The sequence below is a fragment of the Oryzias latipes genome, chromosome 18, assembly GCF_002234675.1.
Source record: "Oryzias latipes chromosome 18, ASM223467v1".
In the NCBI taxonomy this organism is placed as follows: Eukaryota; Metazoa; Chordata; class Actinopteri; order Beloniformes; family Adrianichthyidae; genus Oryzias; species Oryzias latipes.
This window is the reverse complement of record NC_019876.2, coordinates 15131543-15190843: the sequence shown is the minus strand read 5'-3', so window position 1 is coordinate 15190843 and position 59301 is coordinate 15131543. Positions and strand designations below refer to the sequence as shown.

Sequence of the window (59301 nt, the reverse complement as noted above, 5' to 3'; positions counted from 1 at the left end):
GCTGTCTCACACCCGCCGTTGTTTTTGACACATCCAACCGACCGACCAAGCGTCTTTCCGTCCTTTTCCCACCACATGTCCATGTCGCTGACACCACCTCCAGAGGTTTGCGTCCCCATCACGCTTCCCGTTAACCACAGAGGGGCGGTTGTTGGCGTGCCTTTAGGTTTTTTGTGTGGGTGTGAGCTGGACAAAGCCTCAGAAAGTCAAGAGTTAGAAAACAAACACAAATCAAGGATTGTTCTTTTCCAGAACTGGGCGGAGAACCGTCAGCATTCCAACTGATCACAGAGGAGAACTGAAGGCTGTCAGAGCGGAGATAAGAGAGACGAATCATCGTTTTATAGCAGAGCAAAGCGAGAAGAGGAGCAGTGAAGGGAGGGCTGCAGACGGATCTGTTAGATTTAAACATACAATCTACTTTCTGAGTGACACTAGGTTTTTTCCCAACAATAAAAAATAATAAAAAGTTTAAAAACAACCCCAAGAGATGATAAATATTTTACTATTTATTAAAGGTAATAAAATCGGGAGAACCTTTGTGGAAACGGTGGCTTGGAGCTAAAGTTACTGGATTGTGATGGTTCCTAGCAGCTACGTTAACACAACAGAACTCCACTTTTCAGGTTTTGTACAAAAACACTTATTTTAATTCAAGTGAAATTCGCCAGATTATGAGAAAATGAAGTTCAAGTCTAATTCTACGTTCACACGTGTGCGTTAAGCCTGTGGTGTTCACACTGGACTAGCAGGACAGGAACTTCTTCTTCTTTTACTATTGTGTACTAGCGCATGTCCGCCACCTAGAGGCTTGGTGTGAAATGTCAAAGCGGTGCAAATCTGCCTCCAGGCTTTTTCTTTCACAGCTCCACACCGATATTTGAAAGACTTGGGGTCGTATAATTCCGTTTGGACACAAACTGCAAATATGAATTTTTCCTACATGGAAGGACGCCATGCATAAGTCACTAGCAGATCAGAGTCACTGATCTGGTTGAACTTTTAATGCTCAATTACAGGTGTTAATCGTGGCTGCGTATTAATCTGTGGCTACAAAAGAGCCCGCATCATCCTTCCTCCACCACTGTGCCTGAGAGTTGAGTGTATTTTTTACTTTTTTTTAGGCTTTTTTTTGATGAATCTTTATAAACATGTTTCTTTTTCTATTTCGTCTGTTTATTCAGTTTTTAATTCTACTGTCATGAATAGCTCACAAGCTTTAGCTCGTCCTGAACAACCCTTGTGCTATCTTAGATGACCCCACCCTTACTTTGACGTGTTCTCCCTACCATGACAAAGGTGGATGAAGGTGGAAAGATTTCATGTAATCCATGGACACCAGTGAAGATCACAAATCATTGAAGAAAAAAGGTTCAGAGCACTGTTTAGTGGGTCTAGATGACCCAACTCCAAACGTTGAAGTGCCTAGGATAGCACAAGGGTTAATTATGTTGTTTCTGAGGACGTAGTTTCTGCAGAGCAATAGGAGTTCATCAGAAATTGAGTTGCAGGGAGGACCTTTACCATGCAGAATCCCCCTCCCCCCATTGCTGAGAGCACAGAGGGGTTTTTTTTTAAATCTTTTTCCAACCATTTTTTTCCCTGATTCACAATGATTGGAATAAAGGAATACTCCGAAATCCAACTTTATTCTTGGTTTTCTTCGTACATGTCCTCCGTCATCAGAAAAATGTGACAAACATGTTAAAAACACATCTGACATTCAAACTAAATCAAAATAAAAAAGGTAATTATTCGTTTTTCTGACATTTCACTTTTAGATTCACCTTAAGAATCTATAAATTTAAAACCCAACTTTATTTAATACTGTTGAAATGTTGAAGTTTGCTTAAACTTGACTTTTTCATGAACTAAACTTTTTTTTTGACCATAAATCACTAATTCTATAAAGGCATTTAAGCCATAAAAAGGCACCTCTGGTGTTCCACAGCAACAATAGAAGTTGGCATGTGATTTGAAGGACAAACTCTAGACTGCATCAAAAACACCAAATGTTTGCTAAGATATTGACGTGCAGATTAGTGTCTGGTGGTGAATACGACAACAGATCGGTTTAGATTCTTTATTGAAGTCACACTTAAAAAAACAACAGTTGCGACACACAACGGTGGGATTGAAGAACGACAGAAACAAACAGGATGAAGAGGGTTTTTTCTGCCAGCCTGATAAACTTTGCTCAAACTTCATCTGTACAGGCTTTGAGTCTGTCGTCTGGCTGCTTGGCGACCTTCATCTCCCAGGTCAGGAGATTTGTTATATAAATAAAGAGGACATTATAGAATAAAAGTCTCTTTCATATATCCACCTATAAAACCTTATAAACATATGTACACACATCGTAGACCACGTGTTGGAGAACTTTGTTGTCTAAAAAGCTCTGGTTCAAACCCCAGATGAGCAATGGAGCTGCTGCGTTGCCGTGAAACCGCGGAGCAAGGCGTTTCTGTAAATCTGAATCGGTTTTACTCCTCCTTCACTTGTGAACAGAGACACCCCCCCCACCACCACCACCACCACCTCCTTCCTCATTAGCAGCATGTTTGGGTCCCTGCAGAGCGACGACTCCTGATGTGCTCGTCTCGGGCTGCTGGTTCAAACGCTGGCTTCACGGAGTCTCCGGGTGTTTGTGTTCTAGCTGATAGACAGAAGAATCCTTGGAATAAGGGTTCTTTTTTTTTAAAAACCCTAAACATGCGGCTGAAGGTAAAGAGTTACCTGAGGTTCTATCGCTTCTCTTTGTCCCGGTTCTCTTTCTGCTCCTGTGAGACGAAACCAAAAAATCAAATCGATTCGAGCAGAAATGAAGGACATCCTGTTTGTTTATTAACTTAAGGCTGTCTGTTCCGTACGAAAAAGCCGTGAGTCAACATGGAAAACTAACGGTAAGAAATGAAGCAAACACGGATGTTGACGGGCGCCTTCGATTCTCACAAAACAAACACGGACAGGATGTTGACTCAGTCTCAGGTGACTCCGAGAAATATTCTCACAAGTTAACAGCTCCAAGGATCAAAATTTGACTTATTTGTTTGCCAAAAAAACAAAAACAAAGAGGCGCTTGCAAAAAAAGTAGGCCAGCTCTTCACTTCCGAATTGAAGCTCCTCCAAAAAGTAATTGGAGACAGGTGCAGTATATTAATTTACCACTAGGGGCAAATAAGTTCTCAATCTCTAAAATATTGATGATGAAAATGATGAAGAACTTTTTGGCACTTTGCTTTCCTACTGTGAAGCTTTTCATGACAGAAAAATCTACTTTTAAAGAACCGACTTACACAAGCGTGCTTTGTGTTGCAGTTTTAGATCTGAACATAGCAAACAAAAAAACACATCCATTTTCTGCTACTTTACATGTGAATAATTTTCCATGGTTGCATTACATTTTGCATCAGAAACCATTAAAGATCCCACAGCTACGCCACGAGGAACTAGCAAAGCAAAAGTTTTTTGGTTAAAGGAACGAAAACAAGAAAACTGACGTTTTTTTTGTGCTCAAAAACCTGTCTGAGCTCCAGCGTGGCTTGGCGTGGGGGCTCCACCTGTGTGGGGGTTGATGGGACGCTGCCGTTGGAGTCTGAGATTATCAGAGTCCGTCGATCCTTGGTGGGTTTTTCGCACCTCGTGACACGAAACCTAAAAATAAAAAAAATGAGGGAAAGTTAAAGAAAAGTTTTTTTTAGCTTTAAAAAAAGAAACAAGAGTCAAAGTCTAGAGCTAGGGCTGCTGGGAAATAAATCTATAAAGGTGAGTACACACAGTTTGCGATGAACTCTGAATTGTTTGGGGAAAAAGTTTCATTTTTGTTTGTTTGGTTTAAACCCAATTGTAAAAACTTTTACTTCCTGTTCAGTTTTTTGTACAAATTGTACTTAAAGTGTGAAGAAATAAAAAAAAAGACAACCATCCTAAATTCTTTGCTAGTTATTCCCAAAACTAGAACTTGAATCATTCTGCGCGCAAACACAGACAACAAAGCTTTAATCGAATCCGCAAATGAACATTGGTATCCGGGTCATTCTGACCCTCTGTGCACATTATCAGGAAGTGAAAATGAACTGCCTCCTCCTTGGCCTCCTAATGAGCTTCATGCAGGACATTAAGGCTGAGAAACTTGCTCTTTAGTGCAGAAAGTAACGGGAGATATTTTGGAGTTTGTTTTGAAAATTCATGACACACACGCCAAGGTCTCATTAGCAATCTGTTGCATTCCTAAAGCCCTTACAGAACCCTGAAAGAACATTCGTGGATCCATGGAAGATCTTCTGTAAGAAAGATCAAAAACAGATACACTTCTGTTTCCTCGGCTGAGTAACCGCAGAGGAAAAAACAACATCCAGAAAACGAATTTAAAACGTTCTTAAAAAACTGAAAACCAGCATCTGCTGAACCCGTGTTGAAAGTTCAACCAGTTGAACTTTGACCAATCAGGGACTTGGGTTTGGTAGTGACGTAAGGACGGCGTCCCTTTGAATGAATGAACTGTTTATGAAAATGGATCATGGAGGAGAAATTGATAAAAACGGTTTGTGCCCAGCTGGAATTCTATGACACCAAGCCGGTCCCGGTTTGTCCAGCGTGAACATCATGGGCTAAAGGGCATGTTCAGCACGTTCAGCATCAGCATCCATATCCAGGTGTTAGCATCAATTTTGTATTAGATGTGAATTTAGCCTTACAAACCTTTTTTTTTCATGAATCCACTAACTGTGAGAAGAAGGTTGTTATTCAAAGGTTGAATGAAACTCAATGTGTCTGTTATCCCTTTGATGCTATGCAGTTTCCCCTAAACTCCCCAGACCATAACACTTCCACCTCCATGTTTAACAATAAAATGGTGGTCTTGAGGTCATAGGCAGGATTTCTTCTCCTCTTTCTTATGGAGAGAAGACTTTAGCCCATTTCTCTGCTTTTTCGTCTCACCTGACCACAGCTCCTTCACCCAGCTCTCTCCTGTGAAACGTTTAGATCAGTGGCGTTGGGCCTGGAGGGCCAACATCCTGCTAGTTTTTTTTTTTTTTTTCAGAAACCCAGCCTTGGATGATGCTGATTACCTGGATCAGGTGTGTTTTGCCGATAAGAAGCGTCAATGGCAGGTGAGTTGGAAAACATGTAGGAGGTCCTACAGTTTTGACACCTGTGCTTTAGATGCTCACTTACTAATCTCAGACATGGGCCGTCAGCAGTTTTCTCCAAGACAATGGCTCCAGCTGGCTCCAGATTATTGACAAGACCCTGCTGAGTAGTTCTGGACCGACTCCTCCCACCATCACTGAAACTCCACCGAGAGAACTTGGGTGGAGCTGGCGGCTGAAGGGTCTGTGCGCTTTTTTAACCCTTCAACACCGGAGTCGGCGCCGGCGGCGACACCCAAATATCACACGCCCCTATGGCGTACCGCAACTCTTTGACCGTTTGACGTAAATAAGCCGATTCATCGTCACGAATCGGCTGATTTACGTTAATTGTGTAAGCGGTTGAAGAGTTGCGATAATCAAAAGAATGTTGACTCTGGAGCTAAAGTTGGGATGTTAAAGGGCGTCTAAGCTGCTTGGCTGTGCTCTTCTGGTCCAGTTTTCCCTTCCTGTGTAGCTCTACGATTTTCTACCGGGGTTTGACCTCTGATGAACCCGATAGGCAGGTGTGTCTTTGATCCAGGTAAAGAGCTCTTCCTTTCAAAGGGAGCTTCTCATCTGAGCTCGTTAGCTCCATTAAAAACACCTGGAGGCCGAACACTTTAACCCTTTGATCTGTCGTAAGCCAAATGTACCAAACATTCGCTAAAATGTGCTTGAACGCTAGCTTAAATTTGTAATTGTAAGTGTGGATCCAGCTGCTGAGACCCACGAGGAAGGAGGTGGTCGGGTGGTTTTGCGGGTTAATGTATTTTCACGGGGACGAGGCCTTCGTTTTCCCAGGCCTTTCCCTCACCCGAGTAGTTTCCAGGTCACCGGTCGGGCATCAAAATTAACCCGTTTAATTAAGGGACGTTTTTTTCACGGATGCTATTCAGAGTTAATGATTGATCGTGAACACCGCGCACGCTCAGGTCACCTCTGGGGCGACCGCCAGAAAATTTGATGACCTCCTGCAGATCAAAACATGGACGCGCCACAGGAAAGACTGGCACACCTGCCCACGGCCAGCACCGTGACCTCCCCGAGGTGACTGCGGCGCTGCTCCGCCCGCCGGGCGGACGGCTTCCTCATCAACGGCCACTTCTTCTGGTTGCAGCGCGTGCAGATGTTCTTGGTGCCGCTCGCTCCGCCGATGGTGTGCAGGTGGCTGCAGGTGTGCTTTTCTGCTCCAGCGGGTGGCCGTGGGGACAAAGGGGTCAGCGGAGGGGTGGCGGGGCCCGGGGATGTGGGGGTGAGCGGAGGCCTACAACCGAGAAGTCCAAAGTTAAAGATTGCTGAAAGATTGACAAAAACGCAGCTGTTCGTGTTTGAGTTAAACAACAATCACGTTGCAACATCAACACAAACTGTCATTACAGTTCTGGGTTTTATCCGTTTAAACTTTTATACAAACTGCTAACCAACCGCTTAAGTTGCATTAAACTAGGCGTGCACAATAAATCGTACATTTATCATCACCACCCTGTGCGATTCGTATTTAGCAAAAGACGGCGTGAATTTGCAAAATGGTTACCTTACATTTTTACATACATGTTTAAACAATCTAATGGCTACTTAAAGTGTTGACAGAATCATCATCCTCAACGCATTTGACCAATCAGATGAAGCCCTTTTATGATAGATGCCCGCTTCCATGTATAACTTATGTTATGTTGACTTTTACTTCAATAAAGCTGTTGCAGTGAAATGTAAATCATGTTTTTGCTTTAGCTCTGGGTTCAGGTATTGCAAACCACAATATTGATCACTAATAACGTTTCCTCATATTGTGCAGCCCTGATATAAACCCTGATTTTAAAATGTTGATAGTTTAGGAACACCACGCGTATCTGAAAAAGCGTGACAAAATGTTTAGATGACATTTAAGCCTGGTTTCCACTGGTCTGGTCCGGTCCGGTTTAGAATGGTCCAGGCAATCCAGGTGAGCCAACAACAACAATGGAAGTTTTTGGTAAACAAAGCATTTCAATTTGTTTGAGAGAAGATTGCGGGCGGCGACAGATTTTCAACAGCAGCTACAACCAACAGAGGGCCCAAAAATGGTACGGTTCGGTCCGGCTTAATAGGTCCATTTTGTAATGGAGAGTGCTAAAAAAATCTGGACTGGACCGTACCATACCACTGCGTGGGAACGAGGCTTTAGTGCAATGTTTTTAACCGCTTAAGTTTTTAAATTCATGAAGCTTCAGTATAACAAAGAACAAGAAGCACTGGTGACATCTAGTGCTCGGCTGAAGACATAGCAGCCTCTTAAGCACAAACTGGCCTTCAAGTCTTTTGAAAATAGTTCAGAAAACAGCAAAGGAGTTTTAATCTATTGGTGATTATTTTAAATCGTGATAATATGTAGTATAGTTGACGTTTACAGCTTTAAAAACTACTTTTCTCTTCTGTTTTAGTCTGAATTTAACCCAGAATCGCGTCAAGAAAACAGTCTTAGACCAAATTATTAACAGTTTCCTGTCTTTCCAAACAGGGTTTCAACACCAGGACACTATTGTGCACTTCGACCTGTGTGTGCATGTGCTGAGGCTGCATGATAATGTGATTATTTGGCTTCAGCGAGACACGGCAGCAAAAGAGAATGCTGGGAGTTGTAGTGAGGCTTTGTGGATGAGTGAGGTCAGATACAGATGTGCAACAAGGAGACACTGTCCTTCTGATGGTCCAAAAATACAGGATGAACTCCAAGTATAATGTAAAACGGCTTGGAGACACTGGTGTGTCCTCACAAAATCACAGGTTGTTATGGGGGAGGTGAAGATGCAGACCAGGCTGGAGGACTAAAGAGGTGAAGCTATGAGAATAAGAAATGTAGGGCGATGGATGGGGAACCCCAGCAGCTACTTGCCAGCTTGTAGTCCTCTCTTCATTTTATCTTTTTCTTCCTCCTACTCATCTGTCAGTGTGTCACCCTAACCCCCCCCCCGTATCCCATAAATTGCCCCAACCGAAGCGCTTCTTCTCCCCCATCCTCCATCTCTAAGTGATCAAATGGCAGGCTGCCCACCCTGCCTGACAGAAAAAAAGAAAGGAAGAGGAACCCAGCAGAATCACACAGAAGGAACACAAGGAAAGCTAATACAATGAAAACATTTAAGGTTGAGGGGACACAACTTTCTTTCTTCAAAACGTCCTAAAGATAGATTTTAAAGAGGCAGTGGTCGTGTCGGTCGTCCAAACACAGCATCTCTCCTCTCTGGCCACTTCCTGTTCGCAACATGTGGAGGACGCCGCCGCAGGGGAGATGGAGAAACATGCTTCACTGACTTGATTCACTTGGACTCCTTTGCCGTCACAAGCATCTCCCCCTCACATCCATCCATCTGCTGAACTCCCTACGCTCCCTCTTCTGTCCGTGGGGAGGCTGCGCTACACGTGCTCAACAACTTAGCTCATTGCTCTGTGCAGACGCTAACAGGGAGACCACAGGACACCGACAATTGTACCCACTCGTGAATGAGAAACGAACAAATGTGTGTTCTCCCAGCCATGTCCATCTCAATCAAAAACTCTTCTTTTACTGAAACATAATATTTGTTACTTTATTATTAGGACTGATTTTTAAATAATAACTGTTTGCATCATTTTGTCTATTAGCATGAAGCTAATTGAATTAGCTAGGTTTTTCAATGCTAGCCCGCCTGTCTTGATTGCTGGTTAAACAATTGAAAACAAGGGTTTGGTGGGCTAGCTTCTATTATTAGTTCTGTGTGTTTGTGTTGCAAAATGTATGCTTGTGTAAAGAAATGTGTACCTGTGATGAGTGCTTTTACTATTTGTGTTGCAGAACAAATGCCCATGCTGGAGCTTGTTTGTTTGTTTGTTTTACTCGAGGTTCCAGAATGTTTACTCAAAGTTCCGGAATGTTCACCCAAGGTTCAGGGATGTTTAATCAAGGGTTCTGGAATGTTTATCCGAGGTTCCGGAATGTTTAATCAAGGGTTCCGGAATGTTTACCCGAGGTTCCGGAATGTATACTCGAGGTTCTAGAACCTATACTACTGGTACATTTATGTTTATTTGAGGTCCTAGAGTGTACAAGTAAGGGTTTTAAGGTTTAGAAGTTCCAATTCAAGAATCTAGAATGCTAACTTGGGTTTTAGAAAGTTAACTCCAGGTTTCTTAATGTTCACCTGACGTTCCGGTGTGTTTACTAGAGGTTCTGTGGTGGTTGCTCGAAATTCCAGAATTTGTCATTTGTAAATTCATAGAATTTGTATACTGAAGTTTCTGAAGTGGTTACTCGAGGTTCTAGAGTGCCTTTTCGAGGTTCAGGAGTGTCTAGTTAAGGTTCCGGGATTCTTACGTACATTTAAGAAACTTTCGTTGTAGATTTTTCACTTATTTCACCTTTTTTTTTCTTCATATTTGTCCTCCTGAGTCTATAGATCCTTCACTGAACATATATTAGTGTTGAAGTATTTTGTCATCTTGTCAAAAGGTTGTTGTGGCTTCTTGTGGATTTTATGTCAGTCTCCAAAAAACGATTTATTTTTATTTTTACTTGTATTTTTTAAGATTCTTATCAAATGTAGTCTTTTGCCTTTTTCTGAACTTCGTTAGTTAAACAAAAAATTCAAACAAATCTGTGGATGCATTTTATCCTGTTCACAGACATTTTTGTCAAGTAATTTGGTACTATTGTAAAATATGCTTGAAAATAGTTTCAAAAAGGTTTCAGTTCTTTCGAGGTTCGTGAAAGTTTAGGGCACTTTTGGAGCCACGTCAGCTGAAAACTTCAACAGATCTCTATGAAGCGAGGAAAAAAATGCTTCTTAACTGAACTTAACTTTAAAAGCGAATTATCTTTCCAAATGTCTTTTACTGTTTGTCACCTTCAACAGAGTCAGTCCAGATCTCAGTAGAGGAGACCTAAAATGTTTCTATAGCACAACGCCTCTATTTTCAGTTCTAAAGCTGTTGACTCTTGCGTGACTCTGCTCTAAAGACATGAACAGTTTTCTTTGAACATTTTCAGAAGCGGCTCAGGTTTTTCCATTTTAAGTTAAAAAACATTTTAGCTCTATTGCAACCTGCAGAAATATGTCTTCGTCCTCTTTTTTATTTGCAGCCACATCCACTCACGCCGCCAAAGAAAAATGGAGGAAGAGCAAAGATTAGGGCTCAATTCTTTCCCAGGGAGGAACATGAAGCACAGCCGCGTCGTGTGACTGATCTCGAGCTGCTTCAACCTCAATCGAGCGTGTCTCTTTGGAAAATAGCCGAGTAGGGAACGTGCTCCGGCTGCGTTCAATATCCCTGTCCTGCTCCTGGGCTCAGGCACCATGGAAGCTTACAAGGAGGCTATTGCTGCCCCCTAGTGGATGCATAGTGAAAACAGCTAGATAAGGAACACTTACCCATCTGAATCAATGCTGTTCTCGTGAACCATGGCTTTCAGGGCGTCCGAGTTTGCTGGAGAAAGAAAAAAAGGGAGATGAAGCTTAAACTGGAAGCTGGGACATACAGAGAAAGATGCTGACAGAAAGCAAACAGATTAACTAAAAAGCAAACACATAACTCAATTACTGCATACATGGACCTCTGGGGAATACCGCCAACCTGAAAAACGTATTTTAAAGGAAACTTTCTGCTGACGGAGACAGTATTGTTTACAGACGGGGAGGAATGCCTCCCAGACCAGTTCCTGTTCACGTCACCGAAAAGACAACAGCTCAGGTCAAAATGTGCATGAAAATATTTGCATTTACTTTTTTTTAAACCTCATTTTAAATCAGGAATTCATGTGTTGTCCCAATTTTACACATTTCTAATATAAATTGACATATTAGATATCAAAGTCTTTAAAATTATAATTAAGTTTTACACTGAACGCCTCTTATTCCTAGCAGAAAAAATAAATTTAGAGTATTTCTAGCTGCACAACATCCATAAACTTTAAAGTTTCAGATTATTTTGAAGTATTCATTAACTGCTTTCAGAAAAAAATGTTTTTTCTCTTTTTTTATAGTTTAACAAATGGGGGTTTCTTAAAGTTTCACAGCAGTTTGACGAATAATCTAAAGGTAGAGTATAATAGAAAATGTCTTAAGCATTTCTTGCTCAAAATCTTTTTAGTTTTGTAAAATATTTGTGACGTTTTTGATAAATTCAGAGTTTTCCCTGCAAGATATTCATGTTTATCTTGTTAGCATTTTTTTAACAATAGATTATGCACCTAATTTCTGTCTGAACTTGAAAAATTTGAGTTTTTCGCTTATTCTTTATTATCTGAACAAAAATGTGTTTGTTATGCAAGCGGTGGCCACAACATCCTCTGTTTATCATGTTTTACAGCTTGAAAAAAGTGTCTTTTGGTTGGTTTTCAGTTTGGACTGTAAATGTCTCAAATGTGAATCAAGTAACAAAATCAATACTATGATTAATTTACTGTATAAAAACCATTTTGTAGACTTTTATAGTTAAAATTGGATTTTAAATAGAAGGAAAAACTTGGGAGGAAAAAACTTATAAGTATAAACTGCAACAAAACATTCTGACCAGTAGATGGCAGTGTTTCATTGTTGGGCACAGAGATCATCTCCAACCCCTCTCTTGGCATGACCACAGCACATGCAGGAGTGACAGTCTCAGACAATCATGCCTACAAAGGACTGTAGTCGTCTTTCAAATACACAGATGTCTATTTATTTAAACATTAACAGGCCTCTTGAGAAGCACCATCTCGTTTTCAAGAGGGTCCTCGGTAACGAACGCTTATGACCAGATGACAAAAAAAGGAAAAGAAGAAACAAAGCAACACAACTCAGCTCGTTATAATGCTTAAGTTCCCACACACACAAGCCCAGACTCACTCATGCACACTCACGCGCGCGCGCACGCACACACACACACACACACACACAAATTGTAGCTGGTGAACTTTTCTTCTATTTTGATGGTGGAGCTAACCAAGACGTGCATATTTAATGAGCAGGGGTGAGTCACATAGGGGGAGCGGGGAAAATAAAACAACAAATTAGGATTTACTCCTTCTGTGTTTATGGTATGTGTCTGAAAGGGCATGGAGTATGATTTACTAGAACAGTAGATAATTGTATCATCAGCATAAAAATGGATGCTAACTTTACATGGATGTTAAAGCAAAATATGTTGACAAAATGTTAAATGTGGGACACCAGGGATCATTTCACCACTTTTGAGTAATACAAAGCAGGTAATGACAGAAATGTTTTTATTTTAAACTGATCATTTCTGCTGCAACGAAAACATGACTCTGTACATATATCCAGTGTCAAAATCTGGTTGAATATTTATTTCATTTGTAAGTGACCGTGGTATAAGCAGGATAATAGCCTTTGAAGTATGCATTTTTTAGAATTAACGCACTTTGTGGAAGCAAAATCAACACTTTGAACCATCCTCTACGAAGGTTGCCATGGCGTGCGTTCATTTCTGATATTGCAAACTTCATTAACCCTTACATATCGCCGGTTCTTTTCATGTCGTGCAGCCCTAACTTTCAGTACAGGACTGACAAATACCAAACATCAAGCTGCTTCAACTCCAGGTTGCCCAACCTTTAACCCTTGACCTCTAGATTTACCACACTGCTTGCTTTCTTGCCCTCGCCGCTCCTGATGGCCGGGATCTGGTTTGTTCAGTCAGTCTGGACTCTAATCAGCAGCAATCAGGGCAGGAATACCTGGAAACGGTGCTGGTAGATCTGGAGAACAAGGGTTGAGGGTTGGGCATCCCTGCTCTACCAACTGCATTCACTTGGCAGAGAACTTACACCGGTTTTGTGTTGACAAATATATTCCAAGAATTTTCACTATTCTAACAGAAAGTAGTTCCTGCAGCTTTGGTTGAGCATTCCAGGAAACTAAGGCCATTTAAAAGCACTTTGTACATGAGAGGTGCTGTTCAAATCAAGCAGCCTCGCCTACAACGCCACCATGAGTCATCCGTTTTTCCTCAGTTTGGGGGGAATTTCTCTAAGTCAGCAGCTTTAATAAAACTTTTTATGAAACCAAATCCATTGATCTCTGACTTTCTGTTTTTTTTCAATGAATTTTCTTTTAAACATCAGGGAATCAGCTGCAACAAATCCCAGGTTTTCACAACAAAAAGGAATAGAGGCGCTCTCATTTCCACCAGTAACATTATAACAAAAACTGCTTTTTAAGATCAAGATTCATCAGAAGATTACAAAAAAAAACCCAAATCTCAGCACTAAACTGTTAGAAATAAAATCTTACTAAAAAAAATACACAGAAGTGATTTGTCTCTGAAATGAAAGAAACTAAAACATTTTCCTGTAGAAATTACAAGAATACAGCAGATTTACAGATGGAGCCGGTAATGATGGCATCTGAAAAGTCCGTTATCCAGCCACCCAATGTGCTAAAAGCAAGAGAGCTTCAAAAACGCCAAATCTCTCATTTAGGAAGCAGTAAAGAAGAACTCTAGCAGCACCAAGACAGAAATCATTTAAACAATTAGAACATAAAACTCTCAGGTTTTAGTTAAAAAAGATATGTTGTTTCTTTAAATACATTTTTTTCTTTTTTCTTTAAAAATGAAATGTTAAAAATAGACTCAAAATCTAAAATATCTTATAAGATCCTTTTTTTTCCTTCATTAATTTGTAGCTTAAAGCTATTTATGTAAACTGTAGTTTGGGAAAAATATACTACCATTTATTTAAAGATTAAATAAATAAAAACTATAAGTGCAGAAAAAGATGCATCTTTTATATCTTGGACTAAAATAACATTTCAAATATTTTAAATATATAAATGTTTTGCCAATATGGACAATGGACCTAACAAATTGTTAACAATAAATTAAAAACTAAAAGAATAATGATGCTCTTATAGTCATAAACCATTCTGAGAGACTTTGGAAGAACACAGACGCATCAGAAGTGCATCCGTCTGAGCTTCACTGCTGTCCTCCTGAAGGTTTCAGAACATGCGGTCCTGAACCAGGTTCTACTCAGAGCCCCAACTGTCCGTTTGAATGAGAACAGAATCAAGTTGAGGATTTTGGATAACAATCCCCCATTGAAACACACTGAACACGGTAACAAACCGAGGAGAACAACGCTCACCTTCATTTTTCATGATGTAGTGGACTATCTGTCCCACGGTGTCGCTGTCACTCATGGTGTCATTCGCCTCTGAAAGAAGACAGTTGTGTTACAGCGTGGGAAAATCTATTCATTTCAACAGACGAAACATTGAATTTACTGCAGCTGATTTCCAAAGGTTTCAACCCAAACTGCCACGAGCAAAAAACCCGTCGTTGAGTTTGTGGATCCATCAGAGAGGAAATACTGATTTCTCAAATAATTTGAATGATTCTATCTTCTAAATCTATAGACGGATTAAATAAAATTCAAAATGATCATGCTAATTATTGCTATACGTTTGCATGCTTACAACAGTCTGTATTTTCTTTTTTTTTTATACTGGTTTTGATCATCTGGAATACTTCAAAGTCCAGAATTAAAAACAGTATGTTTTACACAAGTAGTCTGTTATACCCTCTCCAGTTACATAATGGTGAGATAAGCGAGCCTGCATGTGTGCACAAACCCAAGGAATTTGGTTGCGCACACCTATAAGAAGCCACATTTGCCCGAGAGGGTCAGGAAGAGGGAAATCGTGCATTCAAGACACCAGGAAGTTCAATGTGTGAGTTTTAGTGAGGAGAATTCATGAGACCCGTATCTGATTGAAAGAGGAAAAGCTAAAGAGCTGCAGAGTCGTGAGAATGTCTGAGGAATGCCAGGTCAGAGGCTTTGAGCAGCACACAATAGCTTGCTTTGATCAATATCACAACTCAGTCCTGGAAAAAGAAGGAAGAAAGAAAGCAGATGCTGGTTTGGAGCTAGGGATGGCACATGTCAACGGCCGGCCGGCGTGGTGACGTCATGTAGTAGTTTGAATGGGGCTAAATTCAAGCCGCTTGTTTTACCACGTCCCAGAAAAAATAAATAAAATAAGCAGACAAACAGAACATTTTAGTTATATTGTGTCACAAAACCCCGGATTTTACAAATACATGGCAAATTAGAAAAAGTCTGACAGTTGTTGGAGCAGAGCATGCTCAGTAGGGTCATGAAATGAGGAATATCTGAGGCAGCCTGTAAAAAGGGAAGTGTAATTAGTGACTTTCTTGCCCGTGTAAGAACGACCCTAGTGGTTACTGCCTTAACTAACCCGGCTCCAGTCACTTTTGTTTTCAAGAAGGAATAGCAGGTATTGCCCCCTTTGTTGCAAAGTAAGGCCCAAATAATGTATTTCACACCAACACATACACTGAATGGCTACGTTATGAGACGCACTTGTCAAAGTGCTTATTTACGCAAATTTCCAATCAGCCAATCACATGGCAGCAACTCAAGGAATTTAGGCTTGTAGAAATGGTCTGCAGCTATTTAAACTAGGCATCAGAATAGGGAAGAACAGTGATTTAAGTGACTTTGAACACGATGTTTGTGCCAGATGGGTCGCTTTGAGAAGTAAATTTGCTTTTCCAGATCACAATTTTTCATCTGCTGTCTGATTTTATTAATGATTATAACTTATTTATTGTTTTTAACATGTGTTACGCCCCCTGTGTTAATTTAAATTTGGTAGCCGAAAACTTTACTTTTTTTTATGTTATGCCGCCTCGGTGCCCCTAGACACAGAAGGCGGCGTAACACGTGATTTTATTTTGTTTTCTTTTGAATCTGTACAGTGTCCTTGGGTGTTCTGAAAAGCGCTTTTAAATAAAATGTATTATTCTTCTTCTTATTATTATTTCAGAAACTGCTGATCTACTGGGATTTTATCCCACAACCATCTCCAGGGTTAACAGAGAATGGTCCAAAAAAGAGAAACTATCCAGTGAGCAGCAGTTCTGTGGGTGGAAATGCCTTGTTGATGGCAGAGAAAAATGGCCAGACTGGTCTCAGCAGATAGAAAGGCAACAGTAACTTAAAATATCACTGGTTACGAATCGATAAGAGCATCTCTGAACGCACAACACCTCCAATCTTTAGGCAGATGGTCCACAGCAGCAGAAGACCACACTGGGTGTCACTTATGTCAGCTAAGAAAAGGAAACTGAGCCTACAATTCACACAGAATCACCAAAACTGCACAATAGAAGATTGGAAACTCGTTGTCTGGTCTGATGAGTCTCCATTTCTGCTACAACATTCGAATGGTAGTGTCAGAATTTGTTGTCAAAAAAATAAAAACTTGGGTCCATCCTGCTTTGTATCAATGGTTCAGGCTGGTGGTGGTGATAGAATGGTGTGGGGGATATTTTCTTAGCTCACTTTGGGCCCCTTAGTACCAGTTGAGCATGGTGCCAACACCACAGCTTACCTGAGTATTGTTGCTGACCATGTCCATCCCTGTATGACCAAAGTGTACCATCTTCTGACAGTATAAGGCATCATGTCATAAAGCTGGAATCATCTCAGACGGATTTCTTGACCATGACAATGAGTTCACTGAACTCAAATGGCCTCCACAGTCACCAGCTCTCAACCCGATAGAGCACATTCGGGAGCAACAGGAGAAATGACCTCATCTACCAGCAACAGAATGTTTTTTTAGAGGACTTCAGATACAGATTTTATCTTCCAGCAGGACCTGGTCCCTGCCATACTGTTGAAGTACTTAAGGACATATTTTGAAAATACTTTTTCTTATTGATTTGATGTGATCATAAGCTCTGTCTCTATCTTTTTGCAAAAGGTACTAAAAGTAAAAGTAATAATTTCTCCAGAATATTCTAGTTTTCTCAAACCCTGTTTTTGAGGGTTTTGTGAGCTGGAACCCCATTTCTTGTCCAACTAAACAAATACTTAAAATTAATGAAACAGCAGGCCTTGAATCTACATTCTATAAAAGCTTAATATTTTTAATAGAATTTAGGAAATAAATACACTTTTCCATGATATTCTCATTTTTTGAAAGACATACATGTGTGTAAATACAAAGTACATAATTTTAGGCCTTACCGGGCAATACCCCTCTCTACCGCTCTAAATGAAAGCAAACTTTATTTGCATAAAAGCAGAGACTAAATCATCAGCATGAACCATCTTAATGTCCGGTAGTTAATAGAGATACCAGATACCAATAATTAGGTGTCTACAGTAACACAAACTTTAGATTTCCTTTTTGTTTCTTCATTAGAAATCTACAAATTTTCTTTTCTTGGACAATTACATTCTACTTGACCTTTTTTAACATACAGCAAAGGATCTCATTGGAACAAGTATCACTTTAAAACTTTCATGTAAATATGTCTGAAAGCATTCAGACCATTTAATGAATATTGGACATGACTGTAAACCATAAGCTCCCCATCGCCAGGTATCTATTAGGAACAACATGTATCCCCATCAAAAATAAACTTTATTTATCTGAAAACAGTCCATTACTGACTATGACTGTAAACAGAAGCTGCCCAATCTATTAGGAACAAGTGTATATTTAAAAAATAAAGTGTATCTAAAGGCGGTCAGAATAATTTCGGTAGATTTTTGAATATTGGACCGATACAGATAAACTCAAATTATGCAAATATCGACCAATACCGATACTGCCACTGATATATCGCCCATACCTAGTAGTCCACCCAAACCTACACAGTGAGCCATCATTTACTGCAGCAAACACCCCTGTGAGCAATTTCCTGTTGACCTCTTCTTGCAGCTTTTAGGGACAAGCAGGAAGTAGCTAAGATAGGGAACAAAGAGAACAGCTGACAATTGCGGGAATGTGTGAGACAGACCACAACAAAAAACAATGCCACGTCTTTGTTTCGTCATGTTCAAGAGGGCAAGGCTGTCTGAGGAAAGACACTTGTAAAGAAGCCCCGCCTCCTCCTCCACCTCCTCCTCTGATGACGCTTGGCTGTGATTCAAGCAAAGCGATTTAGCTACCTGGAGCGTCTGTCATTACTTGATAATACATTTGCTGCAATCTTTATGGCACTGAATCAAGAGCTCCTGCTTTAGGGAGGTTGCTTCACCTCCTTCTTTTAGCATTACTAAAAGGAGAACAGAAACTGGCTGCTCCTCACAGCTGAGCGAAAGAAAAGGAAGCAGCAAGAGAAAATATTTCACCACAAATGCAAATCTGACCAAAGAAATTAAGTCTATCGCTGCTGCCATCTGCAACCATTTAAAAAAAGAAAAGAAAACAATAACTCAGTGAGGAGTGATTGGATTTTTTCTGTAGTTCCATCGTGTTCAGCCCTCCCCTTGATGAGTCAGAACAGAGTGCGGCAGCCTAGCGCCTTTCTGAGAGGAATTACCCGTTTAGACGGAATCTTAGAAAGAAAGCAACCCGCGTGGCTCAAGGGACTGTTCCCAACAGCGTCGTTGGCGTTTCCTCCTCAGTGTGGAGCCCTGAACCATCATGAAACGCACAATTATCGCTAAACCTCTAACGTTTTAGATAAACATTCCATTCAAGGCACACCAGTCTGCTGTTTTCGTCTGCGTGTTGGCATGCAGAAGAACATTTGGCTCAGGCACGTTGTTGAAGCCTGCAAGTCCTCGACAGCCGGCAAACCTCCTGCTTTCACTGTTGGCACAAGAACCCTTTGTAACTGCTGCATGTTACCTTATGTTAATCCAGGCTGATGTTGCACATTTGATGTCCAATCTTTAAGCAAAAGAAAAGACCAAATAAATCCTCTAATAACTATTATTTTCAGACCATTTATTGAATTTTTGATATAACTGTATTCTATAAGCTATTTGGGACAACATGTATCCCCATCAAAAATAACATTCACTTGAAAACAGTCCATTACTGACTATGACTGTAAACAGAAGCTTCCCAATCTATTAGGATGAAGTACACATTTCAAAACAGTCAGAAGTTTTTTTTTAACATCCACTGATACCTACACAGGACATTTTTCATGACAAACAATCCAGCGTGTAACGTTCTTTCACCCAACAGTTGCTGGGATAGGCTCCAACAACCCAGTGACCTCAAAATCGAATGAACTGATTTAGATGATGAGACAACAAGATTGCCTGTATGAACTCAGCACACATCCTGGCTACAACCGATCTAATGGAGACGCATCTTCATGAACAGAACTGTCCCAAACCCTCACCCCACACGATGGAAAAATTCTGCACTGCAGTTCCACATGAACGCCCCACAAATGACTACCAATACTGGAGTCACATGGGAGTTCAGTATCTGGAGTGGAGGAGTGAAACTCGGACACCCACTCTTTCCATGGATCGGAGTGGCAGAAGTAAAGGACCACATCAAGATCAACAGGTTCGCATTGCTGAGACTCCTTAACACCACCTACAAATTTGCCAGCACATCAGCAGCAGAAATATCAGCCATAAAAACTATGGTTCTGCAAAATCCACTCGTGCTTGACCTCCTAACCGCATCATCGGGAGGCGTGTGCAAAATGCTTGGAGACACCTGCCGCACTTTCATCCCGGACGGCACCAGTGACAGACAGGACATTTCTACCACACTGCACGACTTTACGGAGCTGCAAGCTTTTGTGCCTGTTTAGTCGTTTTACAAATGTGCTCTGCCTCGTGTCATGTCCATGATCACAAAGGCCACCACGCAGGCTTTCATCTGTTACCAGCTTGTCCAACAAGCTGAAGAGGACCCCTCCACGTCTCAATACTACTACTTCAAAGGAATCGTATGAATCTTTCACTGAAAATGTCAAAAGCAAGTGGTGATATTTTCTACGCCCTGTTCTTATGATTATATAACCATGCTTCATGTTTGTAACTTCAATTTATCTGTGTTTACTTAAGACGTGTTTGAAATGATAAAAAGGGAGGGATGTTAGGGTTACGTAATTATCATTTGCTTACACGCTATAATCACTATGTAGCGATCATCTATTTATTTTTGTGCTCATTGCGTTTTTTAGGGGTACTTTGGATTCTGTCATTTCATATATTTACACAACAGATTTTACACTGTTATTCAGTTTCTTTATATGTAACACAAGAAAACCAAAACAGTATATCAATCCTCAGTCTCTCAAAACCGATTTGTTTTCTTTAAATGTCCTGTTAATGTTCGTGCTGTTGAGTCTTCCTCTCAGAGTTCACGGTCACTCCCACTCCTGACACGTAGACATCATCCACAATAAAACGAAATCCAAACGTAAAAAGCAATCCTCTTGCCCATGAGTCGATTGTCCAGGTGAGTCCAAACAGAAATAAATCCCAAAACGAATAATGATAGTAGGATCAGAATTTTTTAGTATGATTGCCTCAGTTCTATCTTTCAGTAAGAAAACAATGACCTGAAAAGTGCTGACCATACAAGACATGATGATGTCCCTGTAGTGCTTGATTGAATGACCCACTTTTATGTTATCAACCCCGGCCACCAATAAAACCAGACTGGATACACTGGGAAGGCAGAACTCCTCTGCGACAGTTCGCGCTATCACAGACCGATTCTCCTTCTGCAGAAGTCTAACAAAAATTCTCATCTCCTGTGTGGTTCTTCTCCTTGTTAGAGAAAAGTCATAACCCTGACAGATGGATGTATGAATGTATGGACAGACGGGTGCATGGACAATCTGCTAGTTTAGATTTGATGGGTGCCTTAATGGGTTCATGCATTTTCATTTGACAAGTCATATTTCACACCAAGTCAATACTTGGTAGTCACGTGGGTCATTACTGGTGGATACAGATCGTCTGCAGGTGAAAAATGGGCAAACCTGTAGAGGGCATTCAATCAAATAATGTCTCATTCACAATTTCTTCTAGTTGAAAGTCAACCTTATTGACACCAAGAGCTTGCCTGAATCCAGAAACTTAAGTTCTTCACATCCAAGTGTGGTAACTTGCATACACACCCAAAAACCCTTTCTTTGAGCTAAACTATATGTCTATTTCAACAAACAGGAAAACAGGATATCAACAAAGAACAAATGGGATTCTTTGGCCAATTAAACTGTTCGGCACTGCAAAACAATACTGGGGCCCTCACAGCCGGACCTCCTCAAAATGAAATATGTCTTCAGGAAATCCGATCTGGCCCTTGTTCCTCTACTGGAAAAGGAGGAGGAAAAAGGAAGCAGTTCCTGGAAATGGTTCTTTCAGTCAGAAATGATGCAATTCTTGAACATTAAAGCCTTTTAAACGCCTTCCAATACATTAAAAAAAGCTAACTGTAGAGGTGAGAGTAATTAGGATGTAAAAGATTTTGCAAAATATTTGATTTCTATAAGAATTGGCTTGTGTCCAGTGGGATAAATCAGCAAATTCCAGTCCCTGTAGCAGAGCAATCATCCCACCCCACATGTTTCACTTGTTATTCAAGTACTGCATGTGATCCTGGGTAGCAGGACCTGAGGTCTAGTATCGAGGAATGCCAGTGTGTTTGTTTTTCGAAAAAGGAAATTAGCAAAGAAAGGAGTTCCGACCTCTTTTACGCATGCATGGGGAAATCTGATCCTGTCTGAACAACAATCTTGGGTGGGGACTCTGCATGGAAGATGACATAAGCACAGAGCCGTTGCGGCAACCCAATTTGCATCAGACAACAACAGACTTCCAAGTCTGCAAAAATGACACCACAGTTGGAGTTTTTTTTATTTTTTAAACTGCCTCAAACTCTATTTAATCCAGCTGACCTTACCTCCGCCCAGCTCAGGATCCTTTTCTTCTGCGTCACACTCCTCGTCATTTTGGGCAGTGGTGCACCTGTAGCCCTTCTTCTTCAAAATATGGCAGATTACCACCCCCAACAAACCCAGGAGGAAGAAAACTGGGACCAGGACGAAGGCGATGTAGTCTGGGTTCCCACTGGGTTTATTTTGTTCTGCTGAAAGATTGAAGAAAAAAAAAAGATCAATTTAAGTGACTGATCTACATTTGCTTCAACAGGAAACGGAAGAGCAAACTAATGTGAAGAGTGAGTCTGGATACACACACGTCTAAGGCTGGGAGATCTAAACCCTGTCAGCTCCAACCTGACAGTCTCACCTGCTCCCTCTGCTCCTAAACTGCTGAGTCATGACTCTGAAAATTGTAGAGTCACACCGAAGGCATCAAAACTTTGAATTAACACATGTGGAATTATATACATAACAAAAAAGTGTGAAACAACTGAAAATATGTCATATAGTAGGTTCTTCAAAGTAACCACCTTTTGATTTGATTACTGCTTAGCACACTCTTGGCATTCTCTTTCTACTAGCTTCAAAAGGTAGTCCCCTGCAATGTTTTTCACTTCACAGGTGTGCCCTGTCAGGTTTAATCAGTGTGATTTCTTGCCTTATAAATGGGGTTGGGACCATCAGTTGTGTTGTGCTGAAGTCAGGTGGACACACAGCTGATAGTCCTTCTGAATAGACTGTTAGAATTTGTATTATGGCGAGAAAAAAGAAGCTAAGTACAGAAAAGCGATCATAACTTTAAGAAATGAAGGTCAGTCAATCTGAAAAATTGGGAAAACTTTTGTGTGCAGTCACATAACCATCAAGCGCTACAAAAAAAACTGGCTCACATGCGGAGATGAAGACCAAGACGAACAGGAAATGAAGACCAAGAGTCACCTCTGCTGCAGAGGATAAGTTCATCCAAGTCCCCAGCCTCAGAAATGGCAGGTTAACAGCAGCTCAGATTAGAGAGCAGGTCAATGGCACACAGAGTTCTAGCAGCAGACACATGTCTACAACAACTGTTAAACGAGACTGTGTGAATCAGGCCTTCATGGTGGAATATCTGCTAGGAAACCACTGCTAAAGAAAGGCAACAAGCAGAAGAGACTTGTTTGGGCTAAAGAACACAAGGAATGGACATTAGACCAGTGGAAATCTGTGCTTTGGTCTGATGAGTCCAAATTGGAGATTTTTGGTTCCAACCACTGTGTCTTTGTGCGATGCAGAAAAGGTGAACGGATGGACTCTACATGTTTGGTTCCCACCGTGAAGCATGGAGGAGGAGGTGTGATGGTGTGGGGGTGCTTTGCTGGTGACACTGTTGGGGATTTATTCCAAATTGAAGGCATACTGAACCAGCATGGCTACCACAGCATCTTGCAGCGGCATGCTATTCCATCTGGTTTGCGTTTAGTTGGACCATCATTTATTTTTCAACAGGACAATGACCCCAAACACACCTCCAGGCTGTGTGAGGGCTATTTGACCAAGAACTAGAGTGATGGGGCGCTGCGCCAGTTGACCTGGCCTCCACAGTCACCGGACCTGAACCCAATGGAGATGGTTTGTGGTGAGCTGGACCGCAGAGTGAAGGCAAAAGGGCCAACAAGTGCTAAGCATTCTGGGAACTCCTTCAAGACTGTTGGAAGACCATTTCAGGTGACTACCTCTTGACGCTCATCAATAGAATGCCAAGAGTGTGCAAAGCAGTAATCAAAGCAAACGGTGGCTACTATGAAGAACCTAGAATATGACATTTTCAGTTGTTTCACACTTTTGTATTTTATATATATAATTCCACATGTGTTAATTCATAATCTTGATGCCTTCAGTGTGAATCTACAATTTCATGAAATTACACATTAAGTCATGAAATTTCAGTCATGAAAATAAAAGAAACTCTTTGAATGAGAAGGTGTGTCCAAAACTTTTGGTCTGTACTGTGTGTGTGCGTGTGTATATATATATACTGTATATGTACAAACGTACGTATATATTTCCAAGTACAGCACCTTCTTTAGTCACCTTTGTGAATGCTTGTATGCTTCTAAAGGGTGCCAATGTACACAAACCAAGCCCACATGTTGTAACATTTGTCATATCTAATGGTTATGTAACCAACTCCAAAGGCGAAAAAAAACTCAATTCTTCTGCTCTTCTCATGAACTGACTTTTTTTCTCCTACCTGCCAAGTACAAACGCAGGCACTTTTTATTATTGAGGCCAATTTCCATCATGACTAGTTTTTGTTAAAGTTTGATCAGCCATTTAGAATTGTTACATTTTTTTGATTTTCGTTTCTAAAAACTAATATTAAATATTAATAATTAATAAAACATTCAAGCTGCCATGACATTGTTTTATCATACCTGTAAACATTTGAGGTAACCATTTATTGCAGTTTACTTGCGCAATACATGTATTGCACAGGCTGATATCGCCATGACGATAAAGTTGCGATATAGAGTGTAGGCCTAGTCAGCGATGCGATTTTTGTCCATTTCATAAAAGCTTTCTTAAACTTTCTAAACTCAGGCCCCTCGACTGCGAGTGCCATAGGGACATGAGCGGACAGGACAGCAGCTACAGGCTAGTGGTTTCCATGACTACTCTTTCAGAAGCAACATGGATTCACCAAGAGTCTCCAATAACACCAGCAAAAGTTGCTAGATATGTCGCTAAAGGCCTTCAGCATAACATCTGGTTCTATAGAATAAAGATTTCAAAATTCGGTTGCTCATTTATTTCCATTTACAGTTCAACCATTTTGCAATGGAGTGAATGGGCGCTTCCGAACAAGCCTCCTGCAGTTACTTGGTAAACCATCCTGGCTTCCCATCCTTAGTTTTTGAAAAGATTAGATGGAAACATGTATGTAGTATGGGAAAGCAGAAGTGCTTTGGAACAACTTTGACCCAGCGACAAAGCAGAAATGAATGGCTAGTCACAGTTCAGGATGAACAAGGAGCATGGATGGTAGAGGGCACAAACATTTAGTGGTATTCACTGTGTGAGGGGCAAACTTCATTTAAAACTTTTGGTTAAATTTTTTACCTAAACCAAATCAAAGAATATGGGATAAAAAGACAATGGAAAGTCTCAAGACCGGACAACCGACATTTTTATTCAACTGTAAAATGCTCTAGAGAAGTATTTCCCAATCCTGCTTCTTTTTCTGAGTACTGTTGCTTTAAATGTTTGCCTGCTTTGACGCGTACAACATTAACCAACGACTCAATACCAGGACCCAAACAGAAGCAGGGAAACATTTTAAACATTCAGGATGCTCAACATAAGGCAGATGGGCAAACGTCTATAAAAAGCTTCAAGTTGGGGGAAAAACCTTTGACGTGGGTACTTTTTCTGAGTATCGGTAGGAATGATTAGAGTGTAAAGACAGACCATTCCAATATTCTGTGGAATGTTTTCCAACCCTATAGCCTTAGTTACATGCATTTGCACAAAAGGTGACCTGTACAGTTACTGTGAGTTTTGGGGGGTTTTGTGCACATTGAGGGCTGTAGAGAGTGGCAGCTCATCTTAAAGCTGATACAGAAAACTAAAGAGATGTGATGAAAATGGAGCAGATTAGGGATTCCACAATTCTCAGTTTAAGAAGAAAGCATTTACTTCCCTACTGAGTAAGATTGATGTTACATTGAAAGTGTCAAAAACACACGATGTGCTAAATTTAAGGACTCATTTTGTAATTTTTTTCTTACATTGCACCATGCTTAGTATGAGCCATGAAAGGATTGTCTTTATTGTTACTTGCTTATTAACAAATTAAAAAAAAGTCTGAATTTTTAGCTTATAGTTGTGTAATACTGTAAAATCTGCATTTCAAAATTTGAGATTTGAACCGAATTGTGGGTAAAGTGATACGCTGCATTCCCAGAATGTACGATTGTTGTGTGTCTGGTAAGTGTATCGTGAAGTATTTGTAACGTAAGCTACACACAGTTATGACGTACGGGTGAAGTTTTTGTACGGTGCCCTTACACCACACTATTTAGTCGTTAGTAAGGTCCAAGGACTGACCCCGTGCAAATGGGCAACGCAGGCAACGGGGTGTGCAGGTGATCCCCAAGTACCCATAGGATGCACACAAACTACGTTCTGATGTCTAATTAGCCCATTTCTAACAATCGGGCTGCTCGGAAGGACCACACACAACCACGAGCAAGGCTCTCACGGGCACCTGGTGCATTCCATAGGATTTGGAGTGGGGACTAAAAACAAGAAAAACCAGTATGACTTGCAGCAGGCCTGTAGAAATAAAAATGTGCATTTAGGCCTAATGGGCTCAACGACCTTGCCATTTCCTGCTTGCCACCAGCGTGCCTCATTTCAGTTTGCCAATTTTTTTGCCCACAGACATCCCATATCCACCCGTAAATTGGGTCTAAGGCTTAAACTAATCCTACACCATGAGATGAATAAAGATAAACAGTCTGTATGCTGAAACGAGCGGATTTGAAAGAGATGTACACTATTGGTACAAAAAAAAAAAAAGACTGTTCAGATAATCTGTTGAAATAAACTACATTTCCATTAACTCAGTTGGCTAAAAAAAAAACACTTCAGAAAGTCTTTGTATCCTCTTCTATTTTGGATCTAATGCCTTGATTGGTTTAACCATCAAAGGGAGAGGCATAATCATGGTCAGTCAGAGGTCATCACTCCCGTAGCTCCTACTTCCAACTGAGCTGGGCAGCATGAAGCACAAAGGGGTGGGGGTGGGTGGGGGGGGTGGGGGGGGGGTCTGCATTCCTGTTAACACGAGCATGAACCAGATGCAGTCAAAGTCAGACAAGAGTCCGACACAGATGAACAGAGTCATGGCTGAAGTAGAACAACCATTTAAAAAAGAAAAAAATCTGAACGTGTCCAGCAACTTTTGAGACGGGCAAGCTGCTACTTGTGAATACATGCAGCCCCCGTCACCAGGGCATATGCGCGTTTGTACTCTTCCATTGTTCCGGATCCCTGCTTCAGCAGACTGAACACACTCAACATTGTCCGTGCTCTCACCACCTTGTGACCCATTGTGTCCATGTGGCTCCATGAACAGATGACAGACTCACAGACTTTCCTGGAGCAACCCTGTCCATCTCCAGGCTACCCGTTTAAATGCTTTTAAGTTCAAAGAAAACTGATAAATGAGTTGGAGAGAGTGGTGAAAAAGTCAAAGAATAAAGACCGTTCCATTTTTATGCTGATTCAGTCAGTGACATAAGATAAAAGTCAAGATTTGAGTCATTTTGTCCGTAGACACACAGAAGATAGAATCGCCCCAGACCCACTTCTTTGTATTGGACTCTCTTTAAAAAGTTTGTTTTAATTGCCACAATCTTGTCTTGTTATGATGTTAACCTTTTCCAAGAAAGGAAAATGGGCAAGAACTAACACACCTGCCAGATGTTGGAGAAAACCCCAAACCCTACCTTCTGTTCTCAGATACTAAAGCTAACCTGAAGTACCAAATATGCTTCTGGTCATGACGACTCTTGGGGAGGGCAAATACTTTTCTCAGATGGCAGTCTTACTTGTCTAGAGCTAAATTTGTGCATCATTGTGTTTTAATATGCTTTAATAATGCTCACTCAGTGATTCATGGATCCACCCACTTGGTGGATCCATGAATCACTGAGCTGGGCAGAGTTAACTGGGTTTTGCCCTAACAAACATAAAATATAATAAAGAAGTTCATAATAAATGTCTGTTTTTATATTAAATCTAATCGCAGACTCAAGAGTTGCAGTCACTGGGAATTTTTGGTGATTAAAGTTGGCGATTTTACACTGGAGTGACTTGTGTAAAAAGACACCAAGTGGTTCACTGTAGAAATGATACGGCTCCAGTTACTTTGGTTTCTTGAGCCAGCAACAAGGTGTTTTATGTGAACTCTTTATCTGCAAACCTCAAACATTTAATCAGGAATTTAAGAAGGAAATATCAAGTTAAAAAGTCAAAAGAAGAGGAAAGAAAAGAGATGGGGGAGGTTTCAAAACAATGATGGTATCACTCAAACAACTGTACCTTTTCTTCTAAAAAAAATAAAAAGTAATTAGTCTTTTTTTAAAGGACAACTTCTGTTTCTTCAATTTCCTGCCGATTTATTCGGCTTTAACAGGAGAGAATGTTATTTCTGTCCCTGATGGTGATTTCAGCCAGGACTTGAAATGGGGTGATAATCAAATCCCAAACAATAAAAACACACACACATATACAGGAGGGGTTGTTCTTGAATCCTAGGAAAATGGGACAAAATTAATTCCAGGACTTGGGCTTTTCTTAGAATCCCAGAAGAAATCTAACAATAAAAATTTAGCCCACCCTACTTAGAATCCGATTCATCTTTTTTATCTATTATAAAAGTGTTCCCAGTGGTCTTTTAAATATGATCATGTCATTTTTAGCCAAAAATCTAAAAAAAACCTGCTTGGTATTCTGGGACATAAAAACACGATTTTCATCGGAGTGGCTCTGTAACCTCTGTGGCCTCGGAGACCTGAGTAACTGAAAATGGTTGAAGTCACTGACGACAGGAACTTTCCGTCTTTTGCAGGACCCAAGGCTCAGATTCCCAATTTAAAACATGTTTTAAGTAAATATTTACTCTCATTCATCCCATACATAAGAACGGGACTGAGTGAGTGTGACATCATCCATAGAAATTGGTTTAGCTCCAGTTCCAACTAAATGAAGTCAATGCAGTCGCCATTTCTTCACAATACGGACACTACAATGTCAACCAAAATTATGTAGTTATTCCTTCTTGGTCAAATGATGACAAGTAAAACATCCAAAAAACTGAAGACTGATGGGTTAGAAGAAAATCACTGAGGTTCCATTGTCCCCATTGTCAAGAAATTCCAGATTTCTATTACAAAACAGATTATTCTATAACAAAAATTAAAGATGTAGGAAAGAAGCTTCTTCTTAAAGGACTGAGAGAACGTGTCATTTCATACATAAATAAGGTACTGCAAGATTATTTCAGCATTGAACTGGAAGAACAGCTCAGACTTTAGCGCGACGGGAAGTGTGTCCTCTTCCTGACAAAACAGCAGGTCGTCACAACTATGTTCAAGGATGCGCCTTTACCATAGACGTATTCATCAACCCGACGGATCATCTGTGATGTCACACGTAAGATTCCCAATGGCCGAAATAAAATAAAATGGAGCCTGGATGCACTTGAGGACACTTGAGTATTTTTACATTTTTCGTTCTTATAAAACTGCTATTCGTTATTTTGCTTTTTTCATTTTATTTCCCAACTAATGGTTAATCCGCGATGATCCAGTATAAACTGAGGGAAGTGACTTTAACAAAAAAAGTAACAAACAAGATAGAAAAGAAGTAGTCCACTCCCGCACTTAACTAGTGAAGTGGACCGGCGGAGCGCGGACTTACAGCTTTGTGTTTGATGGGAAGGGGGGGGGTACATGAGCGGTATGTGTGGGAGATTTAAGACTGCGATCCGTCCCGCAGCTCTAGGGGTACGAGCTACCGAACTCAGAACCGGGTCTAAACGTGTGTCTGAGCACAGCTCGGATCGTCAGCAGACACACAGCGGTTTGAGCTTCAAAGCAGAAATGTCGCTCAGTCCTTAGAAAACATTCAAACAATCACGTGGATTTGTGTTTCCAGTCGTGTCCCGACTAAATAAAGGCTGATGTTATTCACAGGATGCAGCACCACCCAAAGCTAATGTTGTTAGCCCGTGTTAGCATACTGCTAATCCTGGCTCCGTTCAGAAAAAGCACTGACCACACGGATTAAAATTCAAATGATGAGCGAACAGGTATTTCATAATAACCGTAACATTATTAAAAGCACGTTTAGAAGATCATCTCGTCTTTTACCGAGCTGACATGTCAATATATATAGCCGCTAGGCGCTGTTTAACATCGTTTTGTATTGAATTGTTACATTCAATAAAGTTTGGAAAAAAAAGCCGCTCGGCCGAATTTATATCCTTCCGGTTTTCAAACCCTACTGCGCATGTGCGAATGATTTATTCCGACGGAAAGTGTGACCTTAGTGAACGTTTTTATATTCTGAAAACATTTTTCTGGGCCCATGTACACGGTTGGATTCTAATCCGACCATTGATCCCATCAAGATATTTTGTACATGTAACCGCGGCTTATGGTGTCGACGCGCAACGTGGCGGGGGCGTGGCATCACGATGGTGGTCTCTCCATCGGGATGTCAGTCACCCATCACGATGGACGATGATATCGTCCATCGGCACAACCCTATTCTAAACAGAAAAATTCCATTTTTAAAAAGCTTATAGCAGTGATGTAGAAACTACGATCGGCAGGCCACAAGCTCCCTGCTCTGCTGCATTGTGGTGCATCCACTTGGAGACGATTAGATCCACAAATTTCCTTGTTTGAGATGGTATCCATTTTTGTTACACCTGTAACGTTAGGTTAGGGGTGTGAGGGGCTGTAAGATAGCAGGAGAGAGTGTAAACAAATTGATGACGGGAAGTGGAGGTGGGCTTACTCCACGACAACAGTTCCGCCCCATAACTCAGAGGTGAATTTCTAATGAACTACTGCTGCTCTACAGACACTATGTCCTAGGAAATGACACTTTTTGGATTTGGGCTTTTAAAAAAAAGGACTAATCATAATTAAAAGACCACTGGGAACGCTTCAAAAATAGAGCAAAAGATGATTGGGGTGGGACAGCTTAGAGGGTAAACTACTAACCAGAAAAAGAAGCTTCCAGATGCGCATTCAAAGCATAAACAGGATTCACAGCATCACAATACATTGCATTGCAATGAATGGCAATCATGGCAACTACCAGAGTAGGTTTCATTCTTAGTCACCATAAGAGTTTTCACATTTCCACTCTAAAACGACTATTGCTTGACAATTTCTCCCCAGTTTCTCTCTTTTACAGACAAAAAACCCCTAATGTTTTCTGTTTTAACAGCATTTAGGAAAGCAGGTTACCGATTGTAACCTGGTTCCATAATGCATGGGAATATGACAGTTCCACTAGAAAGAAATCTATCTGTAAAGCTGAGAAAAACTATGGGGGGAAAAAGATTGTAGAACATCCTCGTGCTTCCTGGCATCTACTTTTCGTTTTTTAGCTTGTACCTAACAATGGCAAAAATTAGTTTTGAGATATGTTGTTACACTTTCAGTTTCTCCAGGACAACAGAGTTTTAGAAAATGCAACAATGCCCTGACACCAAGAATAAATCTGAGGCAGTTCTTCTAACCCAGACTTCGCAGACAGACTACATGATCATGGACGGACGGGGAAGAACTGAAAAAATCCTTAAAATGATAAAACATTCCTACTAAAAGAACGTGGTTCTCTGTGAATTAACCCTACACACGAGTCCAAACTGACCAATCAGGGGGAAAAATAATATTACATTCATCAATGTAATTAAAACTTTCAGTTTCATAATTTGAATTTGTAATTGCATGTGTGACACAATTTCAGCTTTTTAGAAACTAGCCTGAACTGAATCGTTCCTTTGTCTTCCTATTACATCTGACAACTTCCCAAAATGCGTATTCCTCCATAATTACGCCAGAAACTTGACAACAAAAGACAGAAGTTTGAAATAATTAGTATAAAAACTTCCTTCGGGCATAAATCAGGCGCCACATGATGACAGTGATGCTAGCAGTACATCACTACACTACAGTCGTTGCTTAGCGAGCCGCTCTTTTAGACAGTATAAATAGACTTACGCATGGTGGTGTTCGGACTGGCCATGAATGTGCCGTCCAGCTGCCTGCAAAATACGAGTCCCACGAGCCGCCTGTAGACGTCTGCTCCAAAATTAGTGTGGAAAAATGAAAAGAAAAAAAAAGAAAGAGACGTGCTTCCTTCTTCTGCAAAGGGCAGCCACGCCCTGTTCAAAAGACGGCACCGCCTCCACCGGAGATGCCCGGGAGGAGGAGGAGCAAGAGGACTCACTCCACACTACTTCCGGTACTTTCACAATGTAAAGTTTTCTTTTAATTGCTCCGTTCATTTGTCAAAAAATAACGGAATTTTTGATTTTTTTCTATACATTTTTAAAGAAATTCAAGAAAATATAGTTTGAGGAGACTTCAAATCTTTATTCAAAGAAAGACTCGCCCCCTCCAACTGATGTCACCGTCGGTGACAGGGACCAAGAGAGCTCCCTTTAAACTACTTCCGTCTTCGTTTTATCTCCACACTTAATGTCAATAAATTGGTTCTTCTTTTAATCATTTGCATTTTTTTTACTATTTTAAAAGAAAAAACTATTATCAGGGTAAAATATTTTGGAAAATAACTAAATGAATGGACTCGAGAATAAATTTCTCAATCATTTTTTCAGATTCAAACAACGATGCAAGCAAAACCTTTAGCAAAAAGTAGTCTATTCAAGTATTCTACAAGTATACATGCTAAAAATAAAGCATTACACTTGAAGTATGCTTTTTATATGCAATCTTTATATTGTAAGATTAAAATGTCCCAATTTAGTATAAAGAAGTATTCAGTTAGTACACTTCCTGCATGACACATACGTAGGCTAAAGTAGACTAGCTATACTTCAACTGTACTACTTTTTGCACTGGGAAAGCTAAAATTGAGCCTTAAAAATATTAAAGAAATTAATTTAAAGTCATATCTTGAGGTAAATCCCATTTCTGACACTCCCCACATCGTGAAATGATACATTTTATTAATGTTACAAACCAAAATCATAGAAAAAGTATTTCATTAAGGTAAAAACATAATTAAATGAGTTAGCCCGTCAATAAATAACAGTGATTTTAACACAATACCATCTTGAACTTTAAATAAAATAAAATAAAATAAAATAAAAAGTTACATTTTGTTAGCAGCCTCTAGCTAAACAGAGAGGCCTCTGTGTAGTATTATAGTCTATTAAGAAAAGCACAAGTTTAACAGCTATTGAAAACCCATATTTCAATTTCAGATGATTTAGGACTGATGTATGTTTTTTTTAAATAATTTAAAACATCTTTTCTTTCCTTAGCAAAAAGACATACACTTTTATTAAGTATACTTGAACATAAGAAAAGCAAGTATACTAAAGCCCATGTATTTGTAGTGTAGGAATTATACTAACTGAATCCTTGGAATATTTTTGGTATACAATATATAGATAGTATATATATCTAAAGTAAACCATAAGTATACTGCTTCACTTTTAGTAGAGACTAAGTATACTTGTACATTTTTGCTAAATGGTTATTTTCTAACCTTAATCAGACATATTGTTTAAATCCTCTTTCAGATCACAAAACTTAGTATTATGAGTTGATTTTGTGGCTATCTAATAGTAACTATAGTCCTTTACTTTTTCAATTTATTGGCAGTTCTACAAATATAAACATTCTTTATTTTTACTGATAAAATCTTTCTTTAGTCAACAGATGAAGTGTTTTACAGAAGGTACAGGCAATTTTCCAATGTATAGCCCAACAGCAGACCTAAAAGTTTTAGTTTTAGGCTAATACTGGATACAGTGTCGTACAAGTGGCCCCTTTGGTGTGTTTGGTGTGTTCACAAGAGTCAACGGCTGAACTAAAAAGCTGTTGTAAAACGCTCTCCTGTAATTGGACAGTTGAGTAATTCGAAACCAACAGCAAAGGCAGACCTTCCACGTGGATTGTTGAAAATGAATGAAAATACACCCCACATCCCCAAAACAAACCTTATTTTGACATTTTTGAGTTAATCACTTGAAGGCTTTTCTTTTTTTGGAGACACGTTTTCAAACACACATACTATGTGAGTCTATTTTTCCCAATCTTACGAAGCTGCCATTGTGTTGAAAAACGTTAAGAAGCAGGACTTGCAGGATGTCTGTCAACAGTGCTGTTAGCCATTCACTTTATTTTGAAACCAGTTGACATTAAACACACACCCCTCTCATGATGAAAAGACATTATGATCTAAAAATAACATTCAAACAACTACCCAGCCAGCTAGGCCAAATGGGCCCTTTATGGTTTAAAAGTGTGCAGAAAATGTGGGCCCCAGCTCTGAACAACAGTGTAGGGTGTCCTGGTGCCAAGTGCATTGATGGACCCCTTGTGTTTACCCTCTGCATGTATCCGGACTTGGGACCGGCACAAGGGAACACTGGATTGTGTTCCCTTGTGGTTGCATGACATTCATTCACTCAATAATATCATTTCATTACATCTGTTACATCTAACACATGTAATAATGCTTTCCATCCATTCATTTTATCCATGTATCCATCCATTTGTTCAAACATTCATATTCACACCTAAATGTCTATTTTTAGTCACCAATAATACAGAAATGTATTAAGCAGAAACATTGATAAAACAATTTTATCAATTTCCTGAGCACCAGGAGAAAACCCCACAGACATTACACATAAAAAAGGCTTTTAGTTCTTTATCTTATCACAATAAACTACAATATTGATAAATGTTGATGACATTTTTTAAATGCAAACCTGAGCTCCAGGAGAAAACCCAAACACATTAAACATGAATAACCCTTGTGCTGTCTTAGATGACCCCACCCTTATATTGACGTGTTCTCCCTACCATGACAAAGGTGGATAAAGGTGGAAAGATTTAATTTAATCCAAGGACACCAGTGAAGATCACAAATCATTGAAGAAAAAAGGTTCAGAGCACTGTCTAGTGGGTCTAGATGACCCAACTCCCAATGGTAAAGTGCCTATGATAGCACAAGAGTTATATAAAAAAAAGAAACTACTTTTTTGGTCTTTTTTTTTTAATTCAAAACAACATTGAGCCTTTCAGCCTTCCACTCATATGGTTTCTTTGTCTTGGTTTCTTTTTGGACAATACTGACCCCTACTGGACATTAATATGTACTAATTCTTGCCATGGCTGAATAAAAAAAAGAATTAAACCTACACAATTTAAAAGGTGCCTCTCTAGTCAAACAAGAGTTCACAAAGAAAACATGTCTCTGGGTATATTTAAATAGAATTTAAATAGATTTCAATGAAAACATTTTATTCCACCATTGAGCCACCAGCAACCCTTGTTCTGCTGACCTGAGCCTTCAGGATCCACTTCTGATTTAAACACTGACTTCCATGTGACCTATTGTCAAATCCAGCAGATCTAAAGCAGCTGCTGGAGGTAATAAACCATTATAATTTGACCAAACACAGCTGGATTTCTATGTGTGATTGTCTAAACCACAAGAAACCATGTGACCATTTTTTGCACAGCAAAAACTGAATCTGAAGAAAGTTGGTTCAAGAAAAACTGTCTTGCAAGAAAAATTATCTTATTTTGAAAGTATTGCAATTGGAAAGTATTCTTAGTTTGACAAAACGGGTATTAGTGACTAGAACTTTTTTTCTTAAAATGAGAATTCGTGGAAAGACCATTTTCTTGCCCCTTAGGCAGATTCTTTTTGCTTATTTATAGTAAATGTTTCAAATGCTGAGAACTTTTGACTTATTTTTGAAGGGGCCTGTTTTTGCAGAGCCCCTCCCAACTCTTATAACTCTGGTTTCTCTTCTTTGTTCCCCCCAATGAGCCCATCCATTTTTCAGGAATGTGGGCGCCCCACCTGGAGGCTATACGTGTGGCTTGAACGCAGCAACATTCAGCCTGAGTCCAAGTTTACTCATCACTGCCCGGTGGGGTTAGTGGGGTTCTCCATTTCCAAATCCTAAAACCGAATGCCCTGGAAATTTCCCAGGAGCCTCCGCGAAAAACAGTGTGCATCAATGCTCTCTAGATTTGTCAGTGTAGACCTCAATGCATCATGTTTGAACAATTTTCATTAATTTTTTTATAAAACATCCAGGTTTTTGTCATCAGAACCCAGTGGAATCATAAACAGTCTTCTTAAAATGTTTAGATCTGTTAGTTTTTTACTTCTGGAAATCACTGACATCATATTTGCAGTTTAAAAAAATGCAGTGAGCATGTGTATGAATCACATTAAATGCCAGTCTATGGGGCACATGTGTCAAACTTAAGGCCCGAGGGCCAAATGTGGCCCGCCATGTCATTTTATGTGGCCCGCCAGTAGGGCTGTGATGATGACCTCATCCCCGCATTTTTTTTTTTGAAAGTTCAACATGTTTGGAACTATAATAAACACATTAAACACGTTCATCTTTGCTGATAATTTACTTTTTCTGCTAGTCCTATGTTCAGACTTTCCTCCTTCCTTTCAGACTGTTCTCAGCTTCTCTCCCACCGCGCCTGTCACTGTCTGTCGTCGCGGGCGCTCTCACTGCCTCTGCTTCACGTGGCACGCGGCTCCCTTTACACACAGGCGCGCGCTTTCAGTAGCATACATCCTCATTCTACAACAGAAGTTTCCGTCTCGTGAGGAAATACGACAATAGTACAAATAATAATACAAATTTATTGCGTTCTAATTAATAATTTCCATTTGTTTTCATTTCCGTAACAAGCTCCGTGCGTTCTTAAGTGCGCGACACGGCCGCCCGCCGGAGGATTTTGTGTTGGGGGGCTTAATTACTGTTCTCAGTCACTCTGTAACACCAAACATGAACGCGCACTGTTAGATTTCAATGAATATCACTACATCTTTTGTTTGGGAACTATTTTGTGCAGCGCAAAGTTACGCGTCTGTATAAACAAAGGCGGAGCCTCCTGCCCCGCATTCTTCATGGGTGTCAGGCTCACGGCTCCCAGAAAGGTGACAAACAAGTGTCTGCAGTCTGTTTATTACTGGGCAATAAATAATATTCTGAGAAGATGTCACAGGTGAAGGCTCACCTGCAACTAGAGAGCAGAAGAATCAACACGCACCCCCAACACACGTGTGCGCGCTCCCTCCTACCAGTCCTACACACGTTAACCGCAACACCGCGCCCCCTGGTGGTTCATCACCGCGGTGATAAAAAATCCGACACGTCACAGCTCTACCCGCGAGAGCATAAACGTTTTCAATTTCTTAAAATAAAAATTGGTGTGTATTTATTCATATCTAGGGGGAATTGGACTTGAAATATCGGATTGGGCATCTAAACATTAGGACTTAAACACTGTCCATATAACCTAACCTGACAGAATCAAATGTAAAAGGATTTATGCTAAAGTAACAAGCAAACATATGTTTCTATGCAACTGTAATTGTCACTTTAAAAAGTTATAATAAATAAACAAAGAGTTTTTTAACTTTAAGGAGTGATTACATTTATTTTTCATTACATTTAGTTACATGTATAAGTTATATCTGACCCTTTGAGGACAGCCACTATGCTGATGTGGCCCTCAGTGAAAATGGGTTTGACACCCCTGCTATAGGGGGTATTGAGGGAATTGGTACCTCTGACTGTATATTATGTATTTTTCTTTTTTTCTTCTTTGTAAAATCTTTGGCTTTTTTTCATTTATTTTTTCAGCTTTATTGAACATAGTGTTAACATACAAATTCCAACATCAAGGAATCAGACAGATTATCAGCAGTGGTAATCAATGCCATCATTCCAAGCTTGTTAAAACACCTCAAGTTAAAAACGTATCCGAAATATATCAAAATTAGAACTTGCTGATAGGAAAATAAAGTATCTTAAAATATATAAAAGAGAATACAAAATAACAATAATAATGTTTACAATACAAAGTTTTCTTAGAGGATGGGATTACATATCAAACAAAAAAGCACAAATTGTTCCAGTGTTACTTGCTTTGGGTGTGTTAATTTTTTTAATGTGTTCAAAAGATTTCTCCTTTCGGTGTAATGTTTCTTTTTTCACTCAAAGTATTACGAATATAATTGCTGTTGCACTTTTTATTGAAAGTATCAATACCATTAATTATTAAAAGAGAGTCAATTTTAGAGGCTTCTTCATATTTAAGGTGAGAGGTCATCATCTGAATTAATCCTGAGGGGAGAGCTTTCATTACACTGCTAAATTCTTTGCTTGTTGCTGGAAAACACATTTTATTTAGAAACCTGCCATAATCCAAAATCGTACCATTCTCATCAAAAAGATCTGAAACGTAAATTATTTTTTGTCAATCCAGTTTTGTGTAAACAAAGATTTATTCTGTATTGTTATGTCTTCATTGTTCCAAATTATACTTTTGTGTGGTGAGAAATTATACCTCTGACTGTACAGTAAACCCTTGTTTTTCGCGGGGGTTACGTTCCAAAAAGAACCCGTGATAGGCAAAATCCGTGAAGTAGGAATTTATTTATTTTTTTACAATTATTATACAATTAAATCCTCTATTATACATTGAAAAGAAACAAAGAAAAAAACATTTTACAGGCTCAAGCATTTGTTTCACAAATAAAAGTACTTTAGAAACGTTTTTTTCAACAAATAACTTCTGTACTGTAAATGTCAAATAATAATTTTAATCATCAATGTGAACAGAAGGGGGGGAGCCAGTTTAGCTCGTGCTGGTTTGCAGCGCCTTCCGTCCGTGAAACCAGGGTTCGACTCCAGGCTGCTCCCTGTTCCCTTCTCTACCCCTGTGCCGGTTCCAAGCCCAGTTTGAGAAGGTTGCGTCAGGAAGGGCATCCGGCGTAAAACATTGCCAAATTTACCATGGCGACCCCTGATGGGAGAAGCCAAAAGTGGAAGAAGAACGTGAACAGAAGGCTTTAAATCGCGGAGATTAGCCCCACCCACCGCGACCCAAGTTTCAGATTAAACAGGAGAAAATTTAAAATGATCATGAAAAAAATACAAAGTACAGTCGGAAAAATAGTAACTGATGTGTATTTCACTGGTCTTCCGACTGAACCACTGCATCCTGACTCCCCTCTGCAATGTTTTCTCCTTTTGAAGCCCGCGGTGCAGCTGTGTTTGTTCAGGAGAAGAACATAGTGATAGGCTGTTGTTGTCGCTCTTTTTTCTATGGGATTTAGAGAAACTCCAAATTGCAAGAGAATTTGCACGTACGTAATGTTAATTTGGCAAGCTGTTTTACAAACATGAACATATTAAACTGCAGCGTTATTGACGCGCAGGTGGAGAAGAAGCAGAGTGACTTTTTAGCCAATCAGAATGCAGAACACAATGCACGATGCAAATCCGTGAAGTAGCGAAACCGTGAAAAGTAAACCGCGTACCAGCAAGGGATCACTGTATATGAGAATTGGACTGAGTGAGTGTGATGTCATCCATAGAAAATGGCTTACTTCCAGCTCCAACAGAATAAAGTCAATACATATTGCCATATTTTCGCCATATTGGAGCCAGATGGCGTCAATAAGCCGGCATCGGTCTGAAATCTGTCAATCAAACATTAAAGACGTGGGACCACATGCTTATATTGAGGCGTCTGATTGGTCAGTTCATAACTCGAATAGCTTGCAAAAAAGAAAAAGTAGGACTGTAAAGCTAGCGGGAGAGAGGGCAAATAGATGGATAATGGGAAGTGAGGGTGGGCTTACTCTCCACCAACAGTCCCGCCCAAAACTCTGAGGTGAATTCCTGATGAACTACTGCCACTCTGCAGAAACTATGTCTTTGAAAACGGTGCAGGTTTTCTTAATTTAGGCTAAAAACAGCATAATCATACTTAAAATACTTTAAAAGACGATTGGAGTGGGACTTTATCTCTTTAAGCGATCTCTTTGCTCTCACTTCCCATCTCAGTAGCTCTGGTGTTCAGGTGTTTTGAGGAGGAGGCGGCCGGAGACCTTTTTTGTTTTTTTAGGCTGTTTACGGGAGTGTGAAACGCTTTGCCAGGCCTTGTGTCTACTTTGTGCACGTCATCTGCGAGTTGTTTACCGGGGTAAGGTTTGAGGCACCTAGTCACGTATTTCAAGCTGTGATTGACAAAGACAAAGTCTCTGAAAAAGATCAAAGGTTGAAATGTCCTGCAGTTTTCTGCAACTTTCTGAACTCTTCTCTAAAATACGTTTTTTTTCTTTCCAAAGTGAAGACAATTCAATATGTGAAAGTAGGAATAATTTAATGTTTAAAAAATGTTTTTACCTGATGGTGTGATTAGGATTCTGACACAGTCATGGACCAGCAGTTCCATCTAATCCCGGAGGATTAGCAGGTCCTGGACGGTCAGGAGTGCAGCAGAGCAGGACCCCGCTCACGTATCTGCCTTTGTTTTCAGCACTTAAGTGTCAAGTGGGAGGAGTTTCTTGGATCCAATACAAAAATCAGTTCCAACAACCATCTCCATTAACAGACTGGACCCGGTTGACCTGCATGCAAAAACAAAGTGTACCAGAGTGCGCCTGCAAGGGTCAGGATGAAGACTGTGATGAAGATGAGAAGCATTGTTTATATCGTGCATCCAAGCACAGCTTTGTGGCAACTTAAAAACAACACAACTGTGTATTTATGTGTACAATTTTAAACATATTTTTATATAGATTCATAGATTAATATCAATATCAAAAGATTTAGGCAGATGTGCTTTAAACCAAAAAATGCCTTCAAAAAATGAAGTGTCAATCATTTATCTGCAACCATCAACAAAATAAAATGAATTTACTAAAAGAAAAATCTAATTTTAGAAATGGTGTGACCCCCCTTTGCCTTGAAAGGGGAGCAGTTCGTCTAGATGCACAGTTTTTAGAGGAACTCAGCTGGTTCCAAGTAGTTCTTGAAGAACTAACCTCAGATCTTCTGTGGATGTGGATTTTCTCTCATCCTCCCGTTTCTTCATGTCATCCCATATATGATGCTGGGCTCAGGGTCCATACAATTTCTTATCGTTTAAAATTACTTTATTTATCAACCAATTGTTTTAGTTTCTCAGTCATGAAGAAAATGATCTCACAACTGATTGTCCCGACTTTAGATTATGGTGATATAATATATCAAAACGCCACTCTCACTGACCTCCGACCATTGAATGTTATTTATAACAGCTTGTGTAGGTTTATTCTCAGTTGTCCATTTAGAACCCACCACTGTCCAATGTATCAGCAACTGTCCTGGCTTCCCCTATCCTCCCCACGTAAACTTCACTGGCTAGTGCACATCTTCAAATGTGTTAACCTCAGTTACCCAGAATATCTCAAACAATATCTAATTCCTTTTCAGTCTTCTTATAATTTACGTCATGCAGATCAAATCTTTTTTTGTTGTTCCAAGAGTCAAAAAGGAAATCGGAAAATATTCATTTTATTACAAAGCACCCTCTGACTGGAACAATCTTCCTCCATCTATTCGTTCTTTAACCTCATACTTTGCATTTAAAAATGCCCGTTTAGAACATCTTCAACACTCATGTAACTGTTTTTGATTGAATTTGATTTCTTTCCTGCTTTTTATTTCCATACCTTTAAACTAACTGCTAAGAGGTGCAGTAAATGTCTGTGTGTGTGTGTGTGTGTGTGTGTGTGTGTGAGTGTGTGTGTGTGTGCCTGCTCGTTGCCTTGTATATTTTATGTTCTTGTTTTGATATATGTAAAGTTTGCTCAACTGTATCTGCCAGTTTTTGCTTGTTTTGTTGTATGTCAAGGACTCCCTTGAAAACGAGATGACACATCTCAAGGGGCTTATCCTACAAACAAATACATTGGAATTGGATCTGTGCGGCCTTCACTTCCATTGCTTCTTATCCTACTGCCGGCTGGAAATGACTTTGGCTGTATGCTTACATTAATTGTCCTGCTGCAGGATAATTTTGGGGGCCGTTCGTACGCCTCCGTGATGGTGTTGCATGATGGGTAAGTATCTGCCAGTATTCCTCAGCTTTGAAACTGCATTAATTCGGAGGAAATCTCCAACTCCCTTTGCAGAAATGCACCCTCAACTAAATGTTCAGAGAACCTCCACTGTGCTTCACTGTTGCCTTTCTGTATTTTCTTCTCCATTCTTTCTGCTTAAAGTCCCACTCTAATGATCCTATGACTTATTTTCAAAGCCTTCCCACTGGTCTTTTAATTATCATTATGACATTTTTAGCCAAAACTTTTTTTGAGAGCTCCATTGGTTCATTAGAAATTCTCGTCTTGGTTGTGGGCGGGGCAACTGTAAGCCCGCCCCAAACGTACGTTGTCCATAACTGAGAGATATGTTTACAAGCTCTGTTAATATCTTACAGTCCCTCACACCTTCAACCATAACATTACCGGTGCAATAAAAATGGCGGGTTAGAGTCCACTTGTAGTTGTTTTCACAACACAAGAAAAATAATAAAAAGTTTGACTCTTCAGTTCAAAAAAACCTGCTGACATTTTTTATGTACTGCAGTTTCTGTGTTTTCATGCATGCGTGACTTAAATTAACAACAAGTAAATAAGTCAAAAGCCCTGTAATGTGATTTGTTTATTTAATCAATGAGGATTACAGGAAGGAAAGCAAAGAAAATAGTTGAAAACTTAAGTGATTTAAAAAAAAAAGTCAAAATAAATTTCCAGTTTTAATAGAAAGAAGTTAAAAATCATCAAAACATCTACATAATGCAACACTATTTAACAAATATGTATCATACAGATTGAAATAAATTACTGTCTATCCACATTTACTGTTTGTAAATAAATATTGAAGAGTTACCTGATTCCAGATTTTTCTATATATGTTATAATAAGTACACATAGTATGGTCTGATGTGTAGTAAAAGCATGTTTTCGATCTTAATTTCCTGCATATAAACCGTCGCGGACCCTGAGATCCTCTGGTAGTGGTCTTTTTAACCATTCTGACTGAATGATTTTTCTACTTCTGTTGTTAAAGATTCAGTCATAGTTAATGATAAAACTGAACTCCTGAATTGCTTCAATGAGCAATTTTTTATCATCAGGTTCCTTCTTTGATTCTGCAGGAAAGTCCTCAAAAAACTCTATCCCCTTTGTTTTCTGGGGACCCGTTTAACTTTGTAACGTTTACTGTGCATGAAGTGCATAAAGCTTTAAAGGGATTGGATCACAGAAAACCTCCTGGGCCAGACTGGAGCCTTACTTTTTTAAACTGGCAGCAGATTTTATTGCAGAACCGCTTACAATTATTTTTAATCTTTCAATCAAAACTAAAGAAATTCCATCAGTTTGGAAATCAGCTTTTGTTTTGCCTTTATTAAAAGGACGTGATCCATCCATGCCGACTAACTATAGGCCAATATCAAATGTATGTTTTTACATACATAATTAAGGTGATAAATGACATTATTGTGGCACTTGATAAAAAACTGTACTGTGGATCACTTTTTATATATTTGTCAAAAGCTTTTGACACCGTTGACTATGCTGTTTGGATTGTCAGAGCATGCAGTTGCGTGGTTCTCAAATTACCTAAATAACAGGACCCAATGCTTTAAACATGAAGGTCTCTGTTCTAAATGTGTTACTGTCCACAGGGGGGTGCCACAGGGCTCAGTTCTGGGCCCCCTTCTATTTATTTTGTACATTAATGAGTTGGGTGAAAATGTCTCGGATGCTAATCTACATTTTTATGCTGATGACACAATTATTTACTGTTATGAATCATCTCCTGCTCAGGCCATTCAAACCTTGCAGAACAGCACTTATTCAGTTAAAATTGGTTCTCAATGCTGACAAGACAAAACTAATGATGTTTTCAAACTCAAAGAAGGTCCCTGAAACAATTCCAGTGGTGTCCACCTTGGATGGAAATGTCATAGAGTTGGTTAATGAGTACAAGTACCTTGGTGTCTGGATTGATGACTCCCTCACCTTTAAACCTCACATAGAAAAACTTGTGAAAAAAACTCGAACTTAAACTTGGCTTTTTCTTACGTAACAAGTTGTTTTTCTTTTGAAGTAAAAAAGCGTCTTGTTACTGCAACTTTTTTTTTTATCTGTGCTGGATTATGGTGATATTCTGTATATGAATGCCTCATCTTCATGTCTCAAAAAGGTTTGAAACCACGTATCATGCTTCCCTGAGGTTCATTACCAACTGTAGAGCCTTGACGCATCATTATGGTGACTGGTATTTAACAGTACAATGGCCTTCTCTGGCCACTAGGAGGCAGGGACATTGGTACACTTTTATTTACAAGGCCTTGCTTGGATCACTGCCTCCCTACATTTGTTCTTTCGTCACAAGGACAAGTCGGGAATCTTACTCCTTAAGATCTAAAGACCAGTTGTTGCTTTCTGTTCCGTTTGCCCGCACAGAGCCGGGGGAAAAAGCCTTTGTCCACTCTGCTCCTTTGCTTGCATATGCTGCAGGAAGACTGGAAACTAACTGAACTGGTATGTTTAAATGTTTTTAAGAACAAGCTCAAAGCATCAGAGACTGAAACAATCATGTGCAACTGCTTTTTATGATGTATGTGGTTTTAATGATGTGTGTTTTTATATATTTTTTGCATTGAACTGTGCTGCCTCTTGGCCAGGAATCCCATGGAAAAGAGGTTTTTAATTTCAATGGGACTTTCCTGGTTAAATAAAAGAATAAATAAAAAATAAGATAAACCCAAAACCTATGGAGAGGCATCTTTTCAGCACTATAGCCCTTGTTTATGGAACAGTCTGCCAGAGAACCTGAGGGCCGCCCAGAGCATGGTTACTTTTAAGAAAATGCTCAAGACCCATCTTTTTAATCTGGCTTTTTGAAAATTTTACTACTTTTATTATTTTAGTTTGTATTTTTTAATACATTATTTCTTTTTTTATGAATTTACACTAGATTATAAATGATTTACTGTAATATTCCTTATTTCAATTTTTTATTGTTTATTGCTTTTGTCAGTATGATAACTGTTTCATTCCCCTTTTTATTTTCATTTTTATTTCTAGTGCTTCCTCAGTGGAGTCCTCTCCCTCTGGGTCGGCTGCTGTTTAGCCGCTGCAGCTCTACATGGGACCTGGACCTGGACCTGGACCTGGACCTGCATCGCCACATAGCCATGGTGGGGCTGGTGTGCGGTGCTGCATTTGGCTCGCTATGCAGTTACTTACAGAGAGACAGATCCTAAATATTAGTGTTTCCAACAACCAACAGTTTGTTTCCCATTGTCTATTCACATTAGTTAGGGGGTGGGAGGTGGGAAAGGGGTGGGGGGGGGGGTTGTGTGTAGGTCTGGGGAGGGGTTCTTTTGTGCTCGTTTTTATATTATTTCTTTTGTTTTATCTTAATGCAAAGCACTTTGTGTTACGTTTTTATAGGAAAAGTGCTATACGAATAAAGTTTGATTTGATTTGACTCATTTCACCCCAAACCTCTCCAAAAATGAAAGTTAGTAGGTAAATGTGTTCCTGATCATCAGACTGGAAGAACTAAGCCTCAAAAAGGTTCCATGTTCAGTTTTCAGTAAACTGAAACTCATTTTTCATTTATAAATATGTCCCTCAACCAGTGTCAAACTCAGCATTTATCCATCATAATACATTTTATTTTTTCTAATTTCTCCATATTAATTCTTCAAAATAATAACAAATAATTTATTTTTAATAAACCATTTCTTTTCAGCGATTTTTTAAAATTTTATTTTATTTTATCAAATAGGGTGCAGCAATTACAGTTCATTTATAAACATACTAGTGTCCCACATTGTAATCTGTTTACTGCAGCCACACAGCAGCCTCGTGCTTCCAGGGGGGGGCAAGTGGGGCATGTGACGTCAGCGCCCGGCAGCACGTTGAGGAGAGCATGAAGCTGCCTACCGGGAACCGTAAAAACTTAATAGTTGCGCAAAACAAAAACAAAAACATGAACATGACTGAGAAATGGAAGACTTTATGGTTCTTATATATTTATTATTAATTGGAAAGTTAAAAAATAAAGAGAAAAGTAAACCTTAAAATTATAAAAAATTACTAGCTGGCACTCATCTTTATGATAATAATGCATAATGGTTTTTTAATTAAACCTAACCTTAAAGCTTTTTCTTCAGTTTAAACTACTTCACTTTTTTTAAATTGAACAAGAGAAAAAATAAATGTAATAGCCAAAGAAAAAAAGTAAATTTTTCATAAGGTACGTTTTTACCGTCTGAATGTGTAACATTTCTTTTAACATTTGTGTTTTTACATTTCCACTTGAGGAAGGAAACCGGCAGCCTTCCCTAAAAAGGACTTTCGGTGCTTTTCCTGCAATTACGGTGATGGAGCCCAGCCTACATGGGGAGCAGGCCCCGCCCTCTCGTGTCCGTCTGTTTTGCGGCGAACTCAAGACCAGTCACTCTGCAACGTGACTGCCGAGCCCCGTGCGGCCGACCACGCCCCTCCCCACCAATTGTATTAGAGTGGGGCGGTCCGTGGGCGGGGTCTCAGCCCCCGTCCGTCCAATCACAGCACCTGCCTCAAAAATCCCACTCTCAAGTATGTGTTGCAGCACGTGTGGCACTGCGTGTAAACTACCATACGGGAGCAAACGCAGCAGTCCGAAGAAGCTTCACACAAGCCTGGAAAAATCCTGGATTTGTTCGAGACTTTTAACTACATTTTAGTGGAATATTGAACATATTTAAGGTGAGTCGGTTGAGTTTTTTGTCATAATATTTGAAAATAAGTACAATTTTTAGCTTGCTTGCTCGCTGGCCAACTGTGTCGTTGCTCCATTAAAACTAGTAAAGAGGTTGATATTGTCTGCAAACCCCTGAACGAGCATAATTTAAAACTCATAGCGACGCGAATGAAGCCTATTTTTTGTTGGAGAAGCTAGTGTGTTCGTTTAAATTTAGACATCGTGAGTGCTGTGGCATCCATCCAGCCTGGTTTCTGGGTGTATTTCTGTCTGATGAAGCAGATCCACCTTCTTCTCAGAACCACACCAAACACTGCTGCTGTTTTTGTTGGTGTTGTGTTTTTTTATTGTTGTTTGTTTTCTATGTTCTGACACTGATTTATGCGGATCCATTGCTGCTTCACTTTCCAGACTGTTCAGCCCTCCTCCATCCATGACACACCGTTCTTTGATCACTCCCTTTTTAACTACTTCATGTTCAAATCCCTTACTTACCACATTTACTCCATTGAAGCACATTTCTAATACTGATCCATTAAAAAAAAATAATTTCAAAATAAAAGTGTTTGCTGATGAAAATGTGCGGAAATTTGGAATTTTAGCGTTAAAATAAACCATTTTTATGCCTAAAATATTTTTGAGAAGTTCTTTAAATCCTGTTTTTAACGTTCCTGTGGCGTTCTTCTGATGATGGAGGACATATATAAAGAAAATTTAGCGTTAAATAGCATTTCTGAGTATTTCTTAATTCAAACTGTTGTCAACGCCGTTGGAAAATAAAGTATTTGTGACGTAGAAAACATACGGGACGGGCCACAAGCTCCCTGCTCCGCTCCATTCTGATACATTCACTTGTAGACGTCTAGATCCAGGAAAGTCTTCTTTGTTTTTTTTCCTCGTCCAAGCCGGCATCTGGCTGAAACCTGTATGATTGGATCGCTCCAACATTAGTCACTGAACCTCTGATGTTAGTAGGGGGCTATGAGGGGCTGTAAGCTAGCGGGAGAGCATGTAAACAGGTAGATGATGGGAAGTGGGGGTGGGTTCACTCTGCTGAAGAACTACTGCTGCTCTGCAAGAAACTATGTCCTGGAAAATGAGACTGTTTTTTTTCTGGCTAAAAACTGCAAAGTCATATAGAAATATATATCATCAAAAGATGATTGGAGTGGGACTTTCAAGTATATTTTTAATTGATTTGATTGGTCAATGAAAAGTTTGAAATGATTCTTCAGTTTCCTTTTTCAATGCTCCCTGATCAAACATGGCAATTTCAGGAAAATCTTAAGCAAGCTTATATAAGAACTTTACAGATGATTATTTTGGTCCAGCAGCCACTAATGAGCTAATTACAACATAATTGCATTGTTTGGCCTAAAGAGGTTTAATTCCTTTGATTAAAGTTTTATTTATGTCATGTACTGTATGACCGAGGTCAGCTGCATCTCATGCAACCTTTCATGTGTTGGACTTGAATGGGGGGTGCAGACAGTCTAGCTGCATCCACAGCTTCTATTCTGCCTTCTGCTGGCTTTATGCATGTATAGATGTTCACACTGTACAAGCAGGGAGGGGCTTCTTCTCATTACCCCTACAGTTGGAAGAGGCTTGATGCAAAATGTCAAAGTGGTGCCAATCTGGTGTATCTTAATCCAGGCTTTTTCTGCCACATCTATTCTGAAATATATACGACTCGGCACGCTCCTGCAGAAAGGTGCAAATCAAACGACTATTAACTGATGCAGAGGAGAACGAGAGCAAATTACGGTGCTTGAGTGTTGCTGTTTAGCTGAAATGTCTGTGGGTGGGTCCACAGATGACTCCCTGTTTATGCCAAGAATCGCCCAACCTTTCAGTGTTTTTTGCAACAGTGGCTGGTTAGAGAGCAGGACGAGGACCTTAAAATTTTGAGCGTTTGAGCTGCGAAGCTGTGTGTTTGCACTTCTTTGTGAACATTCTTCCTCAGATGTTTTGACTGCACAACATTTGCTTGGATCCTTTGAGCGGGAATAGCATGTTTCAGAGCTCGTCGTCCGCAGCGGCAGAAAGAAAATCAGGACGCAGGTGGGGGGGCAGACTCTGAGAAAAGTTGGAGTGCGGCTCTGTCCTCTGTGTTCCCTGGGGGGGGGGGAACATGACAGATTTATCAGAGGCCGCTAAGATTGCCGTTCTCACTCAAGGCGCTTGCTATGGTGAAGATTACAGCAGATCTGTTGGACAACAGTTTTGACACCTAAAATTCCTTTTTTTATCAGGTTTGTAGGCTGACCCCCCCCCCCCCCCCCCCCCCCAAGCACATCTTTGATTGTTTATATCGAACTGCAACCTTAATGTGTTGCAGAATGTTTGGAGTACAATGTCATCGTTGTTGTGGTTCAAAAAGTTCATGAACACGTTTTGGCTGCTAAAGAATAGAGTTAAGATAAAGCGTTTAAATTTAGTAACTTGAGACGTTTATTATTTAAACAGGACCACAGTACAGGGCGAAACAAGGCAGGGTTCCTGGAAACTAAATAAAGACGTGTTTTGACAACTATACTTAAAGACCCACTCCGTTGAAACGGGTGTTTTTGGTGTGTTTCACATGTTCTTGTGGCAGTTTTCTGATGATAGAGGACATATATTAACTGTACGGCTGGATAGCTCCAATAGCTTCAAAATCTGTAGATCCTAGAAAACGTCAAGGTTTTTTTTTTACATTTTGGCTAAAAGCGGCAATAAATATATTTAAAAGGGCACTGGGAACGCTTAAAAGAACAAATGAATGAGCAGAAACTATCAGATTAGCTGCGTGTTGTCCTTTAGCAATCTGAGGGATGTTAGATATATTTAACATGTTTTTATGTCATGAAGATACAAAAATGACACCAAAAAATCTCTTTTGTTTTATTTTCCCTACCTTTGCCGTAGTATCTGGGTTATTGTAACATAGATTTACATAAGTGGAATTACAAACCAAATTTTGATGCCTGGCAAAAAGCTCAACGTATTTACAATCATTTACGAGAAAAGCATGAAAACGGACAGAAAAGATGACCGTGGACCGAGCTGACCTTAATCCACATTTTAGAGCCTGTTTATCACAAAAATAAGTCATTTGATTATGATGATGCTCATTTTGGGTCAGCCTCTGATTCACTGCAGCTCATTCTTTGGATAAGATGGGAATAGAACCAACGCATAAAAGGCAGGTTATTGAACTGATGTGGGACTAATGATGACAGGAGAGCAAACTCTTTTCAATTTTAGTTCTATATTCGTTTGTTTTTCTAATAAGAAAAATATATTTGGGGGATATATTAGGAATTAACAATTAGGGATCTGTTTAAATCGAGTTGGCTGCTGGATTAAGAACAAAGTTGCTGGTTTGAATCTTTTCTGTGGGTTTTTTTCCTTAAAGGTTGGACGTTTTTATTAGTTGAGTCGTTTAGATTTTTCTGTCAGTTTCTGCTTTTTTTTTTTTCCTGTGTAAAACGTTGGATTGGGTGACTGGAGGTTTAGTTTGACCGCAGTTGGGAGACGTGTGGTTTAGCCCCGCCCACCGCTGCAGCCGCGCGGCTTTTGCTGCCGTGCCTCTGCGCGCTGCGCTCTCTCATTGGTCCAGACTGCTGACCAATCAGCATTCAGCGGGGAAACGCAGTCGCGTCCACGTGCAGGATATACACAGAAAAAAAATAGAAAAAAATACAGAGCAGGTTTAGATTTACGGCGCAAGCGCATCAGACTACAGTCGCTCGTGCTTTGCCGTTTCGGAACCGGCACGGAGTTCGACGATACCTCTTCTCCTCTTCTTGTGGGCCAACCTCTAAGGGATCGTGGCGAATCCGCTTGGAACCGACCGTTTTTTTATCAGAAACTCCTGTTAGGCGCGGAGCTCCACGCCTTGACGTGCCTCGTGCTTGCTTTGCGGCAGGTGATTGGTGGGTTCTTTCAGCCTTTGAGTCCTATACCTGTTCGCTGACTGTGGTCCACATTCACGTTAATCCGGAACCTTATTCCTATGTAGTAAACGGGGCTTCTTTTTATTTTATTTTATTTTATAAATAGAAAACAGTAGGCTGAAGCTCGATCTCCATCAGTTCTGTGAAGCTCTCGTTTTATCCAGCAATCCAGAATCTCAAGATTCAACTTTTTAAAGATGGCATACTAATAACTGTGTTATTTATTCTTGTAAGTGGAACCATCCATCCAGCCGCCCACCCTCCACCCACGAATGTTTCCTTCAGCAGCACAGAAGCTGATTCTCAGAAAGTCTGTTTGTTTTTTTGTTTCCGTTTCAAACCACTCTTTCTTGTTTTTGGTCATCATTCGCCTTGATGTCATCAAGTGGATGACACTGGTTATCTTGGTTACTGAAATGAGATTTTCAGTAAGGCTGCAGTTGCTTTTTTTATTTTTATTTTTATAAAGGTTGCTGTTTTTAGAAAAAGTTCTTGGTTTTGTGTGCAGATCATTTCTGAAACCATCAGCAGTTGTTTTCTTGTTGGAGCTGGTGGGCTGCCATCCTGCTGGTGTTCTGTTTTTGGCCCGTGCTCCGTAGGTCCAATAAAGCTAGAATTCCCATCCTAATCCAGAATAACCCCATACAGGTCAGGGTCCAACTTCTCTTTTTGTTTGTGCAAAAACAAGGTACACAAAACACTTTGACCTTTCTGGCTGACGGAGCGCAGACACATGAGGATTTGGACGAGAGATTAAGACGTGTTGGGGTGTGTGGAGCGTTTTTTGCATGCAGCCTCATGGTGATTCATTCTGACGCTGACAGAGAAACCAAATTGCATAACCGGCGGCGAACGCTTTCCCCTAATCTGAGGGCTTGGGAGGGAAACACGCAGGGTGGTTTTGCTGTTTCTGGTGGTTTTTTTGAGTATCGGCTGTCCTCTCCTGGTTCAAGGCCGTGGTGATGGAGAAACCTTAAGGTCCCACTCTGATGGAAAACGGGGTTTTGGCATGTTTAGTTGGGCATTTTTTTGATGATGGAGGACGTACAGAAAGTTGAGCTTAAAATCTGAATGTTTCTCGATTCAAATCATTGTGAGTCAGGAGCAGACGACAAAATGCCGTTTGAAAAACATCAGATTTGTGACGCAGCAAATACGCTCAAGCTCCCTGCTGCAGTCCCGCCCACAACTCAAAGGCAAATTTCTGAGGAACTACTGCCGCTCTGCAGAAACTAGGTCTTAGAAAATGAGTGATTTAGGCTAAAAACATCATTGACAACACTTTAACAATGGATCAAAACCTGACCGGAGTGGTCAAGTCTGGAGGTTTTGAGCTCATCTCCTCGCTTTGCGCCCACTGTCATTAACCACGCAAGTGCACATGAACGCCATGCCCCCTTCCATCAGGGTTTTTTTTGTATGTGTGCAAGGGTGCAGCGTCCATCTGACCAAACACGACGCTCATTAGCATTTCAGCTGCAGGTGGCCTTTTTGCATGATTGCATGAAATGAAGTCAAAAGCCTGCAGTTGATCCCTTGGCTCCATGGAAACCGGCTCCTGAAGTTATTTATGAGCCGCGGTCGTCATGCCTTTCGCAGGTGGCCAGTCCGAATCTGTCTTTTGGGGGGGGGGAGCTGCGTCAGGGCTTGAAGCTGAGACAGATTCAGCCACCATACCTGTCAGAGGGCGGGCAGCGGGGGCCCTTTGGGGTGGCCAGGTGGATGAAGTTGACAGGATTTGCGACTTAGCAGAAGTCTGCGTCGTCTCTGGGTTGCGTCTGTTGGTCTTTAGGAGATTAAGCGCCATCACTGCAGCCGGGTCAATAAATAGCTGGAGACTTTTACTTGCGTAGGTTGTGGTTATAAATGTACAAATGGAGTTAATTTGACATGTAAAGCCTGATGCATCAGCGCTCTGTGATTCGGATTTGCCCCCCTCCTCCTGTTGCGTCCACATTTATTTAGTCTGCGGGGGTAAAAATGGGACTGTGCTATGACGACCAACCTGTGCAAGTTCGGGTGTTCTGTAATCCCACCTGTGCGCTGAAAGATGAGGCGGCGACTTTCAGATCACCAGCGCAGAGGACCAGAGCTGCCGCCGCGCTGCGCTGCACATCTCAGGGCCGCGTCCCCCCCTCCCACTGAGGCCAGCGCGAGAAACCCACAACTCCCCCTTTCTTGGCTTGAAGTCCTTGAGCGGCGGAGGCGACTGCAGGTGTTTTTCTAATCTGCTCTCTCCCTTTCTCCTTCATTTCAGGTGGCCTTTGGCGCCCAGAGCAACACTTCTCTGGAGGCCCTGAATCGGAGCACGAGAAACGTTGTTTTGCTGCCTTTCTCACTCTGCCTCTTCATCGCTTGGTCCCATCTGTTGAGGCGCACGCCAAGGCTGTTTCATAACCAGAGATTTGTCTCGAGTGACACTTTTTGATCCGGATCGTCCAGGATTCTGGATTCTCTGTTTGCCTTCTTTGTTTTGCTCTTTTAGTAAAACCTGTAAGGAGGTTTTTTTTTGTTTTCCAAGAAGAAAAACAACTTTTTGCTTAATTTTCCTTCAATTTTCCCAAATCGGCTTCAACTATGGTTTACTTGTGTTCACATAGTAGTCCCACTTGAACAGAAGCCAATCTAGTTCCGCTGCGCCAGCCTCGTCCTACACTAGTATGAGTTATGATGGCTGCACATCAACGCCCAGCAGCAGCACTCAGGGGAGAGTGTCGGGTGCCCACCTCAAAGACCAGGACGGAGACCCCCAGGGCCTGAGCCGGCAGAAGGCCGACCAGCCGGGCCCCCATGGCTCCCCACAGGAGCGGGGACACGCAGACGACGGGGTGTCGTCCATGGAAGGAGGGTCCAGGTCCGGAGACCAGCGGGGACCGAGCTCGGACGAGATGGAGGGGATGTCCAGCGGGAACGACTCCGGCGAGAGGGAGAGCCACCCGCGCTCCTGCGGACACCAGTCCTCACGGAGCTCCCACAGCTCCTCAAACGGGAAGGACTCCGGCTTGATGCTGGAGAGCAACAAGAGGTAGGAGCTTGACCTATGACCCTCCCGTTTCCTGTCAACTCACACAAAATATCTTTTTGAAACTTTAAGAAGTTCCCGCCTGCTTTAGGTACCACTGTTCCGCTTCATTTTTCTGAATACATTTTTTCCATTGTGAAAAAAAAAGCCTATTAAAAACACCGTTTTCATTGACGCACCACAACAGATTCACGGGTTTGTGCTCAACCACTTCCAGAAGCAACGTGAATGGCAGAAACCTCAGGGTTCTTTTGTGGAGTCGGAAGTTGAGTCAAAGCGAATCGTATAATCTGCTGGCGTAGCATCAATGCGATGTTTCGGATCAAAACACTTTATCTCCTGCAACTGAAACTGCCTTCTGCAGCACATAGTCAGATGTTTCCAGGAAGCGCCAGTCTGATCTGATTTACCTTTGGTATTTGTCTGCAACAACCTCCTGAAAGAATGTTTGGTCCTTCCTCCTTTCAGCTCCAACTCTCAGAGCCTGTCCCCCCCCGGGGGCTCCCTGGCCTACAGCCTGCTGTCCACCAGCTCTGAGCACGACCCCCCCTCCACCTCCGGCTGCAGCAGCGACCAGTCGGCGAGGCTCCAGACGCAGAAGGAGCTCATGAAGGCCATCAAGGAGCTGAAGCTCCGGCTGCCGGCCGAGCGCAAGGGCAAAGGTCACTCCAGCACTCTGAGCGCGCTCAAATACGCTCTCCAGTGCGTCCGACAAGTCCGAGGTACCCCCCCCCCCCCTTTTTTTTTTTTTTATTCTTTTAAAATTCACCCAATGGTGTTCGTGCATCTGCTGACATGCTTATCTGCAGCCAATAAGGAGTACTACCACCAGTGGAGTGTGGAGGAGTGTCATGGCTGCAGCCTGGACTTGTCTGCCTTCACGGTTGAAGAGCTCGACAACATCACCTCAGAGTACACCCTGAAAAACACGGTGAGTGTGCAGGCCGCACCCCTAAACGCAGCTTTACGTCCGGCGCTGACGTCCCCCGCGTCTCCTGTTGCAGGACACCTTCACCATGGCCGTGTCCTTCCTGTCGGGGAGAGTCGTGTACGTGTCGCCGCAGGGCTCGTCCCTGCTGCGCTGCAAGCCCGAGTGTCTGCAGGGGACTATTTTTTCCGAGCTCCTGGCTCCCCAAGACGTCAGCACCTTCTACAGCAGCACGGCGCCCTGCCGCCTGCCCCCCTGGGCTTCCTGCATCGGCTCGGGTGAGTGTCGGGAGGGCATTGCGGCGTCTCTACTCCCCCCTCTGTATCGTCCACTGACTTGTCTGCGCTCCCCCCGCAGCCTCCCCTCCCGCCGACTGCACTCAGGAGAAGTCCATGTTCTGTCGGATCAGCGCCGACCGCGTACAGGGCGGGGAAATGCGCTACTACTCCTTCCGCCTGACGCCCTACCAGCTCACCCTCCGAGATTCGGACGCCGCAGAGCCGCAGCCCTGCTGCCTGCTCATCGCAGAGAGAGTCCACTCAGGATACGAAGGTATTGGAAAACTTTCCTTTGATGTTTTGACCCAAGGAGGCACTACAACCAATACCTCTAAACCCCGCCCCCTTTTAGACAGACTGAAGTTTTAACACAAAGATTTTGTAAGAAGGGCAACCCACTTCTCCCCTTTTTATATCTGATTGAACAGTCGGTTTAATCCAAAACAGTTTTGCAAGTTGTAAGAGACAGTGAGTAAGTTCTTGTTGCTAGGATACGATGGCGTTCACCGGCAGATGCAATGATTCAAGGGTAAATTTAGAAATGACAGAAAAAAGCTGCTCAGGCCCAGAGTGCCCCTAAACACAGAAGGAGGTCATACTTTTCCATTTATTAATATATTTAAATCATCGAGTAAAGGGTAAACAATATTAGCTTGTTACCGTGGCAACCGTGCCCGACAGAGGGAGTGAGATTGGACAGATTGCATCTCTCTGGGTTCATCTAGAACAGCAGGTTTCTCTGAATATGAATAAAGTACACACACACAAAAAATAGGTGCAAACAGAATGTCTCTCATGTATGGATGCTGTGCTATTGCTCATGTCTGCCTCGTTTCCCATCAGCCCCCCGGATCCCCCCGGACAAAAGGATCTTCACCACCAGCCACACTCCCAGCTGCCTCTTCCAGGAAGTTGACGAGAGGTCAGTTACCCTGACTCTGTTGCCACGGTTACGGCTGTGTTGCAATCTATCCGGAGAGTTTGGAACTGGCAAACGGCATGAGGCAACCTGTTCAGCCAAATGTGTTTGTTTGTCTTGTTTTTAAAGATCGCTGAACATCCGTGTTCTTTCACCGGAAAAATGTCAAAAACTTGTTAAACTCAGATTATTCCAGATTATTCTAATGAGACAAAACTCCATGTCATTTAAGCGATTACTTATCTGATTTTTCAGAGCTGTGCCGCTGTTGGGTTACCTGCCCCAAGACCTGGTGGGGACCCCAATCCTGCTCTACATCCACCCGGAGGATCGACCCACCATGGTCGCCATCCACGAAAAGAGTGAGTCGCTTTATTAGCCCCTTCTGGCTGTAGCCATGTGACCGGCTCACAAAAAACACGACGGAACCAAGTTTTAACTCCGGAGGTGTTGCCGGCGACATCTAAATACCGTAATCTTTGGACCGTTTGCCCTGACGTGGAGAAAAGCGGTTTTTCATATCAGATATGCAGCACTTCTCTGCTGTTGCATATCGGTCCACAGCTGCTTTTCTCCACTTCAGAAGCTTCCGGGAGTTTGTCCGTTTACGTCCGTAAACGGCAGAAAAGTTGCTGTAGTGGAAAGAATGTCGACACAGGCGCTAAAGTTCCGGTGTTAAACGGTGAGATGTGTCTGGACCCGCGCCCATCTCCAGAAAACCCTGAAGTACTGTGTCTGAACGCTGCACTGTGGTCTGTCTTTAGTCTTTCAGTTCGCAGGGCAGCCGTTTGACTATTCACCTTTACGGATGTGCGCCCGCAACGGCGAGTATCTGACCATCGACACCAGCTGGTCGTCCTTCGTGAATCCCTGGAGCAGAAAGGTGGCTTTCGTCATCGGACGCCACAAAGTCCGAACGTAAGACCGTCTTTTGGTTCGTTGGACAAACCGGTGGTCAGCAGGTGTATGAGTATAACCCTGAAGGTTGTTTCTGCTCCGACCTGCAGGAGTCCTCTGAACGAAGACGTGTTCACGCCACAGCCGGGCTACGAGACCCAGGTCACCACGCCGGACATCGTCCAGCTCAGCGAGCAGATCCACCGTGTCCTGGTGCAGCCGGTGCACAGCAGCAGCTCCCAGGGTTACAGCTCGCTGGGCTCCAGCGGCTCTCGGGGTTCCCGCCGTTCCCAGCAGCACCACCACAGTGCCTCCGCAACGTCGTCCAGCGACAGCAACGGCCCCGCCATGGAAGAAGCTGCGGCCGCCTCATATAAACCCGTGAGTCTGAGGCGGAGTGGCCGCTCGGCGTCGAGTCCTCTGCAGCGTCCTGACTCTTTCTAATATGCTTTTCCAGATGACCTTCCAGCAGATCTGCAAAGACGTCCACATGGTCAAGACTAACGGGCAGCAGGTCTTCATCGAGTCCCGGAACCGCCCCCCTCCCCGAAAACACGCCAGCACAGGTGAGTTTAAAGCGTTCGCCTTTGGAGAAATTCATGAAAGCGCAAACTCAAAAGCAAACTTCCTCTTCTCTGGTGATTCAGGTGCAACAAAGGCCGCCAACAGCGACCCAATCAGAGATCTGATAGCAGACGTGACACAACCGTCCAAAGCTCTGGTCCCTGCACAGCTAGTGCAGAAGGATGCCACCACCGGGTACTCCTACCAGCAGATCAACTGCCTGGACAGCATAGTCAGGTATGTGGGCGGGGCTACACCCTCACCTGGATAGCTTTCCCTCTTCCTCCTTCCAACCATTCTCTCCTGTATCGTCCAATCAGATACCTGGAGAGCTGTAACATTCCGAACACGGTCAAAAGGAAGTGCGGCTCCTCCTCTTGCACCGCCTCCTCCACGTCCGACGACGACAAACAGCCGGACGCCGGCTGCAGCAACAAAGGTACGTCCACTTTGAGGCTAACGCTCTGTAGCCCTTTGACACCAGAGATGTAGCTGCATTTATGACGTTCTTTGAACTTTCGTAACCCTTCGACCGTTCGCAAAATTAACATTACCTTAATTTCGTCAACGGTCAACTGTTTACGCATAAATGTTAACTGTCGACATTTGCGCAATCAATTTAAGCCGATTCCAAAAAAGTTGCGTCATTCACTTCAATGCTCCACTGTTTACGAATACGCGTAAATGGTGGACCGTTATCCTAATTAACAATGCTAACCAATTCGAACGGAGTTACGTTAATTGTGTAAAGGATCAACTGTTTACGCAATTAATTAATTTGAAAACAACTCCAACGAAACTACGCTAGTCATGTATACGGTCTACTGTTTACCTCAAAATGTAAACAGTTGACCGTCAATGCAATTCATTCATTTCAACAAATTCCAATGGAATTACGTTAATTGCGAAAAACGGTCGACTGTTTATCTACTGTCTACTGTTTACTGTTTTGTCGTTGGCGACTGGTCCGGCTTTAAAAGGGTCAAGTTGCCAAACAGGTTTTTTTGTTTTTAAGCCAGAAGTAGAGGACGAACGTCCAACCAGCAGGCAGTCCAACAATAATGTCACCTTAACGTGTCTGGTGCAGATATTCCTGGATTACTAACAAATGTGGTTGTTCATCTGTCTGTGCATCTGAACTCTTCACTTGCAGGTGGTTCAGTTAACCTTGTAGGTGAACCACCTACTCTGCCTCCTCTGACCATGGCGGCCAAGGCAGAGAGTGTAGCCTCAGTTACGTCTCAGTGTAGCTTCAGCAGCACCATCGTCCATGTAGGAGACAAGAAACCTCCCGAGTCAGGTGGGCACCGTCAACACATCACACCCTTCGCAGGTTCTCCTAACCTAGGAGATCGCCAGCATCCTCCAAGTTGTTGTCTCTGAAAGCCTTTTCATTGCTTCTGAAGTCCAGAGAGTGTTTGTACTTGTCGCCTCAGAATGTTATGGATGTGGGTTTTTACCCACGTTGCTCCGGTTTGGTCGGTAAGTCCTGCTGCTGTCGTAGCTAAAGCCCTTTGCTGGGGTTTCACACAACGTCATCCTAAAAAGTTTCAAAAGTTTTGTTTGACTCCCAACCTCGGGGTGGGGATAAAAAAAAAAGCCAAATCATTCTGCTTAAGGGCTTTTATTGTGATAGGTCCACTAAAGGAAGTTGAAGCAAAAACTCTAAAGGTGATGCCCCTTTTAACACCAAAGCTGCTTTGTTCTTTCCACCACCGTGATTTTTCAGCCGTTCACGCATTTAACGTCATTCCAGCAGATTCTCAAGTGGAGAAAAGCGGCTTCATGGCGGCATACAGCGCTAAAAGTGTGTTGCATAACGGCACAAGGCTGATATTTTAGGCCGATTCACGTTGATCGCATAAACGGTGGAAGAGCTACTGTAGTCGAAAAATGGCAACTATGGAGCTAAAGATCCGTTTTTTAAAGACCAAAAAGTTTGCTGAGAGCGGCTAGTACAAAAAGAGTATCCTAACTATATGGAAAGCTTTAGGCCCACAGCGCCCTCTGCTGGTTATATGTTGCATTGTTTTACAAAACCATTCAAAGTCTCTTTGATTTTTTTATTTGATTTTTTTTTTACACTTAGAAAGCATGTTAGGTTGTAAAAAATGTAAAACAAAATTGTCTAACAAGGTTTATTTCTAACAAATTTCTACAAATCCCTTCAGGTTTTAGATTATTTGTTTTTAACTTTACTGTTGAATTTGCTGATCTCACCAGAGAAAAGGAGCAAAGAAAAAAAAATCCAGTGGGAGACTTTCAGTTTTGGTACGACACAAAGGGCAATAACATATTGCTGCATTATTTTTCCCACCTCCAGTCACAGTTCTTCCAGGAACAGACGGTGCCCATGTCAGAACAAATGTCAAATTTTCTTTTTTTTGTTGATTTCTTGTTTGAAATAAGAAAAGATGCCAGAAAATGTTTTTTTTTTAACATTTGTTCATCAGCAGCAGTAATAAAAAGTAAAAAAAATCTCCAGATCTGGTTCCAGAAACTGGGTCACGCCGAGATGAAATCACAAATAAAAGCTTCCAGCGAAATCATGGAAAAGATTT

General features: G+C 41.3%; 2 protein-coding genes across 4 annotated transcripts in view; one reads left to right on the top strand and one right to left on the bottom strand.

The window, feature by feature from the left end:
• Positions 1–1630: 1630 nt before the first annotated feature.
• Positions 1631–31750, bottom strand: rell1 (RELT like 1). The gene is made up of 8 exons (XM_011487537.3): positions 31568–31750; positions 21800–21985; positions 14236–14304; positions 10520–10574; positions 6151–6399; positions 3501–3654; positions 2737–2780; positions 1631–2656 (listed from the first exon to the last, which is right to left on the bottom strand). Exons 1-7 carry the CDS (start codon positions 31590–31592, stop codon positions 2745–2747), a joined length of 774 nt encoding a protein of 257 aa, XP_011485839.1. The 5' UTR covers positions 31593–31750; the 3' UTR covers positions 1631–2656; positions 2737–2744.
• Positions 31751–46061: 14311 nt separating this feature from the next.
• The window catches only part of per1 (period circadian clock 1), a 17453-nt gene continuing 4213 nt past the window's right edge, over positions 46062–59301 (top strand). Inside the window, exons 1-14 of one of the 3 annotated variants that reach the window (XM_011487497.3) lie at positions 46062–46196; positions 52390–53157; positions 53623–53876; positions 53964–54085; positions 54159–54360; positions 54440–54634; positions 55204–55282; positions 55535–55641; positions 56044–56197; positions 56287–56557; positions 56634–56742; positions 56824–56977; positions 57061–57179; positions 57894–58040. In XM_011487497.3, the coding sequence (XP_011485799.1) occupies positions 52793–53157; positions 53623–53876; positions 53964–54085; positions 54159–54360; positions 54440–54634; positions 55204–55282; positions 55535–55641; positions 56044–56197; positions 56287–56557; positions 56634–56742; positions 56824–56977; positions 57061–57179; positions 57894–58040 (2278 nt within the window). In that variant the 5' untranslated portion in view covers positions 46062–46196; positions 52390–52792. Of the gene's footprint in view, positions 46197–49856; positions 50112–52389; positions 53158–53622; positions 53877–53963; positions 54086–54158; positions 54361–54439; positions 54635–55203; positions 55283–55534; positions 55642–56043; positions 56198–56286; positions 56558–56633; positions 56743–56823; positions 56978–57060; positions 57180–57893; positions 58041–59301 lie in introns of those variants that run through there. The other 2 variants (XM_011487498.3, NM_001136520.1) reach the window with 2 other exon arrangements.

Excerpts from the sequence above, each read along its gene's own strand:
- rell1 (XM_011487537.3), bottom strand. The coding sequence starts at position 31,592 with ATGGCCAGTCCGAACACCACCATGC. Across the intron at positions 21,986-31,567 it reads CAGTCCGAACACCACCATGC|CAGAACAAAATAAACCCAGT; the intron begins GTAAGTCTATTT and ends TCAATCTTTCAG. Across the intron at positions 2,781-3,500 it reads TTTTTGAGCACAAAAAAAAC|GAGCAGAAAGAGAACCGGGA; the intron begins GTCAGTTTTCTT and ends TTCGTCTCACAG.